At 51.0% G+C, this 71,376-nt stretch overlaps 1 protein-coding gene and 1 long non-coding RNA gene across 2 annotated transcripts; one reads left to right on the top strand and one right to left on the bottom strand.

Annotated features, from left to right (window-relative positions):
* Positions 1 to 20,020: 20,020 nt before the first annotated feature.
* Positions 20,021 to 60,331, top strand: LOC134414032 (zinc finger protein 271-like; the record flags this gene model as incomplete). The annotated part of the gene is made up of 4 exons (XM_063148029.1): positions 20,021 to 20,595; positions 51,567 to 51,574; positions 59,394 to 59,730; positions 59,815 to 60,331. Coding segments are annotated over 4 exons (1,437 nt in total), but the record flags the coding sequence as incomplete, so codon positions are not given.
* Positions 37,657 to 39,863, bottom strand: LOC134414038 (uncharacterized). The gene is made up of 3 exons (XR_010026641.1): positions 39,803 to 39,863; positions 39,656 to 39,726; positions 37,657 to 37,696 (listed from the first exon to the last, which is right to left on the bottom strand). It is a non-coding gene; the product is annotated as an uncharacterized LOC134414038 (long non-coding RNA).
* Positions 60,332 to 71,376: the final 11,045 nt, after the last annotated feature.

Here is a 71,376-nt window from a genome sequence, read left to right as displayed (position 1 = left end):
GTGGGGCTGCACAGACAGCCCTGCCCCGGGCTCTGCCGGCCTCTGGGCGAGCAGAGAGGCCAACCTAGGCTGGCCATGGCTGGGAACTGGCCCTGAGCCCCGCAGGAGGATGGAGCTGGGCCACAGCCAAACTCAGCCCAGGCCAAAGCTGGGCTCAGCAGCCAGGCCTGCAAAGGGCTGGAGACAGAGACTGGTGCTGACAAATGTGTGGGCCCCCTCCCTGCTCTGTCCATGCCACACAGGGTAGAGAGCAGCCTCTTCTCTAGGCCACATGCCTGTTTGCAATGCCTTGCACGGGCGCTGGCCCTGCCCCACAAGGCCTGGCCTGAGTCCTGCCCCTGCACACTCATCCAGGCTGAGATGGACACTGATGGTTTCTGGGCCAGGCTCTCTGAGCCCAGCCCAGCTCCCTGCAAGCTCTGCCAGCTGCCCTGAGCTCTGGGCAGCACCAAGGGCCTCTCCCCAGCCCAGCCCAGCCGCCTCTGGCCCCACAGCTCTGCTCAGGCCAGGCTGCTCTGGGCACTGGCCCCACGGCCTCAGCCCCTGGCAAGGGCACAGCAGCAGCTGCAGCTGCCACAGGACTCAGCCCCAGCCATGGGGGAAGGTGCTGGGCCAAGGCCAAAGGAGGCTCCCTGGCTGCCCTGCTCCCCTCGGGCTGAGGTGCTGAGAGCTCTGCAGCCCCTGCTGCCATCCCATCTGCTCAGGGCAGCACAAGAGCCGCAGCCTTGGGGCCCTCAAGAGCTGCTCCTGCTCCAGGCCCAGGGCCCATGCCAAAGCTGTGCCCATTTCTGTTCATTGATGCTCTGATGGGGATGGATCCTCCGCCACTTGGAGGCTGCTGATGAATTTACTTACTCCAGAGGTTTTTTCTTTCTGGATCTCTTCATTTAGTTCAGGAATTCAGTGAGAAAAGCTCATAAATATTAGTGCAAAAACACCCAAACAAGAAAAGCCCCTGGGAATAATTCTAAGCTTCTTCTAAGCTTCTTCTGTGGTTAATTAGACAGATTTCTGATGTTTAATGAAAGTGAATATACTACATTAAAAAAAATGAATAAGCAATTGGTTTGTCCTGTTTTCTTTTCTGGTTTATAGACTGATACAAGCAATGTAAAATTGATGTTTATCCTCTGAACCTTCTAATGCAGCCTGAATAAATATGAAAATCAAGACCCTTCATAGCTAAAAATCAATCAGACTTTTTCCCTACCCCCTCCCCACCAGTTCCCTCAACCATCCCCTGGAACTCAGAGCAGCTGATAAATGCAGTCACATCCAGAGGTGTCCCCAGGGCTCAGGATTGGGGCCAGGTCAGTTAAATCTCTTTATTGCTGATCTGGACGAGGCCATTGAGGGCACCCTCAGTCTGTTCCCAGGTGAGCCCAAGCTGGGTGGCAGTGTGGCTGTGCTGGAGGGCAGGAAGCTCTGCAGAGGGATCTGGCCAGGCTGGAGCCATGGGCTCAGGACAATTGGATGAGGTTCACCAAGGCCAAGGGCAAGGTCCTACCCTGGGCTCACAACCACCCCAAATCCCTGGCTGTGCCCTGCCCCTGATCCCCACAGCCTGTCCTGTTTCCTTCATCCCTGCATTGCCAGGGACTCTCTGGGACACGGGAGCTCTGCTCTGGCTATGGAGGGAGGAGCAACTCATCAGTTTTGTATCCTTTGGGGGTCAGAAACTGGTGAGACTCAGAGGCACAGGAAGTTTCTTTTCATGGCCCACAGACCATAGTTGAACAGGACACAATTTATTAACAATCACACTCTTCCCTGAGCTATGTCCAAAGTCCCAGCATCATCTAATGAGTTGGACATCCACAAGTGATTTCCATACTAAAATGAATTTCAGAGAAACGTGGTTCTGTGATAGATATAAACACAATTAAGTTCTTGTATCATCATACTTGTCCTGGTGTGGGAGCAAAAGTGCTCAGAACAATTCCTGATTTGCAAATCTGTCAGTGATGGATGGAGAAGGGGGTCAGGCTGCTTTTGGTGGTGAGGAAATGCTGAAACCAGCCTGACTCATTTAATCTCCTCCTGTCCTGGCTGGTCTACCCTCTTTCTCCTTCCACCAATTGGCTTTTCTCTCCCACCAGGCCCCCCGGTGAAGAGCCTGGCTCTGTATTCTCCATCCCCTCCTCGCTGGCACTGCCAGGCTGGGATGAGGAGCCCCTCAGCCTTCCCTGCTCCAGGCTGGACAAGCCCAGCTCCCTCAGCCTCTGCTCACAGCCCAAGGGCTCCAGCCCCACCTTGGAGGCCCTTCCCAGACCCTGCTCCAGCTGCCAGACATCTTTCCTGCCCTGGGGAACCCAACCCAGGCCACAGTGACCTGGATAATCCCCATCCTTGATGTCCTGGTCACACAGCCCTGGCCTCTTGTCCCCTGTCAGGCTCTGGGGTGGATCCTGTAGAACATCCTTTGGTGGAGGCTGTGGCTCCTGGTGGGCCGGGGGGATCCCGGGGGACCCTGCTGGGCATGAACAGCATTGGAGTTGTTGGGAGAAACTGTGAGGGGGAGCTGGGGCAGAGTGACCAACCCAGTGACCTGACACAGCCCTGCTGGGATGTCACACAGCCCCTCTGGGATGTCACAACCAACTCTGTTATGTCAGTCTGCTCTGGAATGTCAGATACCTGCCCTGTGATGTCACAGAGGCAGTCTATAATGGCTTTTTGATGACCTCACATAACCCACTCTGTGATGTCACAGCCCATTCTTTGACCTCATGTTAGCAGATGAGAAATTGTCTCCACCAGGTGAGCTGACACCTGGGGCTTGTTCTCCACAACCCCAGGCCTGTGGAAACCACACAATGCCCATTGTGTGGGAAGGGAACTGGAAATTCACCATCCTGAGTGTCCTGCCAGCTCAGCCAGGCCCACTGGAACATTGGGATTAATGAGCACCAGTGTTGCCTTCTGAATCAAGGCAGGCGACCTAGTTCTGAGGTACAGCTTGACAGCCCACTCTCCAGGGCCGTTCGGGCCAATGACATACGCAGACACCAATGTGATGGACGGTCAAAAGGCGTTTATTACTTCTTCTCATGGGGTCTTATAGTCTTAGGGGTCTCTACGTCAAAAAGGGGTTTGTCCTTCTTATCTATGGTTAGTAGGGAATGGAAAAGTACTGAGCGAGGAGTGGAAAGTTGCTGACTTTACTGTTAGTGGGGCCACATTCCTATTGTTAGTTTCTTATCTATGAGTAACTGAGGGTCTTATCTACGGGAAACAGAGGGTCCTTGCTTTCCGTGACATCGCGAGTTTCTTCCGCAGCGCCTCTCCCTGACTACCACATCTCCCCCCTCCCCTTTTCACAAATGAATGAGGTAGTCATATACATATATACTGAAATGAGGTATAAGGTTGTAACTTGACAAGGGAAAGGGGGTTTGGGAAACCTGAGTAAGCTTTTGCCAGACAAGTTTGGAAAATCTTGTGACTGGCAGTGTTCCTTGGTTGAATTCTCTGGTTAAATTCACAGCAACTGTCGTCGCCCTATGAACAGGATGTTGGTCCGTTCCAGGCGGCTCTGAACGAACGAGACCAGCTTGTTCAGCAGGCATGGTCCGAAGGTGACTGTTAGAAACAGCATCGCCAATGGACCTATCAGGGCAGAAATCAGAGTGGTTAGCCAAGGTGATTGATTGAACCAGGACTCGTACCAGCCCTGTTGGGCTTCCCTGTCTTTCTGCCTCTGAGCCAGTCTGTTCCGGAGTTCTGCCATAGAGCCTCTCACGACTCCTGTGTGGTCTGCATAGAAACCCTTTCAAGGTGGCACACAGGCCCCCTTGCTGCATAAACAGGAGGTCCAGGCCTCGCCTGTTCTGCAAGACCTCTTCTGAGAGTGAGGAGACCGACTTCTCTAGAAAGGAGATGGATTTCTCGATCCTTTGCAGGTCCTCGTCAATCGTTGCCTGCAGCTGTGACAGTCCTTGGTGCTGGGTCGCTAGGGCTGAGACACCCGTGGCCATTCCAGCTGCTCCCAGGCCGAGCAGGATTGCGATAGTTATGCCTGTTATTATTTCTCTTTTGTGGATCCGGCTGGGTCCCTCAAGAACATGGTACATTTCTTCGTCTGAGTGGTACAGGACCCTAGGAACAACAACCTTGGACACAGAAGTCGTTAGAGTCATTGAATTTGGGAAGGAACATACAAGGACTCACTCCGGATCGCTGGCAAACCCACATCCCCAATGTGGATGGGATTACCCACTTATTGTTTTTCCTGTTAGGCTTGACAATTTTGGTGCAGACGTTGCCTTTCCACCTAGCTAGGGTTGCATTGCCAAAGCATCTGCCTCGGCCTGTGACTTGACTCTGGGTGATTCCTTTGCGAGGGGTATTCCATCTGCATTGGTGAGGGGCTTTGGCTGAGGAATAATTGAAGGGAGTGTTTAGAGCGAATCTTTCGTAAAAGGGGGTTTGACATCATAACAAAGCCAGCAGGATTCGGTTAGGTTAGGGTTGGGTTCGTTCAGGGATACAAAGGTAGCTTCTAACATACGAAGGATTGGGTCGGAGTCTGACTCGGTTAAGCGGCTCATCTGAAAGGTTTCTGCTTGACCGGTCGGGACATTGCTGACCCCTGTGGGTAAGGTTTTGGGGTAGGTTACGTTTCTCCCTTTCGGCACGCTTTTAATCGCTTTGTTGGGTCCGACCGCTCGGGGTGCCGACGGCTGGAGCCTGATAATTTGCACATTCACCCTCTCTTTTGACCCTTGAAGGACCACTGTCCACGTTTTGCCTGTGGCCCAGCTAGGGTGATCTGGCTGCAAGACCGTCATGTTGTAATCAGTGCATGCCCGAAATCTAGGGATTTTATGTTGGTTTCGATGGAAGTTTTCGTGAAAGAAGAAGGGTGTTTTGCAGCCGATGGGTGCCCAGGTGAACTGTAAGAAGTTGTCGGGCTCTTGTGGATACCACCCAGGCCCCGACGGTCTGGCATCTGTAACTATGGTTTCGCAGCCCCAGTGCCCACAATATCCCCACCCTGGGTGATTGCAGTAGCTTTTCCCAGGGTTTGAAGCTGGGCACCAGTAGGATAGGTACGAGTGTGTGACGTGTGGGGAATAGGGGTTTACCCTTTGCTGTCCTGGCAACTGGTTGGTGATGCGGAGCACAAAGGATAGGGTGTTTGGTATGGTGATTTCTCTGAGTGCTTTGCCACTACTAAGGTGTCGCATGACCCACCTGAAGGGCCGATGGGGGTAGTGGTCTGGGCTGGCTTCCCCTCTGGCGACAAGCCCCAACAGCAAAATCACACAGAAACACCCTTGGTGCTTGGGTCTCACCCGTGCGGGTCTCTCGGGCACTGCCTGACGGCTTGGTGGTCTGTCACTTTCGTCTGGAACCGGGATGTACGCGTCACGAGGACGTCCCACGAGCAGGTCCTGTAAACAAAGACTCGCAATTCTTGTCAGTCCCATTCTGCTTGCTATGAAGGTCCAGTTTAATCGACTTAAGTGGACACCACCTGATTTTGCCGTCCTTTTTGACAGCTGCGTACCCTCGCCCCGTGAGCATCAGCCTCCAGCCCCATTCCCATTCACCTAGCTCGTTTCTAATTACCACCTGTGGGCCCTCTTCTAGCGTTCGAGTGGCCCAGTGTTTTCGGATGGGACTGTTTGTTTCATCTCCCCTAGGGAATTGATTCAGTGCCAGCAAAGCGGTTGCCAGCATACGTGCCTGATCTCCTGGGGGAATGGCATTGGCAAAGCCCTCTGCTTTTGCCAACACTTCTATCTTGGTTTTCAGGGTCTGGTTTGCTCTCTCAACTATGGCCTGTCCGGTACTGTTATATGGGATGCCTTGCACTAGTGTGATGCCCCATTTCGAGGCGAATTCCTGTACTTGTTTGGAGGTGAAATTGGAGCCGTTGTTCATTTTGAACTGCTTGGGGATACCAAGCCAAGCCATGGCTGTCAGCCAGTGCTGAATTGTGGCTTTGGAGTTAGTTTTGGGGTGCTGTGTGGCTATGATCGTTCCGCTATAAGTGCCCACTGTCACTGCAAGCCATGCTCGAGGCTTCAACAGTTCGCACCAGGTGAAGTCCGACTGCCAGATTTCTGAGGGCTTGAGACCTCTTGGGTTGACCCCGCAGGTCCAAAGGGGTGACTTCTGGCAATGAGGGCAGGTGGCTACCACATGTTTTGCGTCCGCCGTCGGGATTCCGCATCTCTTCGCCAGCGCTTTGACTCCGATGTGGAGCGACTTGTGCAGTTGACGAGCTCTTTGCAAGGTCCAAACGCCTTTTGCTGCGGCGTCCGCTTTGTCATTGCCGATCTGGAAGTAACCTTTGACTGGGTCATGGCTGTTGATGTGGATGACTGACACGGTGCCCTGTCGCGAGGAGAGTGCTTCTTCCAGCATTAGGGCTGCTGCTGATGTTGACACTCCTGGTCCTGCCATGGCTAGGCAGAGCCTTGCCACGAATATAGAGTCTGTTACGATGTTGAGGTGTTCATCTTGGAAGAGTCCGCACGCCAAAACCACTGCTGCTGCCTCCAGTTGTTGCACTGACAGTGTGGGGTCACACGCTTTGACGCAGTGCCATTGCTCTCCTGCCTGCCACACTGCTGCTGCAGTTGAAGTCGTGGCAGAAGCATCTGTGAAGACCGTTGGTCCTGACTGCTGGCTGTCCTTGACCTTCGGTGGCATGTCCATGTCGACTACGGTCAGCAACTTAGTCCAGGGTGGCTTGGAGGAGTAGGAGACTTCTCCTCCGAAGCCGGAGAGAGCAAGGGCCAGGTACTCCGATATTGTGGCTGACTCCGTGGTCGGCTGCTTGCGAAACGGAAGGTGGATGCTTGTCGGCTCTGTCCCTAGGTGTTTCAAAGCGAGTCTCCTGCCTTTCATGATGAGGCTGGCGATGCATTTGATTCCTGGGGAGAATGCACGAGAGGGTCTTCCGAGGACCACCCATTGGATCGGCCAGGCCTTTTCAGAAGGTCCTTGAGCCAGTGCTCCCACTCCCCCCTTCGGTGTAAAGTGGATGTACAATTCCAGTGGCATGGCAGGGTTCCACCTGGCAAGTGTGCCAGTGGACATCTGGCTTTCGATGAAGTCGAGGGAGCTCGTTGCTTGCGGCATCAGCTCCTTGGGTTCCCAGGGGTGCTTTCCTTTCAGGAGGTCGTACAGAGGGTCCATGACCTCGGGAGGAATCAGGACAATGTTGCGAAGCCACTGCAGCGATCCCACCAGGCGTTGCACGTCGTGGAGCATCTCGACGTCTCGGTTGGTCTTCATCTCGGGGGGTGTCACGTAGGAGCTTGTAATTCCTACTCCCAGGAAGGTCACGCAGGGTCCTCTCTTGATCTTTGCGCTCGCGATCTCGAAGCCGTTGGCCTGAAGGGTCTCTGTGATTGTGGTCACCAGGTGATCCACTTGGCTTGTCGATGGTGCTGCGACCAGGATGTCGTCCATGTACTGGATGATGGTTGTGGTGGGATTGGAGTGTCGGACTGGCATCAGTGCTTTGTCCACGGTGATTTGGCATATGGTCGGGCTGTCGACCAGGCCTTGTGGAAGCACTCTCCATTGGAAGCGAAGGTTGGGCCGCTCGCCGTTCCAAAACGCCACGGAAAAGGTGAATCATTCTCTGTCCTCAGGGTGCAGGGGTATTGAAAAGAAACTGTCCTTGATATCCAGTACTGCGCACGGCTGCCCTGCGGGGATGGCTGAGTTCGCGGGTAGCAGTGTCTGGACTGGACCCAGGGGTCGGATTGTCCTGTTCACTTCTCTCAGGTCGTGGACGAGACGATAGCCTTGTCCAGACCTTTTGGGGATCACAAATACCGGGGTGTTCCATGGGCTGGTGGAGGGTTCTATGTGACCCTTTTGTAGTTCGCGGTTGACCAGTTCCTGCAAGGCTGCCGCTCGAGGCTCTGTCAGGGGCCCCTGCTCAACCCATACAGGGTCTGATGATTTCCAAGTCAATTTGATTGGCAGCGGGGCTGTACGGCAGTGGCCCTCATGATAAATTTGTAATCCGAAATCCGAGCATGGAAAGGACGTCCCTTTTCCCCGGGGCCGGGATGCTTGGAGTGAGGGTGCTGCCAGGGAAAGCTGTGCCAGCTGGGGACAGCTCGCTGAGTTGCTGCCCTTCCCCGGAAGCCTGGGCTAACGTGGTCGCCCTGCCATTCCTGCTTAGATACAGTCCGCCCCGCCCCATCAAAAAGCATGCGGCTTATTTGCGTAATATCAAAAGTGAGCAGATCGTTATTGCTAGAAAGGTCGTCCTCTAGAGTGGGTACTACATCTGAGTTGATCCCTATTTCTGAAATCGCTTTTGCTTCTTTTGGGTTAACTGGGGCATATGCCCTTTGTTGGTTCCCCCGCGCTCCGGCAACCCCCCCGGGAAAGCGTGCATGGAGGCTGCCGGTGCCCGGTCCCCACAGGCTGCTTTTATTTTTCCCCAATCGCTGAGTTTGTGTTGCGATTGTTTCTCGATATTGTTTAAAGCTTTATTCGGTTTCGCTCGAAACCGCATTAATTCTGCTCTCTCGGTTTCCGAGTCCCAGCCGGACTCGGTCAGCTCTTCCAAGCTGTCTGAGCAGCTGTTACTTGACTCTGAGACGGAAGCTGACTGCCGGTACACTTCCGGCGCTCCGTGCCATTTTGTTCAGCTTCGACCTCGCTCCTCCCTTCGGGGGTGGTGCTGCTCCCTCCCACTGGGCTCTCCCCGCCTCCTGCTGGGGGAGGTCCTTACCCCATAAGGACCTAATTTGGATAGAGCGCTCTGGTTGGTCTTACGCTCCTCCGCGGGGGCCGCCCCGTCTCCCCGCTCGCCCGCGCATGCGTTGTTAAGCAGGCTGACTCCGTTTCCGCCCCCCGCCTCCTCCCTTCCGCCCTCGCCATGTGGTTGGGCACCATTTTTAAACGCACATGGCAGGGGCGAGTTTTTACCAATCCCGGTGGGGTCCAACAATCCGGCCTCGTTCCGCGCCTCCTCTGCGAGTCTCTGCCAGAAGCATCGCGCGCGCTGCTCTGCTTCTTGCGCCGGACCGGTGGCCGGCGTGGAAGAGACGGATAGAGAAACCGCGGCTTTTTCGGACGGTTCCGCGGGCGGGCTAGGACCCGGCGGGCTCCGCGAGAAGGTTGGGGGGTCCCCTGGGGGTTCCAGGGGGTCTCCTGGGGGCTCTGGGGGGTCTGGGCTCGGGCTTGGGAAAGGGTGGAACGCGCCCGGCCCCCGCATATTCCCGCCTTCAATCCGATCACTCTCAGAGGTGGTTTGCGTTGCGACCCCCACCCCCGGCATTGGTGTAGCTAATAAACGTATACACGCGGCTTCCCGCGTCTCCTGTTCTTCTAACGTGTTGCATAGGGCCTCTTCTACTTTCCCCCACGCTTTGAGGTTTTTACCACTGCCTGCGGACTTAGAGTCCTCTGCTGAGGCGGCAGTGCACTTCTCCCGCGCTTCCGAATATAATATATTTACCGGACGTTCGATCGTCCCCAGCTCTAGGAGCCTTGCAATAGCAAGATTAGAATTCCTGAGCTCACCTTTAATTCCCCATTGCTCATGAGCCTGACTTACGACCTTCGCTGTGGATTCCATGGCCCAAGCGGGTCCCAGGGCGTCCCCTACGCTGTGGTCAGACCTGCTGCCACAGCCGCCGTCCTCTTTCCAGGAGAATCCCCATTCCCCAGGCGCAAGCCGCTTTCCCAGGTCCCGGCACCAAAATGTTGCCTTCTGGATCTAGTCAGGCGACCTGGTTCTGAGGTACAGCTCGATGGCCCACTCTCCAGGGCCGTTCGGGCCAATGACATACGCAGACACCAATGTGGTGGACGGTCAAAAGGCGTTTATTACTTCTTCTCATGGGGTCTTATAGTCTTAGGGGTCTCTACGTCAAAAAGGGGTTTGTCCTTCTTATCTATGGTTAGTAGGGAATGGAAAAGTACTGAGTGAGGAGTGGAAAGTTGCTGACTTTACTGTTAGTTGGGCCACATTCCTATTGTTAGTTTCTTATCTATGAGTAACTGAGGGTCTTATCTACGGGAAACAGAGGGTCCTTGCTTTCCGTGACATCGCGAGTTCCACAGCGCCTCTCCCTGACTACCACACACCAGGGACCACCAGAGACCCCCAGGACAGAAGAACACATGGGTAAAGGGGAGAGGATGATTTTGGGGAAATGATTATCATATGTGTGTTTAGTCCAGGACAATCAATGAATATGTGTGCAAAATACAGAATATAAACAGAAACTTTCCTGTACTGAGCATGCACGGCTTTGGAAGAAGCTATCCCCGTGCATCCAGCTGAATAAAGAATGCTGCTTCTTTATGCTACATTGGGGTTAAGGAGTTTTCTGGTTTACTGAATTTTTGGTAACACTCCCGCTTCCAAGGATAGCTCTGTCTGCTGCTGTTCACAAACAGAGAAGGGCTGGTGGCAGATGAGGGGCTCAGAGGCTGCCTGGGGCACAGTGACCATGAAATAATCAAGTTTTCAATGTTCTGTGAAAGAAGGAGGGGCAGCAACAAAACTTCTGCACTGGAAATAGGAAGGGCAGACTTTGGCCTGTTTAGGATGCTGATCTGGGGAGTACCAAATCAGGTCCTGATTTTTTTAAGTGAAACATCCCTTAAAAACAAAGGGATCCAGGAAGGATGGACACATTTCTAGAAAGCAATCATAAGCGGGAAGGAGCAGCCTGTCCCAGTGTGGCAAAAGATGAGCTAGTGAGGAAAATTACTAGCCTGGCTGCCCATGGAGCTTTTGTGGGGACTCAGGTGCAAAAAGGACTGGCACGGCAGGAAGTTTTAAGGATGTCTTTAGGTTATCAGAAAGAACATTAGAGTGGTGAAAGCTCAATCAAAACTTAAGCTGACCCATCCTTTAAAGAAAAAAAAATTATTGTATAAAAATTTTTTAGCAAAAGGAGGGCGAAGGAGAACCTCTACTCTTTATTGGATGCAGTGGAGAAGATAGTAAGTAAAGATAAGGAAATGGCTGAACTGCTTAACACCTTGTTTGTCTCAATTTTCAATATTAGGACAGGCTGTCCTTAGGACAAGCATTCTCCTGAGCTGGTAGATGGGCACAGGGAGCAGAACAGCCCCCCCTGTAATCCAGGAGGAATCAGTTGGTGACCTGCTGAGCCACTCAGATGCCCACAGGTGAATGGGATAGAATAGGATCCATCCCAGGGGGATGAGGGAGCTGGTGGATGAGCTCCCCAAGCTGCTCTCCATCATTTACCATCAGTGCTGGCCCAGCAGGGAGGGCCCAGGGGACTGGAGGTGCCAGTGTGAGCCCATCCCCAAGAATGGCTGGAAGGAGGATCTGGGGAACTCCAGACCTGCCAGCCTGACCTGGGTACCTGGCAAGGTTATGGAACAGATCACCTTGAGTGCCATCCCAGGGCACCCACAGGATGGCCAAGGAGTCAGAGCCAGCCAGCGTGGATTTAGGGGTGGCAGGTCCTACCTGACCAACCTGGTCTCCCTTTATGACCAGGTGACCCGCCTGTGGATGCAGGAAAGGCTGTGGATGTTGTGTGCCTGGAATTCAGCAAAGCCTTTGACACTGTCTCTGACAGCATTCCCAGGAAAAGCTGCAGCCCACGGCTTGGGCAGGTTCCCTCCTCGCTGGGAGATTTAAGAGCTGGCTGGAGGCTGGGTCCAGAGAGCGGTTGGGATGGTGCTGCACCCAGCTGGTGTCCAGGCACTGGTGGTGTCCCCCAGGGATCTGTGTTGGGCCCAGTCCTGTTTAATATCTTCACTGATTATCTGGGTGAGGGGATCAAGTCCACCATTCACAAATTGCAGATGGCACCAAGCTGGGTGTGAGTGTGGATCTGCTGGAGGGCAGGACAAGAAGACACAGCCTTAAGCTGCATCAGGGGAGGTTTAGGCTGGAAAATAGGAAGAAGTTCTTCACAGAAAGGACGAGTGGGCATTGGAATGGGCTGGCCAGGGCGGAGGTGGCAGAGTCACTGTCCCTCTCCAGTGGCACTAAGTGGCATGGTCTGTGTTACAAGGCAGTATTAGGGCATTGGTTGGACATGATGATCCCAAAGGTCTTTTCCAGCCTATTTGATTCTGTCATTCTGTGATGATTGGGACACTCTGGGGCCATTGGGACACTGCAGGGCCTCATGGAACTAAGAGGACCATGGTGACACCATGCAGCACCACAGAACCAGGGGTCCACTGTGGTGCTCTGGGGCCAAACGGACCCAGGGAGTGCACCGTGACATTCTGGGTCCTTGTGGTCCCACAGAGGCCATTGTGACACTGCAGAGCCTTGTGTAACCAAAGGGTTTCACCATTTTGACACTGCAAAACCAAAGAGACCATTGGGAGACTCCAGGGCCCAGTGGATCCAAGGGGCCGTTCTGACACTGCGGGGCCTCATGGAACCAAGGGGACATTGTGACACTGCAGGATCCTGTGTAACCAAAGGACCACTGTGACATTATGAGGCCTCAAGGGATCTGGAAGAACATTGTGACACTGTGGGGCCTTGTGGAAACAAGGAGTTCATTGTGATACTGAGGGGACTTGTGTAACCAGAGACACCATGGTGACAGTGTAGGACCTCATGTGACCATGGGGCCATTGTGACAGTCTGGGGCCCCATGGAACCGAGAGGCCACTGTGAAAAAGCAGCACCAATGAGAACACTGTGACACTGTGAAGCCCCATGGAACCAAGGAGACCATTGTCACATTTGGGCGCCCCATGGAACATAGGAGACCAGTGTGACAGTGCAGGGCCTGGTGTAACCAAGAGGCCATTGTGACACTGAGGGGCTCCATGGAACCAAGGACATCTTGGCAGATGACACCAAGCTGGGTTTGAGTGTGGATCTGCTGGAGGGTAGGGCGGCCCTGCACAGGGCCCTGGACAGGCTGCATCCAGGGCCAAAATCCAACAAGGTGAGGTTTAACAAATCCAAGTGCTGGGTCCTGCCCTTTGGCCACAGCAACCCTTGCAGCACTACAGGCTGGGGACAGAGCGGCTGGACAGCAGCCAGGCAGAAAGGGACCTGCAGGGACTGATGGACAGCAGGCTGGACATGAGCCAGCCGTGTGCCCAGGTGGGCAAGAAGGCCAATGGCTCCTGGCCTGGATCAGGAATGGTGTGGCCAGCAGAAGCAGAGCTGCTGTGCCACCACTGATCTACCCCCATCTCTGCAGACAGACATTGCTGCTTCAGCTCCAGAGAAGGCAACAAAAGGGCATCTCTGCAGAAAATTCTGCTGGGAGATCCTTTAGTTCCTTTAAAGCCACCAAGTGCACAGCCCCTCTTTGACACAGTCTGTGGCCACAGGGAAGTGGAGAGAAACAAAATGAGAAATGGCACAAGAAATGACATTTCTTTGTGGACAATATGAAAAAACTAAAACAAAGGAAAATAATCTCCAAAATGAAACCAACAAGAAGTATCAAAAACTAGCTTTATTAAAAGTGTTTTGCAGAAATTGCGCAGCAGTTTAATGTTCCTGAAAGCATCCAGTCATCAGTCTCCTCACTGCAGCCTTGAGCTCCTGGTTCCTCAGGCTGTAGATGAGGGGGTTCAGGGCTGGAGTAACCACCGAGTACAGAACTGACATTGCCAGATCCAGGGATGGGGAGGACAGGGAAGGGGGCTTCAGGTTTGCAAACACTGCAGTGCTGATGAACACGGAGACCACGGCCAGGTGAGGGAGGCAGGTGGAAAAGGCTTTGTGCTGTCCCTGCTCAAAGGGGAGCCTCAGCACAACCCTGAAGATCTGCACATAGGAGAAAACAATGAACAGAAAACAACCAAACACCAAACAGACACTAACTGTAATGAGCCCAAGTTCCCTGTGGTAGGATTTGGAGCAGGAGAGCTTGAGGATCTGTGGGATTTCACAGAAGAACTGGCCCAGGGCATTGCCATGGCACAGGGGCAGGGAAAAGGTACTGGCCGTGTGTAGCAGTGAATAGAGAAAGGCACTGGCCCAGGCAGCTGCTGCCATGTGGGCACAAGCTCTGCTGCCCAGGACAGTCCCGTAGTGCAGGGGTTTGCAGATGGACACGTAGCGGTCGTAGCACATGATGGTCAGGAGGAAATACTCTGCTGAGATAAAGAAAACAAAAAAAAAGAGCTCTGCAGCACATCCTGTGTAGGAGATGTTCCTGGTGTCCCAGAGGGAATTGTGCATGGCTTTGGGGACAGTGGTGCAGATGGAGCCCAGGTCGCTGAGGGCCAGGTTGAGCAGGAAGAAGAACATGGGCATGTGCAGGTGGTGGCCGCAGGCTATGGCGCTGATGATGAGGCTGTTGCCCAGGAGGGCAGCCAGGGAGATGCCCAGCAAGAGGCAGAAGTGCAGGAGCTGCAGCTGCCGGGTGTCTGCCAATGCCAGCAAGAGGAAGTGGCTGATGGAGCTGCTGTTGGACATTTGCTGGGGCTGCACGTGGGGACCTGTTCATGGAGAAAAGGAAAGTGAAGTGTTAGAGGATATTTGTATCCAAAATCAAAGCCATTTCCCATATACCATCCTCTGTAACATACATGAACATGGTTTTGTGTTTAAGAGTTTTGAAGTTTTCTTTATAAGCTCCCCCCATGTGTCTCCTGGTATTCTTGGATATCTGAAACCATCAGCATTATTTCTGCCCTCCAGTAGATGAGAGTGAGTTCCATAAGGCAAGATGATGAGTGGAGAGTCAGGGGAGATGGTCTGTCCCTTCATTCTGTTTGGAGTTTCTGTGAACTTTCAGTTTTCTCAAATGTAGGGTGTTCACACTCCCACATTTCTCTTAAAAACCCCCAGGTACTGCTGAGAGCAGATGGATCCACCACAGCCCAGCTCCACATTTGTAGCCAAGGAGTCACATTGCTCATTTCACCAACCCAATAGCAGCATTTTCAGTGTCAGAACACCTCTGATTTCCCCATCAATTATACAACTCAGAGATGCTCTGGGACACGTTTGCACCCTGGATTGGAGCTCCCAGCTTGGACTGAAATCTCAGGGAGACCACCAAGTGTCCTTATGATGGCATTGGACGAAGGGAGATGCAGCTCCTTCCCTGGCTGCACTGACAGCATTGCCCAGAGCCGGGCACTGGGGACAGCATCACTCTGAGCCAGCTGTGTCCCCCGGCCAGAGCCCCCAGTGCTGGGCAGCTGTTCCCAGCCCTGTGCTCTGCAGAGGGAACTGGGCCCGGGGCTGCAGAGCTGCCCCACGGCTCTGCTGCAGCTCTGCCTGCACAGGAGGGGCTGCACGCCTTTGAGACCTGGCCCTGAGGGCACAGGCTGGGCTGGGGGCACAGGAGGGAGGGGGCTTGTTCAGAGGGAGGGGCTGCACTGGAGGGGATCCTGTGGACATCTCTAAACTCTCCCTGCCACAGCAATTCTGGGTTTTGTTTTCTCTCCTTGCCTGATCTTCTCTCTGCTTCCTGCAGATTTCCCTCCTGCAGGTGTTTCCCTGTGCCTGATCTCTCCCTGCCAGCACTCACAGACCCCAAATCTCTGTGCACTCTCCTTGGCCTGACAGAACCCTGGCTGCTTGCAGGGCACTGGCTGGGGCAGGTTCTCTTTGCAGGTGGGAGAAAGGACAGCTCAGACTGAGCCTGATGGGTCCAGCAAAGGTGATGCTGGTGCTGTCCCTGGGCAGAGTGGCTGAAAGCACTTTAGGGATCTCCTGTGAATCTATTGATCGCTAAAACCAACAGTCCGGATATCTCAGAGACTTGAAGAACATAATGATTAGCAATTCATACTATCTTTAATATTTAACCCTCCCTTCCTGACATTCTCCAATATTAGGAAACTGAATACTTGAACTCTTTGTAAATTTCCTCACTTTTATTAAAAAGCTTGTCTTGGAAATATTCTATGACTTATTAGAACCCCTAAGCATGTCTGAGCTTCATGAGCATTTCACCTCCCCTGCACCAGAAACACCCAGAGTTGTACTCACAGAGTCTGTAGGCATTGGGATGTTCCAGCTTTAGGAGATCACTCCAGGAGCTGCAGCTGCATTGTCCTGCAGCCAGAGGTTGCTGTGCCAAGGGCTGGCAGTGATTGTGCCCCAGGCACTTCTCAGCACCTTCCCAGCCCTGATTGATTGAAGCTCTCTGTGCCTCTGTGCTGTGCCCGGAGTGGCTGCAGGCAGTACCCCAGCCCTGCTGGGCTGGGAGAAGAGTTGCTCATCAAGAGAAATGTGCTTTTGAAGCTCTTCTTGGTTACCAGGAGCTGCCTCTGTGCCAGGCTCAGCTCAGCAGCACAGACACAGCACAAGGACTTTAATGAGCCTCTGGGGCTTTGTGCTCAGGCCCTGACCATCAGTCGCTGAGAGGGAGCTGAAAAAACCTCACCAGAACTCCAAGTCAGAGTCCAACTCCAAAGTTGCTTGGACTTTTAATGGGTCCCACTGAGGGACATGACTGAGAAAGTGTCCCCAGACCCCAGGCAGAGCAGAGAACTGGGGGCAGTGCTGACACGTGGGGACAAAGAGAAGCCAAGTCTTGGTGCCCTGGGGAACCAAGGGCTGGGAGGAGACATCTTGTCCTGAGGCACGGGGGCCTCCTGGCACAGCCCCAGCCAGGCTGGGCACTGTCAGCCCCTTGTCCTGCCCTCAGCATCCCCCCTAGCCCACATCCCAGTGGCCTCAAGGATCTGCTGGAAGGAGTCCCTGGGGAGCCTTGCTCAGGAATGCCCCTGGGAGCTCTTTAATGCTCCCTGCAGGGACTGCAGGTTTTTCAAAGGACTTTGGGTTTGGCTTTTGCCTTGGAGTGTCTGAGAGGTTTTTGCTATCTTTGCCTCCAATTATCTGCTGTAATTAGTCCCTGGAGAGGCTTTGTCAGTAACAACACTCAGTGGGGCTCATTAATGCTTCAGGATACTTCAGGTATTTTAAGGTACTTGGCGTTTCCCTTTTGATACAGACTCAGTGAGAGGTTTGTGCAATCATGGCTCCAATTATCTGCTTTAACGACCCTTGAGAGCTTTGTACTGACACTCAGTGGAGCTCATTAATACCTTGAGATACTCAAGGTTTTTAAGGTACTTTGGATTTTCCTTTCCACACTGAGTCTCTGAGAAGTTTTTGTGCCATCCTGGCCTCCAATTCTCCAAGGAGTCCATGAAGAGCCTGTGTTGGGATGTACCTCAGTGGGACCCATTCATGCTTTGAGACACTTTGAGTTTTTCCTCTGACTTTGACTCCTGGAAAGGTTTGTGCATTCTCTTCTCAGGCCCTGAGGTTCCAGGGTTCAGCTCCAAATGCACAGTGAGGCTCATGAGGATCAAGCAAGTCCTGATAAACCATGGCTCTGCCTTGATTTCCTTCTTCTGTTGTACAAATCACTAGGAATTTCTTCTTGTATAGTTATGGAGAAATATTTCAAAGAGCTTCTAATAAATCCACATTCTTCTTTTAAAGATATGTTGTTCTCTTTAGAGCAGAGGTGATCATGGCATTCAGTGACTGATAGTGACTCAGGGACTCTCCTCAAGCAGTCTGGCCTGATCAGAGAAGCTGTGCCTTGAGGTCTGACCCTGTGTGCACCACCTTGCTCCACATTTGCCAACCCCATTCTGTCCCTCCTTTGTCACTTGAGGCCAGCTTAGCTTGGAGAACTGGCTGCACTCAGGCAAAGAGTGGTTTTCTTTTTTTATTTTTGTAATCTAAAACTCCTGAGTTCTCCATTGAATACAGACACCCTCCTCACATGTGTGCCAAGCCCACGTGCCACCAAGATCACTCCAGACCTGCCCTGGGCCAGCTGTGAGGGTGTGTGGAGGCCCAGAGGCCTACCATCAGAGTCTCAGTCCCCTATACATGGAGGACTGGTTCCAGATAAGACGACTATGCTTTCAGGTTAGGGTGAGATCCCACTGATCTTTTCAGGCACATGCTGATTTATGTCACGTTATGTTACCCCATTGGCCTAATTACCCTAGTTCAGCTCCTATTGCCCACGTTTGTTTAGTCCTTGAATGTTCTTCTCTCTCTGTCCCTCCATTGGCCCTAGTTTGCGGCATTCTTTCACCCTTTTTCCCTATTGGCTGATCTGACCTCTGACCCATCCTTTGCACCATTTCCCCCCATATCCATTGGACCCTGACCCTCAGCTCCACCCTCACTACCCCATATAAGGCCCTGTTCCCTCAGCCTACACCCTGTCTTCATCCCTGGAGCCTTTTCAGCTGTGTAGCCTGTTCCTGTACCAATAAACCCAGTTTTCTGGAGAAAATACAAAGATCCATCCTGCCTATTCTGTCGACTTTCTAAGGTAGCAGTGAGCTTTGGGGTCATGAGTGCTGGACCTCCAAGGGCCTCAGTAGAGCCATGGTGCTACACATGGCACCCGAATAGGGACCTGATTTGTTGAGTTCCCTGTGAGCGTCTCCAGCGGTGATCCTGCCAGCCAGACGTCACTGGAAGCTGTTCCCCTTCAGGTCAGCCACAACACTGAAGTGAGACTTCAGTTTTATCGAATCTCATTGAAGAAGAAGTTAACAATCCCTTCAACATCTGTGGTACCAACTTCACTGACAGCCCCACAAGCCCCACTTTGGCTGAAGATTCTGCCTGTGAGACTGAGAGTGAGTGACTGAGTGGCAGAGAGCTCCCAGGTGTTCAGGCTTTTGATTTTCTGCTCCTGCGAGTGGGAAATCCCTCTTCCATTGGGGGAAACTATGGGAAATAATCAGTCCCAAGCCGAAAAGGATGTTTTTGTTAAATTTTGGAGAGTTTTAAACTTAGAGGGGAGTTCATTTTCTCAGGAGAGTTTAAAATATTTTGTTCACTGGTTGTTTAAGGAGTTTCCTGATATCTCTGTTGATCCTATCTTTCAGTTATCATTTTGGGATGTTGTTGCGGAAAAGTTTATATTTTACAAACACAAGCAATGTTCAAAGTTGGGAAATTTTATCTGTTGTTTCATTCAATTTATAGGATCATTTAACAAGTTCATGGTTCAAACCCTTTGTCCTGGTTTATTCAACCCGCCCCCCACATTTCTGAACCCACGTTCCCTGAGAACAGGATGGGAGATGGAGCCTGCCCTTTGGCACACACAAGCCATCTGCCGCCTGCCATCTTCCCTCCTTTTCTGTCCTCTCCTCAGGGTGGTAGTGGCCATGCTGCCCTGAGATACACCCTTGACCACATTCCTTCATCCCGTAGACCTAATCCCCCTTCCTATAAATCACAAGATGGCAATACTCCTGTTAGGGAGATGTCCATTTCAGATTCCCTCCTACCTTCATCCCCCTTTCCTGCCTTTTCTCTGGGTACCTCCCCTGTGATAGGTCCCACCTTGATGTCAAATTCCGCCCCCGGAACTGGACATGGGGCCAACTGGAAGGAAGCCATTTCAGCTACCAAAGGCCTTCAACACAAGGTGTTGCCAGTTGGCCGAAAGCCCTGCGCCCCTCCCAGCAGATCTGCTTCCTGCAGAATTCTCTTTCCCTGGATCTCTGTTGCAGATGGAAGCTGCTGGTGCCATCCTCACCTTAAACCTCTCTCTTGAATGCAAACAGATGTTCCCACGTGTGTTAAGCAGGATTTGTTTAATGTTCCTACAAAACTTTTGTTGTTCCTCATGGAATGAAGGGGCCATTTTGGGACTGAGGGGGTGACGTGGAAACAAGGAGTCAGTTGTGACCCTGGGGTCCCATGGAACCAAGGGGCCATGGTGACACAACAGGGTCACATGGATACTGTGGTCCATTGTGACAGTGTGGATCCAAGGAGACCATGGAGACACCTCCAGAACCTCATGGAACCAAGGAGTCCATGGTGACACAGTGGGCTGCATGGAGCCAATGGTCCATGGTGACACTGCCCATCCAAGGAGGCCATTGTGACACTGTGGAAGCTCATGGAGCGAGGGAGGACATTGTGACACTGAAGAACTGCATGGCACCAAATATCCATGGTGACACAGCAGGGCATCATGGGAACCAAGGAACCGCTGTTGGCAGTAGGGAAACTCATTGAACCAGGGGCCCTTGTGGAACTGCAGAACCATCAGAGCTGCTGGACCTTGTCCCAGCTCCTTGGGAGGCACGGCAGGAGTGTGGGAAGGGCTTCAGCTACAGCTCCGCCCTCATCAGGCACCGGCGCATCCACACTGGGGAGAAGCCCTACGAGTGTGCCCAGTGTCAGAAGAGGTTTCGGACCAGCTCCAGTCTCCTCCAGCAACAGCAGATTCACACAGATGAGAGTCCCTTCTGCTGCCCTGACTGTGGAAAAGGCTTCAAGCGCAACTACACCCTTGTCAGCCACCGGCGCATCCACACTGGGGAGAGGCCCTACGAGTGTCCTGAGTGTCAGAAGAGGTTTCACACCAGCTCTGATCTCCTCTTGCATGAGCGGATTCACATGGATGAGAGACCCTTCCTCTGCCCTAGCTGCGGGAAGGGCTTCAAGCGCAACTCCCACCTCATCAGGCACAAGCAGACCCACACTGGGGAGAGGCCTTACGAGTGTGGGGAATGTGGGATGAGCTTTAGCCAGAACTCTAACCTGTTCTCCCACCAGAAGACCCACACCAGAGAACGGCCCTATGAATGTGGGGAATGTGGGAAGAGCTTCAGTCTGAAGTCTCTCTCAAGCTGCCACCAGAGGATCCACACTGGGGAAAGGCCATACAAGTTTTGGGAATGTGGGATGACCTTTACTAGGAGGCCCCCACTGATCATCCACCAAATGACCCACACTGGGGAGAAGCCCCACAAGTGCCCTGAGTGTCAGAAGAAGTTTCACACCAGTTCTGATCTCGTCCAGCACCAGCAGATTCACACGGTTGAGAGGCCCTATGAGTGTCCTCAGTGTGGGAAGAGCTTCTCCAGCAGCTCTCACTTGACCAGACACCAACGGAGTCACCAGTAAAAGAAACCCTGCACATGTCCCAACTGCAGGAGGAGTTCATGCACTGCTCCAGCTTTATCCCCCATGGGAGAACCCACGTTGGGAAGAGCCCTGGGGACCCATTTTCCCTGTGATCCATGCTGGGAAGACAGCTGTACCTTTTCCTGCCTCTGCCAATTATATGATGTGGGATGGAAGAACATGAGGGTCTGGCCATAGCCCTGTCATTACATTTACTCCCACCTCAGGTCATTGCTAGGGGCAGGAAAGGGACTCTCTCTCTCCCTGAAGAGAAGGGTGTCCTTTCCAGGCAGGGGAAATTGTGGCCAGGCAGACCCAGTGAATTGCGTTTAGTTTTCCCTGTAAATAGTTTTTCTGTTATCAATAAAATTTCTGTTCCATTTGTTCCTTATATTGTTGCTGTTCCCAATAAATCATTCCTATCCCAGCCCAGGATCTTTCCCTTTTGTGCTTTCCAGGGGAGGTGGGAGGGCAGCAAGGGCAGCGCAGTTTTAGTGGGAGCAGAAAAATGGGGTACCCAATTCCTGAATCCTGGCTCGTGGAAACCGAGCATCCCAGATGGTCCCAGCCCTGGTGGTGATGGCAACAGCCTTGGGAGCGGGTCCCTGGCTGGGGCTGTGGGAACCTGTTCCCTCTGGTGCCCAGGGACGGGAGTGGAGGGAACGGCTGCAGCTGAGTTGGGGCAGGCTCAGGTTGGATGTCAGGGAAAGGTTTTTGCCCAGAGGCTGCTGGGGCCCTGCCCAGGCTCCCCAGGGAAGGGTCCCAGCTCCAGGGCTCTCTGAGCTCCAGCAGCGTTTGGACAGCACTGCCAGGCCCAGGCTGGCATTGTTGGGGTGTCCTGTGCAGGGCCGGCAGTTGGACTTGAGGATCCTGATGGGTCCCTCCCAGCTCAGCCAATTCTGTGGTTCTGGGATCCCATGAGCCTGGGGATGGGGCTGCCAATGGTTGCCATGGCAACGGGCTCTGCCTGCAGGCCTGAGCTGGTGTCCATGGAAACCACCCCGGCATGGGGTCTCCATGGAGCTGTTGAGGGACTGAGCATAGCAACAGGGGGCTGGTGATGGTTGCCATGGAAACTGACCATAGCAACAGGGGGCTGGTGATGGTTGCCATGGAAACTGACCATAACAACAGCATGCTGCTGATGGTTGCCTACTAAGGATCAGATTCATCACAGGCCCTCAGAGGGGCTCCATGGGGACTTTCCAAGAGTCTCCAGGCTCTTCCAGAACTGGAATGTCACAGGCAGAGACAGGGGCTCCATTGAGACCTCCCAGGGCTTTCTGGGGATGGTAAAGAGCCCTGTGGTCAGAGGCAGTCACAGCCATTCCATGGTGACATCCCAGGGGACCTTGGGCTGCAAAGGCACCAATCTGTCACAGGCACTCACGGGGGCTCCACGGTGACATCCCAGGAGTCCCCAGGCTGCGAAAGAGCTGGGATGTCCCAGACACTCACAGGGGTTCCTGTCATGGGCACAGTGGAAGCTTCAGGCAATGTTTATTAGAGAAGCTCCTCTTGAGTCATGAGGTGCAGAAAGGAGCCCCAGTAGCCCCCACAGATCCCAAAATACCCCCAAGGACCTCCAGGCTTTCTCAATGTCTTCTGTGAGAGTAGCCTTGGAGCAGCGGTTTCCAATCTGAGTTCCAGACTTTTACAGAGTTTGTGTGTAAAGAATTATAAAGTTGGAATTAAATCTTTGTAGAATTTGTCCCACAGGATTAGGGATGGCACACCAGATATTTTTATATAAATATGTATGATATATTATGGTAATGATTAGAGAAAATTGCCTAAATCATAAATATAAGAGATGTATAATATATTATATAGGGCACTAAGAAATTATTTCAAAGGAACTGCATTAAAGCAAAATCTGTAATTATGCAGAGCTTGATGTTACTCCTGCAGACCAATGACTGTGGGCAAATCCCTTCAACTCAGGCTGGAGCAGTGACCTTGAGGGGTATCCCCACTGCAGTGAGGAAGTTCCACACCCCCCAAGAAGGGAAATGTCAAAAGATGCTGCCATTAATATTTGGGACAGGGCTTTTCTAGTCTGAGGTGCTGCCCTGTCAGTCAGATGTGCCCAGGCTGGGCCAGCTCAGCAGCTCTGCAGAAGCTCTCAGTGGTGTCATTTGGTTGTTCCTTTCTCGGGGGATTTTTCCACCTCTGCCACAGCTTCAGCTCTCTCTGAGGATGTTGAACTTTGGGATGGAGGAGTCAGGCCGGTTTCAGCATTATTCACCCCAAAAGCAGTGTGACTCCCCTCCTTAATTTCCCACTGGGGGCTTTGCAAACAGGGCCTTGCCAGAGTTGTTGGAGCCCATTGCAGGCAGAGCCTCCTGCTCCAGCAGGAACTGCCTTTTCAGTGCCATCAGCAGGGCAGGTCCCGCTGCAGGAAAAGCCCCAGGCCAGCCCCAGCACAGGGAAGGGTTCGGGTACAAGGGCAGAGTGCTGTGCTGGGAGCTGTGCCAGGGAGAGCCTGAGGCACCAAAGGCACCTTGGCAGCAGCAGCTGCTTGCAGGCCATGGCCAGAAGCCTCCCTTGGCGGCCCGTCCTGATGCCACCACTGCAGAGCTGCTGCCCCAGGGCTCATTCCTGGCTGGGCTCTGAAAAGCCACTTCTGCTCCAGAAGCCCGACTGGGAAGCCATTGGCCCCAGCAGCTTGGGGACAAGATATTAATGACAAAACTCTTCATGGCAGCAGAGACAAGGCAGGGGCAGAGGAAATGGGAGAGCCAGGCCCAGGGGACAGGGCTGCCATGGTGATGGCTGTGAGGTCACTGCCCCTGCAGCAGCCTGGCTGCCCTCAGCAGACATTCTGGCCAGAAGCCTTGTGAGGGCACCCAGCACATCAGAGAACCCACAATGCAGGAATTCTGTCACTGGGGATGAGAGGGTTTCAATGGGCAAGGCTACACAAATCTCCTGCTCTTGGACAATTCCAGGGATGGGGAATCCACTTCTCTGGAAAAACAGCTGCAGTTTCCTGCCACTTTATTAATTGTAAAATATTTCCTCCTTCTAACAAATGTTAATTTGTCCCCATTCAGTTTAAAAATACTGACCCGTTTTCTGTCACTGTAGGATTTAGGAGAAAATAACTTCGAATGCTATTTTTCCCTTTTCACAGACCTTGGAGAGGACTCAAAAATCTCCCAGAATGGGGTTTGGAGGCCTCATCACAAAACCAGCAGGGAGAGTTTGCGGCCTCTGTGGTCAGTGGTGTAGAGACTGAGGACTGAAAGGCAATAGGCTGGGAGGGATGGATGGGTGGTTTCAGAGAGGCTGGAGCTTTTCTTCATAGTAGGAATAAGCCTGAAGAAGACCTAATAGCACCAAGTGCAGCTTGGGAGGTCCAGACTGAACACCAGGAGAAGGGAATTTCCCTATCAGGGCAGGGCTGTGGTGCAGCACGTTCCCCAGAAGGAGCCTGGAGCAGCCCAAGGCTCTGTGTGGGCAGGCAGAGGCAGGCAGGAGGCAGAGCTGTCAGCAAAGGAAGGGCCCAGCCAGGTGGGGCAGCCGGGGGATGCCGACAGCCTGCAGGGACAGAGGCGCAGGTTTCCTTAACAGCAGAGACACCTTTCCCTTGCTTGTCCCCGCCTGTCATCACTGCCACCAGTGTTCTGCTCTACCTGGAACCTGGGGACACTTTCTCCGTCCTGTCCCTCAGATGGATCTATTTAAAGTATGAGAAACTTCAGTGTTTCACCCTCTTTTTGAGTCCCTGAGAAGGTTTTTTGAGCACACTGTGAGGGACTGAGTCTGATGCAAAGAGCAGCAAAGCCCCAGAGGCTCATTAAAGTCCCTGTGCTGTGTCTGTGCTGCTGAGCTGGGCCGGGCTCCTGGCCCAGAGGCAGCTCCTGGCAAGGGCAGCGCTGCAGAGAGACAGCTCTGGCCAGGAGCAACTCCTGTACACAGAGCTGTCTGTGACATCATACGGTAGAGTGTGTGGCCATTGAGCAGATCCTGCCATCATAGAGGGTGGCTCTGTGACTTCAGAGAGTGGGTTGTGACATCACCAATTGGCTGTGTAAATTCATAGAGTAGGCTGTGATGTCACAGAACAGACAATGACATCAGAGGATGGTTTTGTGACATCACATTCAGCTGCATGACATTCCAGGGTTACATCCCAGAGTTAGATCTGTGACATCATAGGAGGCAGTGTGACATCACAGGGACTGTGTGACATCACAGGGGCTGTGTGATATCACAAGGGCAGAATGACATCACAGGGGCTACATGAGGTCACTGGGGAGGTCACTCTGCCCCAGCCCCCCCCACAGCTCCCCCCAGAGCAGTCCAACCTTGCTTGTGCACAGCGGGGTCCCCTGTCCCCCCGGGTCCCCCCGCCCCCGGCCCCGCAGCCTCCCCCAGAGGATGTTCCATGAGATCGACCCCAGAGCCTGATATGGGGACGGGGGACAGGGGCCCTGGAGGTGGCACAGGGGGACAGGGACTCCCCAGCAGCGTCCCCGTGTCCCCCAGGGCCAGAGCCTGGGCCAGAGCTCCTTCACTCTGGTATAAGCGAGGACTTGAGAGCACTGAAAAATCCCTGGCAAGGGATCAGCAAAAACCAGATTTAATATTAAGTGACAGCACCACAGAGTTCCTCAGCAAGAACCACTCTGCTCCTGACTGGATACTTCAGGCACACCAAGGAAACAAAGCAACAACACAACCAAACAAATTCCAGGCAATCAATCCAGAAATCATCAGAGAACTCTCCCTGTCAGTGTGTGACACAAGGACAGTGAGGGCAAGGATGAAAGGAATATGGCCTAAAAGCCTAACAGAGTTCAAATTTAACAGGACTTAACCTACAGCTTTACCTTTACTGACACTTTCAAATTCACAATTTAGCAAAAGAACAGAGCTTAACAGTATTTAACCTTACTTAAAACTTTTGATTTAGCAATTTAAAAGAGGAATAACGCAACAATATTTAACTTAGCTAATAACTTAAATTAAACTCAACAACTTTGCAAAACAACTCTTAGCAGCATTTAACTTAGCTTAGACCTTGTGATTTAACCTCACTTACAGGCCTGACTGATTCAGCTATCCAAGGCATTCCAACCCCTCCGAGAGCAGCATTTCTGCCACATTTCCCCAGCACAGGCCCTCCTGTGTCCACACAGACACAAACACTCAGTGCAAGGCACCTGTGAGAAATTCCCCTGAGGGCAGGAAATGCTCCCTGTGGATACGTTGGCATCTCCCCAGCAAAGGACAAAGGGTTGAGCCTGGAGGAATGGGGGCATTGGCCCAGGCTCTGTGGTTGTTGGGGATCCCTGTGTGCAGCAAATGGGAGAGTTCCCGGCTGGGAGAGGCCCCACTCATAGGGAGTCGCTGGCCCAGGAGAGCTCCAAGGGCTCCTTTTGGAGTGCTGTTTGCAGGGCCCCAAGAGAGGGGCTTCAGTCCCAGCAATGGTTCATCCTTGCCGCACTTGGCATCAACACCTTTCTTTGGCACTGTGAGAACAGGGATGTTGTGCCACAGAGGGAACAAAAACAGTTCCCAGGGCTGCTCCTACAGAAACCAGGAGCTGGTTGGGCAGCAGCAGTGCCTGGAGCAGACAGTGCTTGTGATGAGCTGCAGAGGAGCTGAGCCCAGGGCTGTTGGCCAAGGCCGAGGCCCAAGGAGCATTTCTCAGCTGGCAGGGCGGCCTGAGAAGGGGAGGGGGGAATGCAACAGCACAGGGCCATGGAACCAAGGGACCATTGTGACACTGTGGGGCCCTGTGAGACCAAGGGACCATTGTGACACTGTGGGGCATCATGGAATCATGGAGATCACTGTGACATTGCTGGGCCTCATGGAACCAAGGGGACTGTACTGATGCCGTGTGACCTCATGGAACGTAGGGATCGCTGTGGCACTGTGAGGCCCCATCAAACCAAGGATCCATTGTGACACTGCGGGGCCACATGGAACTGTGGAGACCATTGTGACACTTTGGGATATCATGGAACCAAGGGGCCATTGTGGCACTGTGAGACCCCATGGAGCCAGACATCCATTGTGACTTTGCAAGGCCTCATGGAATCATGAAGAAACCACTAAGACACTTCACAGCCTCATGGACCCAAGAGGCCATTGTGACACTGTGGGGCACCATGGAACCAAGGGGCCATTGTGACACTGAGTGGACTCATGGGATCATGGAGACCTTTGTGAAACTATGAGGCCCCATGGAATAAGCAAAGCATTGTGACACTGTGAGGCCTCATGAAACCAGTGAGACCATTGAGACCCTGGAGGTCCCCACAGAACCAAGAGGACCATGGTGATACTGTGGGGCCTGGTGAAACCAAGAGGCCTTTGTGACACTGCAGGCCTGCATGGACCATAGGTCCATCGTGACATTGCAGGGCTTCGTGTCGTCAGTGTTCCATTGTGACACTGGAGAGCCAAAGGAGACCATTGTGACACTGCGGGGCTGCATGGAACCAAAGGTCTATTGTGATACAGAGGGGCCTCTTGTCATCAATGGTCCATTGTGACACTGTGGAGCCAAAGGAGACCATTGTGACACTGCAAACACCCAGGATCCAAAGGTCCATGGTGAAATTGCAGGACTCATGGAATAGAGGAGTCACATTACATTGTGGGACTTGTGGAACCATGGAGACCATTGTGACACTGCAAGGGCACATGGAATCAGTGGGACTATTGTGACACTGCAAGGCCTTCTGGAACCTAGGGGCCATTGTGACATTGTGGGACTCCAATGAACTAAGGGTCCATTGGATCCAACTGCAGATCTTCCTGTAATCAACAAGTCCTTGTGACACTATGCGACACCATAAAACCAAGGGAACAAAGAACAGATCTGTCTGGTTTGGCCTCCCAGGAGCCACATGACTGGTCCAACTGACCTTGACATATTTAGGATCTCATCTGCTATTGAAACAATGGGGCTCCATGTTTTCCTTCCTATGGAAAAGATCTGTTCTTCTCCTCCAGGCATGCTTGGCTGTTGTGGTGTGCTGTATTATCACATTTTGGCCTTCCAGGTCACTTTCCCAGGTGTGCCTATACCTCTCTCCCTTCCCCCTTACCCCCATGCTGAGTGAGTCCTGTCACTCAGACTTAACATTCCAGCAAGGCGTCGTGTGGTTGGTCAAGTTCAAAGGATGCCACTCAGGCCCAGGGGTCATTGGCCTGTCTGGGTGTCATCTTCCCCTGAGACCCTGCCCCTCTCACCTGGTTGGTGGCTCACCTGTACCTCCCCTCCCCCTGTCCCTGAGCTTAAAAAGGTCATGAGACCATGCGGTCTTGTTCTGTTGGAGCAGGTCCTCACGTTCAAACCTCTGTAACCATGGAATAAACCTCTGGACATTAAACCCTCCAGCAGAATCCATCTCCTTTTTCTCTTCACCATTGCCTGAAGCTATTCCTCTTGAGGTAAACGGGGTCCTAACAAGCCTGGACTTGTTCAGTGCCCAGCTGCAACCACCAGCAAGGCAAGGTATCTCTGGGGTGATACACCGCAGTTGCTGCCTTTGGCCCAGCAGCGAGGGTCAGACCGGCCCAGGCACAATCTAACTGGTAATATTGGGAGCCATTTTTCCAATACTTGGCCAGAATTTGCGTTTCACCTCCAAATTTCCTTATATCCAGGGATTGTTGCCATAGGAATATTGCCAGGACAAGTCTGGCTGGCAATGGGCTCACAAGGGTCACCTCCCATCTGACCCCAAAACACTTGTCAAGTCTCTGTGCTTTCCTTCCTATGGGAAAGAACTGTCCTGCTTCTCAAGATGCCCATGGCTGAGTTTGGGTTTCCACCTCCAAAATTGCCTATATCCAAAGACTGGTCCCAGACAAAATCTGCCATTACTGACAAATCTGGCTGGCCTTGGCCCAGTGAGTCTCTCACCCACCTTCCAAACACTCGGGCTCTGTGCTTTCCTTCCTATAGAAAAGAGCTGCCCTTCTAGGGCAGGTGCCCATGGCCAGAATGGGATTTCACCTCCAGCATTGCCTGTTGTGACAGACTGGAGAAGATTTTTGGATCAAAATATGTTGTGTGTGGGGGAGGAAGGGGCAGGTCTAGCACTGCCCTGCCCTGTGACCCCAATCCCCCCAGAGCCTCTATCACAGCCCAGCAGTGTCTGCCAGTCCCTGGCACAGCACAGGCAATGCTCCACAGCCACCTCTGCAGCCCCCAGCCCAGCTCCTGAGGGACCAAATGAGCCCAAGTCCCACCTGGGGGAAGGGCCCAGGAAGACCAAGGGGTATTGAAGGCTGACCACAAGGAAAGCACACGTCTTGACCCTACCTCCTCTTAGAATTTCTGTTTATTTTAACACCATTGGAACCCAGGAGTTGGTAGCTCTGTGTGTGCTTCTATGTATCTGTTTTGTCTTTCTCTCTTTCTGTGTCTTCTTCTAATTTTGTTCTCTTGTAAATTTTAATTGACATAAACAAGAACAGGATTACAATTTGTGGAATTGGATGAGCCAAGGTATTGCTTTGAGAAGTGTTTCTGTTGATTGTTTGTCGTACTGAACATTTTGCAAAAATTTTCTTGATTTTCCAGATTGCCAGTAAAGGCTGGTTTATTGTTTTGAGTTCCTGAGAATCTCTTGTTGGTATTTCTCCAGTGCGTCCAACTCAGAGTACACAAACAACAGTAATTCCTTTTAAATGTCTCCTTGAGAGAGTTGTTTGGGGGATGGCAGTCAGTCAGGGCTTGTCTGTCCTGCTTGGCCCAGCCCAGGCAGGGCTTTCCCAGCCACATTCCACACTCCATTGCCCAGCTGGAGCCGCTGGTGCCTCTGAGTTGTGCTGTCCCAGCCCCAGAGACGCTCTCCTTGTCTGCCCATTCCCCCACGGTCTCTGGGCAGGGATGGCCTCAGTGGGGGCTGCTGACATCCTCAGCAACTTGGAGACTGCTGCTGAATTTTCCTGCTCCAGAGGCTTGTTCAGCCTTCAGCTCTTGAGTGCAGGAATTCAGTTTCCCAGGTCTCATTAACATTCAGAACACCTTAACAAGCCAAGCCATTGGGAATATTTTGATTAAAGTTACAAAATATTTTGTAGTTAAGTAGCTCTCAGTCGTGTATTCAAAGTGAATACATGATATTTGAAAAGACAGAGAGAAAATATTTTTTTAGGACAAGTTTAGTTTAATTTCCTGTTGATTTATTGATATGTGCAGTCTCCAATTGACACTGAATCCAAGAACCTCCTCATGTAATTTGAATAGATATGAAAATCAAGACCCTTTATCACTGACAATCAATCAGACTCTGTCCCTACCCCTACCCCACCATTTCCCCCATCCAAGACCTGGCACTCAGAGCAACCTTGTGTAAATCTGAGCTCCCTCCAGCCCAGGCTGCACCTGCGACTTTCAGCTCCTTGGCTCCAACTCCCACCTGCTTTCCTTGCAGAAGGAGCTGCCCAAGACACAGAGGGATGTTCATTTCTTGTCAGCCAACAAAGCCAAGGGAAGGCACGGCTCCATCAAATGCAAAAGTGATTCCTCTGGTGGATATTAAATCTACTTTCCACAGCAGACAGTCTCAGAGCAAAGGAAACACCTTCTGTGCCCAGCATAGATGCCAAGGTCCCCCAAAACCTTCCTGCCCCAATTCTTCCCCGAATTGCTCTTTGCACACACAAGTCACAGGCTGAAGTCAGGAGCTCCCTCCATGCCCAGAGGGAGAAAAGAGAGAAAGGGGATGAAGAGCTCTCCGGTGCAGAGCCAAGGTCCAAGTGCCCCTGCAGTGGGAGCCACAACTCATCAGGTTTGTGTCCTTTGGGCTCAGGGCCTGGTGACTCTCAGAGGCACAGAAAGGTTTTGTGCCAACAAACACAAGTCAAACATTTGAACAGTTTAAAATCCATTACAGCTCTTCCCTCAGCTCTCTGGGATGTCCCAGCAGCATCTGACATGTCCCCAGTCTTCACTGCTCCAGTCTGAAACAGGGCCCAGCATGGTGCCGGCATCATCAGAGAGCCGAGGTGTGTGCTGGAATTCAATGCCTTCCCTACCCTGCAGCAGCCCTGCATTTCCCTCCTGCAGCCTTGGTCTCCAGCACAGCCATGGAGGCTCTTTAGGCTCAGGACTGTTGCTGCAGCCCCCAGGGGCAGCTGAGCTCTGCCTTTGGCACAGTCAGGCCTGGCCAGCGCAGGCCATGCTCAGCAATTGCTTGTGTGTACCTGGCCTTGCTGTCAGCCCTGGCAGCGGCTGCGTGGCCCCTTTGTGGCCCTGTACTGGCCCAGCCATGGTGGCCCAGCCCCTGTGCAGGCCCAGCCCAGGCCAGGAGCATTGGGGCTGGGAACGGCCCCTGTGCCGTGGTGCCCACAGCAGCCTTGGGGCTCTGTGCCCCATGGTCTCCCTTCTGGGCAGCCTCTGCCAGCTCCTGCAGAGCCCGTGGCACCTGTGGGGCTGCACAGACAGCCCTGCCCCGGGCTCTGCCGACCTCTGGGCCAGCAGAGAGGCAGCCAGGGCTGGCCATGGCCGGGAACAGGCCCTGAGCCCCGCAGGAGGATGGAGCTGGGCCGCAGCCAAACTCAGCCCAGGCCAAAGCTGGGCTCAGCAGCCAGGGCTGCTAAGGCCTGGGCACAGAGGCTGGCACTGACAAATGTCCTGGGCCCCCTCCCTGCTCTGTCCATGCCACCCTGGGCACAGAGCAGCCTCCTCTCTGGGCCACTTGCCTGTTTGCATAGGCGCTGGCCCTGCCCCAAGGCCTGGCCTGAGTCCTGCCCCTGCACGCTCATCCAGGCTGAGGGTTTCTGGGCCAGGCTGTCTGAGCCCAGCCCAGCTCCCTGCAAGCTCTGCCAGCTGCCCTGAGCTCTGGGCAGCACAAAGGGCCTCTCCCCAGCCCAGTCCAGCTGGCTCTGGCCCCACAGCTCTGCTCAGGCCAGGCTGCTCTGGCCACTGGCCCCATGGCCTCAGCCCCTGGCAAGGGCACAGCAGCAGCTGCAGCTGCCACAGGACTCAGCCCCAGCCATGGGGGAAGGCGCTGGGCCAAGGCCAAAGGAGGCTCCCGGGCTGCCCTGCTCCCCTCTGCTTGAGGTGCTGAGAGCTCTGCAGCCCCTGCTGCCATCCCATCTGCCCAGGGCAGCACAAGAGCCCCGGCCTTGGGGCCCTCAAGAGCTGCTCCTGCTCCAGGCCCAGGGCCCATGCCAAAGCTGGGGCAGCCACAAAGCTGTGCCCATTTCTGTTCATTGCTGCTCGGATGGGGATGGATCCTCCGCCACTTGGAGTTTGGTAACGAATTTTCTTACTCCAGAGGCCTCTTCTCTCTAGAGATGTTCTGTTCAGGAATTCAATAGGAAAAGCTCATAAACATTTGTTCAAATCTCCCAAAAAAGAAAATTCTCTGAAAATAATGCAATATATTTATTCTTCTATTAATTAGAGAGATTACAAAAGTGTATTCAAAGTGAATATACTATACTGAAAACAATGCAGAGAGAACTGTTTTGTCCTGTTTTCTTTTCCTGTTTATTGCTTGGTATCAGCAATCCACAGTTGATATTGGCCCCCAGTTCCTTCTAATGCAGTCTGACTAGATATGAAAATCAAGACCCTTCATGGCTGCCAATCAATAACAATTTGTCCCCACCCCCTCCCCACTGTTATGAACAAAAATTTGGTTAATATTTTTTTTGTGAGAAAAAGTTACCTCTACTGCTGGGCTGCTGCCTTTGTTATTGTAATCACGGGTCGTTGTCGTTAATGGTTGTTTTTGTATTAGTAAAAGCCCTGGCTGGGGCGAGGTGATGGCCCTTCTCCTGGGTGGGGACCTTGCCCGAAGCTAAGTTTTACCTTTCTCAGAATAGGGAAGACACCTGAGAAGGTGGGGGGGGTTATGCAAAGTGACTCGCAAGACCAGAATGCTTTGTGGGACCCCCATCTCCAAACTCATGGAGAAACCCCAAAAACAACAAGCCACCTAAGAGTTGAGAGACTGGAGTGATGTCTGGACGTGAGGAGCCGAGTGCTGAGCCTGCAGAGACGCGGAACACCTTTGGACCCTCTCGCCCTGACCAAGGGAGTTGACCCCGGCGGTGAGACCAGGCTGACTGAGTGGGAGGGGCACCATCTGACAGGGATCAGGAGGCCCTAAAGGCTCCCAAGAGGATCTGATCCCCAGCTCTGCCCCTGGTGGACAGAGCTGTGCATATCCTCCTCCTCTGAGCCGCTTTGGGAGAGACGACGACGGACGCTGCAGACCCGTCGAGCCGCCCAATCCTGAGCTGATCACTTTTAATAAAGGCATTAAAAAGGAGGAGAAGAAGTCTCCTGGCCCTTTGTTTATTTCAGAGATCACCCAAATTAACGCAAAATTAACCCAAAATACACTAAAATTAACCCAAAAATCCCACAAATCACCCCACAATCACCCAAATTAACCCCAAATCACCAAAATTTACCTAAAAATACCCCAAATTAACCCACAATTAGCTCACAATTTATCCCAAGTCACGAAAATTAACCCAAAAATCTCCCTGAAATCACCCAAATTGACCCCAAATCAGCCAAAATTAACTCTGAAATCCCCCCAAATTCACCCAAAGATCACCAAAATTCACCCAAAATACACCAAAATTAACCCTGAAACCCCCCCCAATTAACCCAAAATTAAACCAAAAAGCACCAAAATTAACCCAAAAATTACCCAAATTAACCCCAAATGCACCAAAGTTCATCCCAAAATCCCCCCACAATCACGCAAATTCACCTCAAATCACCAAAATGTCCCTAAAAATCCCCCAAATTGACCCAAAATCACCCAAATTAACCCAAAAATCAGCAGTCAACCAAAATACCCCAAAAATGTCTCCCAAGTCACCCAAAATATCCCAAAATCACCAAAATTACCCAAAGTTCCCCATTTACCCCAAAATTCCCCTTTTCCCCCTAAATTACAAAAAAAGCCCAAAACCCAAAATCACCCCCAAATCCCCAATCCCAAATCCAAATTCCCAAAATCCCCCAAAATGCCCAAACCCCAAAAACCCCAAATCCCAAAAATCCCAAAATTCCCCAAACTCCCCCAAAATCCCCAAGCCCCAAACATTCCAAAAACCTCAAAACCCCCCAAAATCTCCAAAATTTCCCATTTTACCCCCTCAAAAACCCCAAATACCAAAACCCCAAAAAACTTCAAAAACCTCAAAATTCCCCAAATCCCCCAAAGTGCCCCAAACACCCAAATCCCCCAATCCCCCAAAATACCCCAAATCCCCAATACCCCAATTTCAGCCCAAAATTCCCCATTTTACCCCCAAAAATCCCGAAGTCTCCAAAACCCCAACATGTCCCCAAATCCCCCCAAAACCCCAAATCCTCCAAGTCCCCCGAAATCCCCAAATCCCCCAAAAACCTCCAAATCCCAAAAATTCTCCCCCCAAATCTCCCAAAAACCCAAATCCCAAATACCCCAAAACCCCAAACCCCCCAAACCCCAAATCCCCAAAATCCCCAAAATTCCCCAGATCCCTCCCAAAATCACAAACCCCAAAATCTACAAAACACCCAAATCTTAAATCCTAAAAATCCCAAAAGCCCAAAAACCCCCCATACCCCCAAAATTCCCCAAAATCTTAAACCCTTAAAAACGCCAAAAAATAAATCCCAAAAACCCCAAAATCCCCAAAACTGCCAAAACTCCCCAAAACCCCAAAATCCCCTCAAATACTCCCCCAAAACCCCCATTTTATGCCCCCAAAACCCCAAATCCCAAACATCCCAAAATCTCAAACCCCAAAATCCTCAAACCCCAAATCCTAAATCCCCAAAACCTCAAACTCCCCCAAATCCCAAATCCCCCAAACTCTAAACCCCAAAAACCCCAAATCAGAAACCCCAAAAAAACCCCAAACCCCAAAATCCCCAAAAAACCCCCAAAATCCCAAATCCAAAATGTCCAAAATCTCGAATCCTCAAAATCCCAAATCCCAAACACCCAAAATCCCAAAATCCCCCAAATCCCAAAACTCCCCAAAAAACTCCAAGGCCCAAAACCACTAAAAAAAACCCCAAAACCTCAAACCTCAAATCCCCCAAAATCCCCCAAATTCCCAAACCCCAAATCCCTCAAAATCCCAAATCCCCCACCCCCAAAATCCCAAACACCCAAAATTGCCCCAAATCCCCAAAAGTTCCGATTTTATCCCCCAAAACCCCAAAATTCTCAAATCTCAAACCCCCAAAATTTCCCCATTTTACCCCCCAAAACCCCATAAAAACCCCGAAAAACCCCATAAAACCGCCAAAAATCCCAAAAACCCGAAATCCCAAACCCCAAAACTCCCCATTTTATCCCCAAAAACCACATAAAAACCCCCAAAAACCCCAAAATTTCCCCCAAAATTCCCGCACTCACCACTCGGCGCCTCCCCCTCCACAGCTGCTGCCGGAGCTGCTCCAGGGCCGAGTTTGGGCTCAAATCCGGGGATTTTGGGGGCAGATTTGGGCATTTAGGATCCAAATTTTGGGGTTTTGGGGCCAGATTTGGGCATTTAGGATCCAAATTTTGGGGTTTTAGAGCCGATTTTGGAGCTGATTTTGAGGCCAAATCTGAGGATTTTGGGTCCAAATTTTGGGATTTTGGGGCTGAATTTTGTGGATTTTGAGGTTTTGGGGCCGAATTTTGGGGTTCCTGGGGTGGATTTTGGGGATTTTGGAGCTCCTGCTGGAGCTGGGTCAGCGCCCGGCCCAGGGAGGCCCGGTAGGCCAAGAGCCCCTCCCGGAGCAGGAACAGCCTGGGGAGGAAATGGGGGTGAGAAATGGGGAAATTGGGAAAATGGAGAGCTGAATTTGGGGCTGAATTTGAGGATTTGGGGGCTGAATTGGGGCATTTTAGAGCAAATTTTCGGGATTTTATGGACAATTATGGGGCCAAATTTGGGAATTTTAGGGCCAATTTGGAGCGGAATTTTGGTGGTTTCGGGCAAAATTTTGGGGTTTTTTTCTGGGGGTTTGGAGCCAAACTTGGGGATCTGGGGACTAAATTTGGAGCATATTTTGGGATTTTAGAGCAGATTTTGGGGATTTTGGGGCCGATTGTGGGATTTTAGAGCCAATTTTGGGGCTGGTTTGGGGGCTGGATTTTGGATTTTGGGGTGAAATATTGGAGATTTTGGGGTGGAATATTGGGAGTTTCGTACCAATTTTGGGGCTGATTTTAGGGCAAACCTGGAGAATTTGGGCCAAATTTCGGCGATTTTGGACCAGATTTTGGGGCCAAATTTTGGCGATTTTGGGGCCAAATTTGGGGATTTGAGAGCCAATTTTGGAGTCAAATTTGGGGCCAAACTTGGGGATTTTGGGGCCGAATTTTGGGGTGATTTTGGGCGATTTTGGGGCCCAGGGAGCCCCAGAAGGCCGAGAGCCCACCCAGAGCAGGAACAGCCTTGGGGGGGGGAGCGCAGGGAAATTTGGGGTGAGAAATGGGGAAATTGAGAAAATGGGGAAAAAAATGGGGAAAAATAGGGAGGGTAAAGGGGGATTTTGGGAGGAAAATAGGTAGAAAAATGGGAATAAAATGGGATTTTGGAGGGAAAAATGGGAATAGAAATAGGGATTTGGGGGGATAAAATTCGGGAAACAGGAGAAGAAAAAAGGAGATTTTGAGGTGAAAAATGGGGATTTTGGGGAAAAGGCAATAAAAATTGGGGATTTTGGGTACATTAGGACAAATTTAGGATAATTTTGGGTATTTTAGGACCAATTTCAGGGAGTTTGGGGTGGATTTGGGAATTTTTTGGTACATTTTGGGCTAGATTTCAGACATTTGGGGATAATTTGAAGTATTTTAGGATGGATTTGGGATATTTTAGGGATATTTCAGGGGATTTCGGTCTCACCTGGTGACTCCATCGTTGCCCATCCCCCGCTGCAGGTGTGTCCCAGGGGATTTTTGGGAGCATTTGGGATTTTTGGGGTATTTTGGGCCGGATTTCAGGGATTTTGGGATATTTGAGGGTAATTTAGAATATTTTAGGATAATTGAGAATATTTTAGGGATAATTCAGGACATTTTGGTGTTACCTGGTGACTCCATCGGTGCCCATCCCCCGCTCCAGGTGCGTCCGCAGCTGCCCCCTCAGGTGGGACAGGTAGGACAGGAGGGGGGGCAGTGCCCCCCACACCTCCCCCACGGCCCCCCAGCACTCCTGGGGACCTCAAAAGCACATCAGGGACCCCAAAATGGCCTGGAGACCCCAAAATCCCAAAAATCCACCCCAGAAATGAGCTCAGAAACACCCAAAAGCCCCAAATCCACCCCAAAAACGATCCTGGGATCCTGAAAATGGACTCGGAAACCCCAAAACCCCACCCAAAACCCCAAACTACCCCAAAACCAGCTAAGAAACCCCAAAAATGGACTCAGGGAGCCCAAAAATCCCAAAATCTGCCCCAAAACCCCCCAGTACCCCAAAATTCACCCAAAAAATCCCAAATCCACCCCAAAAACACCTCAGGAACACAAAAGAATGGATTCAGGGACCCCAAAAACTCCAAATTCACCCCAAAACCCCAAATCCTGACCCCAAAATTGCCAAAATCCCCCCAAAAATCCCAAATCCCCCTTAAAAATCAAAATCCCAACCCTAAAAGTTCCCAAAATCCCTCAAGTCCCCAAGAAAGTCCCCAAAATGTAAATTTCTGACCCAAGAAATCCCCCAAACCCCCAAATCCCCCCCAAAATCCCCCAATTTCAAAAACTTGACCCCCAAATCCCCCAAATCTGAAGTTTTGACCCCCAAGAAGCCCCAAAATCCCCAATTTTGACCCCAACCCCATTCCCCTCCCCCCTCACCTGCAAGAGGCACTTCAGGGTGGGCGGGGCCTCGGCTGAGTGGGCGGGGCCATGCAGGAGAGCTCTGTGATTGACAGGTTTGAGGCCACACCCCCAACAGCAACAGAAATCCCCTCAGGGACCCCAAAATGTCCTAAAAACCCCCAAAATTCCCTCCCACCCCATTAAGCCCCACCTTAGGCCACACCCATTCCTTTGGCCACAATCACCCCATTATGCCCCACCCACCCCTTTAAGCCCCACCCATTGCTTTTGGCCACACCACACCCATTTAGGCCACACTGACCCCTTTAAGTCCCACCCACTACTTTAAGCCCCACCCAATCCCTTTCAGCCCAATACACCCCCTTAGGCCACACCCACCCCCTTAAGGCCGGCCCATCCCTTTAAGCCACACCCACTTCTTTAAGCTCCACTCACCCACTTAGGCCCCACCCACCCTTTTAAACTCCACCCATCCCTTTAAGCCCCACTCACCCCTTTAGGCCACACCCACCCCTTTGGCCCCACCCACCCACTCAAACCCCATCCACGCCTTCAGCTGCCCCATCCCTTAGAGCCCCACCCACCCCTTGAAGCCTCACCCATCGCTTTAAGCCACACCCCACCCATTTAAACCACACCCCTCTGTGTAAGCCCCACCCAACATTTAGCCCACCCAATCCCTTCAAGACCCACCCACACTTAAAGCTCCACCCACTCCTTTCAGCTCCAATCATCCCCTTAAGCCCCACCCTTCCTTTAGGCCCCACCCACCTTTTTAAGACCCACCTATTCCTTTAAGCCCCACCCACCTCTAGTCCCCACCCACCTCTAGTCCCCACCCACCCTCTAAGTCCCAAACATCTCTTTAAGCCCCACCCACATCTCTAAGCCACACCCATACCCTTTAAACCATACCCTCCCCTTAAACCCTGCCCACCCTTTTTAAGCCCCACCCACCCCTCTAAGCCCCACCTACATCCTAAAGGTCAACCCACCCCTTTAATCCCCACCTCCCTATTAGCCCCACCCACCCATCAAGCCCTGCCCACCCTTTAAGCCCCCACCCCATCCCTTTAAGCCCCACCCACCCATTTAGGTCACATCCCTCTAATCCCCACCCAACATTTAGCCACCTAATCCCTTTAAGCCCCACCCACCCACTTAAGCTCCACCTACATCTTTAAGCTCGACACATGCCCTTAAGCTCCACCCTCCCATTTTATGCCCCACCCTTCCTTTAGGCCCACCCACCTTTTAAAGCCCCACCCACCATTTTAAGCCACACCCATTCATTTTGGCCCCAGCCACCCCTTTAAACCCTGACTACTCCTTTAAGCCCCACCCACCATTTAAGCCCCACCCTGTCCCCTTAAGCCCACCCTACCATTTAAGCCCCACCCACCACTTTAAGCCACACCCACCCCATTAAGCCACACCTATTCTCATTAAGCGACACCCACCCCATTAAGCCACACCCACCTTTTAAATCCCCCCACACCTCTTTAGGACCCACCCATTCTTTTAAGCCCCACCTACCACCCTTTAAGCCACACCCATTCTTTTAAGCCTCACCCACTCCTTAAAGCCACACCTATTCCCTTTGAGCCACACCCACCTCTTTAAGCCCCACCCATCCTTTAGGCCCCACCCACCCATCCCTTTAAGCTCCATCCACTTATGGCAAACCCACCCACTACTTTAAGCCCACCCCATCCCTTTAAGCTCCACTCACAATTTAAGCCCCACCCACTCATTGAAGCCCCGCCCACCATTAAATCCAGCTAATCCCTTGGAGCTCCACCCACCCTTTTAAGCCACCCCCACCGTCTTAAGCCCCACACACTCTCTTACCCTCTTAAGCCCCACCCACCTTTTGAGCCCCCCTCACATATTAAAGCCCCCCCCACCCTCTTAGGCCACACCCACACTTTAAGCCCCACCCATCTCTTTAAGCCACACCTACCCCTTTAAGCCCCTCCCATTCTTTTGGCCACTTCCTCCCCTTTAAGCCCCACCCACTTTTTCAGGCCCCACCCACCTTGTGCTCTGATTGGCCAGGACCTCCAGCGCCCAAAGCACCGCCTCTGGGCTGTGGCCAATCAGTACAGCCTAGGGGCACCACGTGTCAGAGCAGAGGGCGTGGCCTGAGCAGAGCCACGCCCCCTCCCCAGCCAGCCACGCCCACCTCAGCCTGTTCCGAACAATCCGGAGCCTTCTGAGCCTTCCTGGGGTGATTGGCAGCTCTGGGGTTCATTAATTAATTGATTAATTGAGGGGTTAATTAGGGGTTAAGGACGAAGGGGTGTGGCTTACCTGTGTGGGCGTGGCCTGTGGAGCTCCGCCTCCCTGGCCTTGCACAGGGCCTTGATTGACACCTGTAGAGGGGGAGGGGTTGGGGGAATTTGGGGATTTTGGGGGGTTCCTGGGCTGATTTTGCAGTCCCTGAATGGTCTTCAGGCCCCGCCCACCATGTCAGGCCCCGCCCACTCACCAGCACTTCCGGCTCCGCCCCTGCAGCCAAGATGGCCGACAGCTCCGCCCAGGATTGGCCTGGCCTGAGGGGAACCAAAAGTCTTTTAAAATACCCAAAATCTCCAAAAACTGCCCCAAAATCCCCCAAATTTACCCATAATCCACTCAGGAACCCCAAAAATCTCATCAAGAACCCCAAAGTCTCCTCAAAATCAACCAAAATCCCTCAAAATTTCTTCAAAATCCCCCCAAATCCTGTTAGGAACACAAAATCCCCCCAAAATCTCTCAAGTCCCCTCAAAATCCCTCAGGGACCCCCAAATCTCCCCAAAAAATCCCCCAAAATCCACTCAAGGACCCCAGTATTTCCCTTATAATCCCCCAAATCCCTCAGGAACTCCAAAATCTCATTAAATTCTCCCAAAATCCCCGAAAAATCCCCTCAGAAACCCCAAAATTCCCTTAAAATGCCTTAAATTCCCTCAGGGACTCCAGAATCTCCTCAAAATCCCCTCAGGGATCACCAAATACCCTCAAAATCACTCAGGGACCCCAAAATCTCCTCAAAATTCCCTTAAAATGCCCCCAAACCCAAAAATTCCCACCAGAGACCCCAAAATTTCCTAGAGTTCCATTACAATCTCCTCAGATTCCCCCAAAATCTGATCTAAGTTGCCCAAATCCCCACAAAATCCCCTCAGGAAGCCAAAATTTTCTCAAAATCCCTGAAGGAACCCCAAAATGTCCTCAAAACCTCCCCAAAATCCCTCAAAATTCCCCAAAATCCCCTCAAATTCCCCAAAATATCGAAATCTCCTTTAAATTCCCCTCAGAGACCCAAAATTTCCTCAAATTCCCCCAAAATACCCTCAAAACCCCCAATAATCTCATCAAATTGCCCCAAAATCCCTTCACAGACCACAAGATCCCCCCAAAAATCCCCTCAGAGACCCAAAATCTCCTCAAATTCCCCCCAAATCTCCTCAAATTCCCCCCAGGAACCAGAAATTCCCTTAAAATGCCCCAAATTCCCTCATGGACCCCAAAATGTCTTCAAAATTCCCTTGAAATGCCCCAAAATCTGAAAATTCCCACCAGAGACCACAAAATTTCCTCGAGTTCCATTAAAATCCCCTCAAAATCCCCCCAAATTGATCAAATTTGCCCCAAAATCTCCTCAAAATTGCCCAAGTCTCCTGGAAATCCTCTCAGGAACCCAAAATCTCCTCAAATTCCCCCAAAATATCCTCAAATACCCCCAAAATCTCATCAAAATCCCTCAGTGACCCCAAAGTTCCCTTAAAATGCCCCAAAATCCCCTCAGGAACTCCAAAATTCTCTCAAAATCTCCCAAAATCTCCTCAAATTCCCCCCAAAATTCCCCTCAGGCACCACAAACCTCCTCAGAATTCCCTTAAAATCCACCAAAATCTCAAAATTCTCCTGAGGGACCCCAAAAATTAACTCAGAGGCCTCAAAATCCCTCAGGGATGCCAAAATCTCCTCAAAATCCCCAAATTCACTCAAAAATCCCATCAAATTCTCCAAAATCCCCCAAAAATCCCCTCAGGAACCCAAAATCTCCTTAAATTCCCCAAAACCCCCTCAGAAAGCCCCAAAATCCCTCAGGAACCTCAAAATCTCCTCAAAACCATCAAAATCCCCTCAGAAACCCCCAAATCCACTCAAAATCCCCAAAATTCCCTCAGAAACCTCAAAATCCCTCAGGAACCTCAAAGATCCCTCAAAATCACCACAAAATGCCCCAAAATCTCCTCTGAATTCCATCAGAAATCCTAAAAATTCTTTGAAATCTGCCAAAATCCTCAGGGACACAAAATCTCCTCTAAACCCTTAAAAATCACCTCAAACTCCTTCCAATCCCCTCAAGGACCCCAAAATATTTCCAAAACCACTTTAAAATCCCCAAAAAACCTCCTCAGAGACCTCAAAACTCCCTTAAAATGCCCCAAAAATCCTCAGGGACCCCACAAATCCATCAAAATCCCACAAAATACCCCAAAATCTCCTCTAAATTACATTAGGGACCCCAAAAATCCCTTCAAAACTGCTAAAATCCCTCAGGGACCCAAATTCCCTTAAAATGCCCCCAAATCTCTCAAGACCCCCAAAATTTCTTAAATCCCCCCAAATCCTTCAAAATCCCCCAAACACCTCAAAATCTCAAAAAATCCCCTCAGGAACACAAACTTGCCTCAAAATCCCCCTAAATCCCCTCAGGAACCCAAACTTCTTCAAAAATCCCCTCATGGACCCCAAAACCTCCTCAAAACCCCTCAAAATTTCCCCAAATCCCATTAGGAACACAAAATCCCCTCAAAATCACCTCAGGGACCCCCAAAATCCCCTCAAAATTTCCAAAATCTCAAGTTCCCCCAAAATCTCCTCAGATTCCCCAGAATTCCCAAAAAGCCCCTCAGGAATCTAAAATCTCCTCAAAGTTCCCCAAAATCCCTCAAATTCCCCTCAGAGATCCCAAAATTTCCTTAAAATGCCCCAGATTCCCTCATGGTCCCCAAAGTCTCCTCAAATTCCCTTCAAATGCCCCAAAATCTCAAAATTCCCACCAGGGACCTAAATTCTCCTCAAAATCCCCAAAATCTCCTCAGGAGCCCCAATGTTGCCTCAAAATCCCTCCAAATTTTCTTAAAATCTCTCAAAATTCTCCCAGGGACCCCAAATCTCTTCAGATTCCCCCAAATTCCCTTAAAATCCCCCAAAATTCCCTTAAAATCCCCAAAATCTAGTCAGGGACCCCAAAATCCCCTAAATTCCCAAAAAATCCCCTCAAGAAACCACAAGTCTCCTCAAATTCCCCAAAATCTCCCTGAAATCCACTCAGAGGCTCAAAGTCCCCGCAAATCCCTCAGGAATTCCAAAATCTCCTCAAAACTTCATTAAATTCTCCCAAAAGTCCCCCAAAAATTCCCCAAATCCCCAAAAAATCCCCTCAGGAACCAAAAATCTCCTGAAATTCCCCCAAAATCTTCTCAAAATCCCTCAGGGACTCTGAATTTTCCTTAAAAAGCCCCAGATTCTCTGAGGGATCCCAAAATCCCATCAAATCCCACAAAAATTCCCCACAGACCCCAAAATCACCTCAGACTTCCCCTAAACTCCTTTGAACTCCCCCAAAATCTCCTCAGAAATCCCAAAATCACCTCAAAATCCACTCAGGGACCCTGAAATCTCCCATAATCCCTCAAAATTCCCTTCAAATCAGGCAAAACCCTGAAATTCCCTTCAGGGCCCCTAAAACCAACCCTGGAACACCAAAATCACTCAGAGACCACAAAATCTTCTCAGAATCCCTCAAAATCACCTCAAAACCCTCTCAGGGACCCCAAAATGTCCTCAAGATCTTAAAATTAACTCAAAATCCCCTCAGGACCCAAAATCCATCAAAATCCTCCAGATTAACCTCAAAACCCACCAAAATCTTCTCAAAATCCCACAAAATTTTCATCAAAATCCATCAGGGCCCCAAAAATCCCTTCAAAATCCTTCAAATTGTCTCAAAATCCCCTCAGGAACCCAAAATCCTCAAAAAAACGCTTCAGGGACCCCAAATTCTCCTCAAATGTCCCAAAATCTCCTCACAACCCCCGAGAGACACAAAAAATCTCTTGAAAACCCTTCAAATTCCTCCCAAGTCCCAGAGAATCCTCCAAAATCCCCTCAAAAATCACCCAAAATCCCCTGAAAGGCCCCAAAATTCAGTCAGGGACCAAAAAATCTAAAAATCCCCCAAATTCCCCCATTGCCCATTTAAGGAAACATTGCAAGGCCCCGCCCCTTCCACCCTGCCCCCTTCAGGCCCCGCCCCTTTTACCTTTTATGGATTGCCATCAGAGCCCCCTCGTGGCCGTCCCGCAGCCCAGCCGGGCCCGGCTCCGCCCCCAGCAGCTGAAGCTCCGCCCCCAGCAGCCAAAGTTCCGCCCCTCGCTGAAGCTCCGCCCACCACCGGCTCCATTGTTCCCTGAGGCCCCGCAATGTCACTGTGCTCCCCTTGGTTCCACAGGGCCCCACAGTGGGACAATGGACTCTTGGTTCCATGAGGTTCCTCAGTCCCAGTGGTCTCCTTGGATCGACAGTGTCACAGTGGCCCCATGGCTCCATGTGGCCAGGCTGTGTCACAATGGCTCACAGTTCCATGAGGCCACACAGTTTAACAAGGGACCCATGGATCCATCAGGCCGTCCTGTGTCACAATGGACTTGTGGTTCCATGAGCTCTCACACTGCCAGCAGCACTCTCCTTGGTTCTGCAGTGTCACCATGGAGCCTTTGTTCCATGAGGTTCTGCAGCAGAACACGGTCACCTTGGTTCCGTGAGGTTCTGCAGTGTCACCATGGACCCATGGTTCCACCAGGCCTTGCTGTGTCACAATGGCCCCTTGGTTCCAAGAGGTTTCTCAGGGTCACAATGGTCTCCTTGGATCCACAGTATCACAATGGACCATTGGTTCAATGTGGCCCCAATGTGCCAAAATGGATTTTGGTTCCATGGAATTCAGCTATGTCACCATGGACCCTTTGTTCCATGAGTTTGCTCAGTGTCACAGCTGACTCCTTGGTTCTCTGAGGCCCTACTGTCACCAAATCTCTGAAATATCAGAATAAGGCTACCAAACACTAATTTGCTATTTCAGAGAGAATCATTTATTCAGGCTTAAGGTTCAACATGGGATAACTCCTAACCTTATGTGGACATGGAATTCTACCAGTGTGTTGCTTATATACAGTCCCTAAATGTGAATTACAATTTACCCATTTCCATAAAATCCACCCCAAGTTCCCAGATTCAGTCCTTGTTTTCTCAGTCCCTGCACCCTTGAGCCAGATGTCTTCTTCTTCTCTTCCAACCATCCTTGCTGGGAAAGCAGCCCCTGCATGCCTTGTTCCTGTGCTGAAAGTTCACAGGCAGGGTAAACATGGAATGAACCCTTTTGGTATCAGCCTCAGGCTCTGTGTGGGCAGGCAGAGGCAGGCAGGAGGCCGAGCTGTCAGCAAAGGAAGGGCCCAGCCAGGTGGGGCAGCCGGGGGATGCCGACAGCCTGCAGGGACAGAGGTGCAGGGCAGGGACACCGTAGCACAGCCTGGGCTGCACAGGGCACAGGGATGGGCAGCAGCTGCAAGACAGCCCTGCCAGAGCCAACTTGGGCAGCACTTTGGCCATGGCTGCTGGGCCTGGGCCTGAGGCAGGAGCAGGAGACAAGTGACCCTTGCAGGCCTGGGGCCTCATTGCCTCCTTGTCCCTGCTCAGCAGCCTGGCAGGGGCCGCCCCATGCTCCTGCCCTTGCCATTGCACATCCCCACATGCCAGTGCCCATGCCGGGAAGAGCCCTGAGCAAGGAGGGAGGGACAGGATCTGCCTGGCCAGGGGCTGGGGCTCAGGCCTTGGCCCTTTGCTGTTGAAAGCGAAGGGAGACGACCCATCTTTGTTGATCAGCATCGACTCCAATTTATTGATCAAATCAGTCACCTTTTATAAAAGTGGTAATTAACTTCATGCATATTGCAAAATTCAAGCTCATGATAGGCTACAGAGAAAACTCTAACCCCTCCTTTTGTTTACAATACCTGTGGTTTTTTTATTGAAACCAAGACCAGTGTTCTCACCGTGATATGAAAAGTTCTCAAAACCTTCATATCTGTTCCCAGAGCAGCTATCAGTTCCCAGAGCAGCCACGGACAGAATGTTTACTTGTTATGAGAAGACTGAGAATCTTGTTGTTTATAAAAAATAGGCTTGAGAACCTAATTATTTACAGAATCAAGCCTGGGAACTGCTGCTTTACAGCTGCCTTTTACTTTTCCATCAGCTGTATACCTTCATGGCCTCTTTCTTTAAGCCATGTCTGAACCAGGCTCTCCACACTTTGCATTCCTCAAACACATCCAGGTTTTTTCAGCACCGAGACACCTTTGCCTTGCTTGTCCCCAGCTGGCATCACTGCCTCCAACGTTCTGCTCTACCTGGAACCTGGGGACAATTTCTCAGTTGTGTCCCTCTGTGGGACCCATTAAACCTTCAAGAAAATTTGGAGTTTAAATTTAACTTTGAGTTCTTGAGAAGTGTTTTGAAGACACTCACAAGGACTGAGTCTGATGTAAACAACAGCAAAGCCCTGAGAGGGTCATTAAAGTTTTCCTAGTCCAGTTATGGAGAAAGATTTCAAAGAGCAGTAATAAAATATACATTCTCATTTTAAAGGGTGTCTTTTATTAAATTTCTCCTTAGAGCAGAGGTGATTGCAGCATCCTGTGATTGATATTGACCCACGGTCTCTCCTCAGCAGCTCTGGCCTGCTCACAGAAGCTGTGCCTGGAGCTCTGACCCAGTGTGGACAACCTTGCTCCACATTGCCCAGCCCCATCCTGTCTGTCCTCACTTGCCTGGGCCCTGCTGTGCTTGCAGAGCTGGCTGCACCCAGCCTCAGAGGTGTTTTCCCTTTTTGTACTTTTTGCAGCAATCTCAAACTCCTGAGTTTCCCCAGTGCAAACAGGCACACTGCTCAGGTGTGTGCCAGCCCCAGGTGCCACCAAAGGCACTGCAGAGCTGCCCTGGGCCAGCTGTGAGGGTGGATCATCAGCCCAAGCTGCACTGGGCACTGCAAGGGGCTGTGGCCATGGGCACTGCACTGACCCCACTGCTGGGTTTGGCTGTCACGGCCACCGAGAGAAATGAAACTGTCCTTGGAAACACTGGGGAGGACTGGGACATACTGGGGACACTGGGAGATATTGGGACAAACTGGGGACACTGGGAATGCTGTGGGAGACACTGGGACATACTGGGAGTGACACTGGGGGATATTGGGACAACCTGCGAATACAGGGAGTGCGAAAGGGGAATCTCTGTGGACTGGGAATGGACTCTGGGGGTGCACTGAGCCAGACTGGGACATACCAGGACATACTGGGAGTAATACTGGGGGATACTGGGTCAAACTGGAGACACTGGGGCCATTGCAGGGAGGACTGGGGACACTGGGGCATCGTGTCGATGACACTGGGGGGAAGTGGGAGGGACTGGTAATCAGCTCAGGTGTATTGGGAGGGACTGGGCTGTACTGGGAGGGACTGGAGGGGCACTGGGTTTGTACTGGCTTCTACTTGGGATGAACTGCACTGTACTGGCGTTGTATTGGTCTGCACTCGGGATGAACTGGACTGTGCTGGGAGGGACTGGAGAGGTTGAATGGGCTGTTCCCGCCTCCACTGCATCCCATTTGCTGAGATTCCCGCCCATCATCGCCCGAATCCAGCATCCCATTTGCTGAGACTCCCGCCCATCATCGCCCGAATCCAATCAGCACCACAGAACGCAGACTCGGGGACGGCGCCTACGGTAGCCACAACTCCCGTCATACCCCGCGGCCCGATTGAGCCCCATTGGAGTCGGGACTGCAACTCCCGTCATGCCCCGCGCTCCACAGAACCCCGGGATCCGCCCCCCCTTTGTCCTTTAAGTATCCCCCAGACCCTCCAGGATCCCTCAGTGCCCCCTCAGCGCCCATTCGGGACACCCCAAAAGCGTCCCCGGACCCCCTGAGTTTTCCCAACCCCACAGATGCCCGGTACAGCCACTTCTGGGAATTCATCTCCTCTCCTCTCCCAGAGCCCCTCAGAACACAGTCCGGCGCCGTGCGCTGCGCCCTAAAGAGCCCGGTTAGAGCTCCCCAAGATCTCCGCAAGTGCTCCTGAACCATTTGCGTTCCCCCGAGGACCTCAAGTCGTGGCTCGGACGCAGAAGTTTCCCCAAAGAGCCTTCCTGCACCTGCAAATGCCGCGTTCGAGCCACTTTCGGGACTACGGCTCCCATCATGCTCCGCGGTGCACGTCCAGCGCTGTTTGAGCCGGGACTTCATCTCCCATCATGCACCGCGCCTCCACTGAGAGCCATTGCAACTGCGCCTCGAACTCCCGTGATGCTCGGCGGCCATGATAAACTGCAATACACCCGCGCCTTCAACTCCCATCACCCCCCGCGCCCCACAGAGCCCCGCCAGAGCCCCCCAAGGGCCCGCCCGGATCCCGAAGGGCCCCAAATTCCCCTCCCTGACCTCCAAGGGCCCCCCTGGACCCCCAAGTGCTGCCCCTGACCCCGAACTGTCCCTCGGAATCCTGAGTGCCCCTCCAAGTACCCACCCGGCTTCCCAAGTGTCCTCCAGACCCTCAAGTTCTCTCTGAATTCCCTCCCCAGACCCAAAACTGCCCCAAATGTGCCCCAGAAAGTTCTGCACAGACCCCAAATGGCCCTTTTTACCGTGTCTGTGAAAATGATTTAAAAAAAATCACAAAAGGATTTTAAATGGTACTAATTAGCATAAAGAAGGAGAAATCAATAGCCACACTGCTCAATGAATTAATGAAGGGAATTATGTTACTTAGAACCAATGACCAATAATTTTTTTGCTTGCTAAAAAGGTATGGACTTTAAAGTATAAATATTACAATTTGGTAATACAAATATAGAATAATACTATTATAAATAGGAAAAAGAATTTAAATTTTATGAATTCAGTAAATTTTCTTTTTAAGGGGAAAGGCATAATTATTTTTATGTGTTGGGATGTCAGTCTGTAAGAGATGGTCCAAAGATCCCTCATCTGCCTCACAGCTGCCGTCAAGGACGGAGATTGAAGCACTCCCCAAGGACTGAGACTGAGACCCTTCAAATTCTAACCCAGGAGTGCTGGCCTGACTGGAGTGGGATGTCTGCCATGGGAAGCGGGATGTTTCCCATAGGATTCAGTCCAGAAACAACGGGCCCTGCTCACTGCTGGCACCGGTGTGTGCTGTTCCGAACTGGACTGTCTGTACCTGTTCCAAATGGATTTATTCTCCACTGTTCCCTCCATGTGCCGTCCTCCTCCCCTCCTGGCGGTGGATTATAAAAGAGCTTTGAGTTAACCAAAGACTTTGAGACTCTCCCCGATGTGACCAGACGGATCTATTGGCACGACCACGTTTCATCTCTATGTTGGCAGCTATTCCCCCCTTCCTTTTCTCTGTCTCTCTATCCTTTATCTCCTTTCTAATCCTTGTGTTACATCTGCTGTGGGCACTCACTAAAAGGTGCATTTGTTTTGGTTAATACTGAAAGTCCCCTGCTGTGTGTCTTTGCACCCTGAGATCAGTGAAACGAATCATTGTGACCCCTCTTGTACCAGGGGATGGTGACACGGCCTGATGGGGTTGCTGCCCACAGCGTGTGAACGTGACCTTCTTGGTGGTGACTGCACTGCTTCATCTGCTCTTGCTTTCTGGTCTCCCTATCCCAGAATTACCTTTGACACCTGCTTTTCTTATATTGTGGTTCTCTGTAGTTCCTTCAATAGTCAGCCCTTCCTAAATTCACTCTTGGAATAGGGGATTATCACCTTCCCATCATATCGAGTGCATTTGAATGCACTTGAATGCATTTTGCCTGCATTCAAAATATGGTCCCTGTTTTTGATTTACTGGGGAATCCCTGTTTGTATTTTCTACCTCTGTCAAGGCTGGGATTGAAGGTACTTGAGATGATATTTCGTGTTCAGATTCAGGTGGTTTTTGTTTCTCATCAGTGACACAGCCTCACAACCATGAGTTCTGCAGCCTTTCATCTAAGGCACAGAATGGCTCCCTGTCTCTTGTTACAAGGCCTGGATGGTGCCAAGGAGACCATGGTGATACTGGGGATGCAAGGAAACCGTGGTGACACCATGGAAACTCATGGAACCATGGGCATTGTGACACAGCAGGGCTTCATGGAACCAAGGAGTCAATTGTGACACTGAACAACTTCAGGGAACCAGGAGTCTCTTGTGACACAGGGGGTACTCATGAAACCATGGAGACCATTTTGAAACTTCAAGGCCTGATGGAACCAAAGGGTCATTGTGGCACTTCTGAGCCTTGGAAGCAAAGGGACCACAGTGACACAGTGGGGCTCTGTGGAACCAAGGGGCCATTGTGACAGTGTGGAGTGTCATTGAACCACCTGTCCATGGTGACACTGCAGGGCCTGATGGAATCATGGACACCATTGTGACACTACAGGGTGTCATGGAAGCAAGGGGCCATTGTCACACTCTGGGGCCTCTTGGGATCCAAGGGCAGTTGTGATACCATGGAAATTACGGCAACTGTGGCACCATGAAACCAAGGAGACCATTGTGACCCCACAGGACCACATGGAACTAAGGATTCATGGAACAGTGCAGGACACATGGAACCGAGGGGCCATTGTGTAGCTGTAGAACCAAAAGAGCCCATTGTGACACTGTGGGCCCCCATGGATCCAAAGGTCCATTTTGACATTGCAGGGCCTCATGGAATCCTGGAGACCACTGTGAAACTTTGGGGCCTTGTTGAATTAAGTGGCCCTGCAGGGCCTGATGGAACCAATGAGACCCCATAGAACCAAGGGTCCATTGTGACCCTGTGATACCAAGGTGTCGTGGGTTGACCCAGGCCAAATGCCAGGCATCCATGTGGGCTGCTCACTCAATCCCCTCTGCAGCTGGACAAAGAAAATTTAATAAAGGGTTCATGGGTTGAGATAAGGACTGGGTGAGATCACTCATCAAGTACTGTCCTGGGAAAAACAGGCTTACTTAGAGATGTGAAATTCATTTATTACTAACAAGGTCAGAGCAGGAAAAGGGGAAATAAAATAAGTCCCTTTCCTCCCTCCTTCCAGCTCTGCCTCCTACCCCAGCAGTGCAGGGAGACAGGGAATGGGGGTTGTGGTCTCTTCATGACCCATGGCTTCTGCCCCTGCTCAGGGAGAGGAGTGGTTCCCCTGCTGCACCGTGGTCCCTCCCAAGGGAGACAGTTCTGCAGGAGCTTCTCCCATGTGAGTCCATTTCAGGGGCAACAGCCCTCTCCAAACTGCTGCAGTGTGAGTCCATGCCAGGGACAACAGTCCTTCCCAAACTGCTGCAGCATGGGTCACTCTTCCAGGGGGTGCATTCCTCCAGGGACAGGCTGCTCCAGCCTGGGAGCAGGGCCCCTCTCTCCATGGCTCTCCTGCAGGGTGCCTGGGTCTCCAGTGCCTGGAGCACCTCCTGCCCCTCCTTCTGCACTGACCTGGATGTCTGCAGAGTTGTTCTTCTCCATGGAGACCCCATGCCAGGGGTGGTTGCCATGGACACCAGCTCAGGCCTGCAGCCACAGCCCGTTGCCATGGCAACCATTGGCAGCCCCATCCCCAGGCTCATGGGATCCCAGAACCACAGAATTGGCTGAGCTGGGAGGGACCCATCAGGATCCTCCAGTCCAACTGCTGGCCCTGCACAGGACACCCCAACAATGCCAGCCTGAGCCTGGCAGCGCTGCCCAAACGCTGCTGCAGTTCCGAGAGCCCTGGAGCTGGGACCCTTCCCTGGAGAGCCTGGGCAGGGCCCCAGCAGCCTCTGGGCAAAACCTTTTCCTGACATCCAACCTGAGCCTGCCCTGACTCAGCTGCAGCCGTTCCCTCCACTCCTGTCCCTGGGCACCAGAGGGAAGAGGTTCCCACAGCACCAGCCAGGGACCCGCTCCCAAGGCTGTTGCCATGGCCAGCAGGGCTGGGACCAGCTGGGATGCTTGGTTTCCATGGGCCGGGGTTCAGGAATGGGATTCAGCAATTTCCTGCCCCCACTAAAACCACGCTGCCCTCGCTGCCCTCCCGCCTCCCATGGAAAGGACAAAAGGCAAAGATTCTGGGCTGGGATAAGAACAATTTACTGGAAACACAACGAGATAAGGAACAAACAGGAACAGCAACAATATTGATAACAGAAGGGATAAGTAAAACTATTTGCAGAGAAAACTAAAACATCAACAATTGGCTCTTCACGGCAATATATTTCCTCCTGTCTGCAAAGGACACCCTTCTCCCTGGGGTGAGAAAGAGTCTCTTTCCTGCCCCTGGCAATGACCTGAGGTAGGAGTGAATGTAATGACAGGGCCATAGCCAGACCCTCATATTCTTCCATCCCACATCATGTCATTGGCAGGGGCAGGAAAAGGGACAGGTGTCTTCCTAGCATGGATCACAGGGAACATGGATCACCAGGGCTCTTTCCAATATGGGTCCTCCAATGAGGGATGAAGCTGGAGCTGGGCATGAAGCTCTTCTGCTGTTGGGGCACTGACAGAACGTCCCTTACCGGTGCTTCCATTGGTGACTGGTCAAGTCAGAGCTCTGGGTGAAATTCTTCCCACACTGGGGACACTCGAAGGGCCTCTTCCCTGTGTGGATGCGCTGGTGCCTGATGAGGGTGAACTTATGCTTGAATCCCTTCCCACAGTCAGGGCAGCGGAAGGGCCTCCCCTCTGTGTGAATCCGCTCATGGAGACGGAGATTTGAGCTGGTCTGAAACCTCTTCCCACACGTGGGGCACTTGTAGGGCCTCTCCCCAGTGTGGATGCGCTGGTGGATGATGAGGTGGGACTTGCGCTTGAAGCCCTTCCCACACTCAGGGCAGCAGAAAGGCCTCTCCCCAGTGTGAATGAGCTGGTGCCTGAGGAGATCGGAGCTGGTCCGAAAGCTCTTCTGGCACTCGGGACACTCGTAGGGCCTCTCCCCGGTGTGGATGCGTTGGTGGGTCACAAGGGTAGACCTGTAACTGAAGCCCTTCCCACATTCCCCGCACTCGTAGGCCCATTCCCTGGTGTGGATCATCTGGTGGCTGATCAGGGTGCTGCTCTGCCTGAAGGTCTTCCCACACACTGAGCACTTGTGGGGATTCTCCCCATCATGAAGCTGCTCATGGACCACCAGCTCTGTGCTCTGGCTGAAGCTCTGTTCACCTTCCTGGCTCAGGGTGGGTCTTTCCTCCTCAGCACACCCTGGTCTGGGTTTTGAGCCCCTCTTCCTGTGGAATCTCCAGGGATTATCCTCCTCATTGAATTCCTGGGCCATGGAGCTGCTCAAAATGGCCTCCTCCTCCAGGTTCTGCCGTGGGGATTTGTCCTCCCTGGTCTCCATCCTCAGCTTCTTCTCTGGGGGAGGAAGGACAAGGAGAGGATGGGATTTGCCTCCACGCCCGAGGGAAGGGGAAGGAGATCCCCCCAATGCATCCCCGTCAGGACAGCGTTGGCAGCAGGGTTGTCCTGCAGCCGGGGGCCGTGCTGGGCTGGGAGATGGAGCAGGAGAGAGGGGGAAGCGGGCACTGACTTCCTCCTCACCTGCCTGGGTGTCCTGGGGCATCTTCCTCTTCCTTGCAGTCTCTCCCTCCATCTGGCTAAATTTTAGGAATGGGAAATTCTGTTTTGGGAGGAAAACAAGAAATGAGCACACTAAATTTTGTACCAGATTGAAGGCAAACCAGGGGGAGAGTCTGAGTCAGAATTCCAATTCAAAAACAAAATTAGGATCAAGGCAATGATACAGAAACACTGCCTTAAACTGACAGAGTCAGGATATAACCTGACACCATGTTGGTCAGGGTGGTGGCTGCAGTCCTGTTGGAGTGATGAACGTGATTCTGTCCAAGAAGTGATGCTGTAGAAGGGTCTGGTCTTCCTCTGCAGGTCCACTGGTGGTTATGGAGCTCTTGTCCTCTGGGAACCCAGTAGGCAAGGTGCTGCTGGTGTTGCCAGCCTCAGCTTATATCCAGGTAGGAATGCTTGGATCCTCCCCCTGGCGGGCGGAGCATCCCACAATGGGATGATGGAATTTTATCAGTCCTGCAGTGACACTCAATGGCCCATTCTCAGAAGATATCTCCCCTGGAGGGCGTTATCAGGGGTGAGTCATGGAAGAGATAAAGAACACTGCCCCACCTGTTTATAGCAGTTGATGGAGATGGTGATTGAAAATATGCATGTGGTTACATCTTGCATTGCAGCCTGAAACAGTGGGGTAATCCCTGCTCAGGGGGTGAACACCACCCCCCTTACCCAGACTGGGTCAGGTGTAAATCCCCCACCCCAGGAAGGCCACACACACAGGGGACAACGTCACACTTTCCCTGCCCCAGGTGAGGTCTCTGTCCCTGTCACTCCCTTACTCTCCCCACTTTTCTCTTTCTTTCCAACTCTCTCTCTACCTCACATTTACTGTTCAATAAAATCCACCTTGGATTTGGTCTTGTTAGTATCGTAATTGGGGCAGAGGAATCTCTCCAACAATTTTCTTAAGCAGATTGCGACATTATTTTGCCATGGTGGGTTCAGGGCACTGTTGTCTGACCCCAAGTGCCTTTGACAACAGCATGGTTCCCTCCTCTGAGGAGGTTATGGTTCTCTCTGGAGGAACTCTTGGAAACTTGGACACAGCTTCCTCCGAGCACCTTATGGGAGAACTGATGAGGAAAATGGCTGTTAGAGGTGGCCAGTGAAAAAGAAAATATTTTGTTGTCCTTCCTTGAAAAGTTTGTTAAAATCACTGGAGAAAAGGGAGCAAATGTTACCAGCGAGACTGACAAGGTTCATTCACCCCATGGTGAGGAACACAAGGCTCCTAAAAGTCCAACAAAAAGCGCAATTCAAGTAGCTAAATTCCCAAATAACTCTGGAATTCACAGGCTTGGGTTCTTTGCCAAATGTGAGCATCATTATTCTCTTCATCCCTGTCACCTTTGTGACAGCTACATAGAGTTTCCCCTTCCTTTAAATAATCTGTATTGGGCCTAATTTCCACTTTTATTTTATTGGAACCTACCAGCAGCTGAGCTGGAGCTGTGCAGGTACCAATGAAACTTGGAATTGCCAGAGAATTTCTTCTATTGTCAGTTTATTCCTGTTTGGGATTTGTTTGCATTTCCATCACATGTGACTCTCGGGAAAATCAAATATTCATCAAAGTATTTTATGTAGGATTAAGTTTGATTTATGCCTAGTTTATTTTGTCCAGTGCCCTGGGGATGCTCAAGGGATCTCTGTGCCTCTTGCCCTGGGGGACGCTCAGGAGGAATTTGTTGCGATTGTCCCTGTCCCTGTCACCCTAGCCCATGCCCTGGGAGTGTCCTTGTCCGTGTCACCCCAGGCCATTCCCCAGGGGGTCTCCATCATTCTCACCCCAGGAAATGCCTGGGGGGTCTCCCTCCCTCTCACCCCTGTGCCAGGGGGTGCTCGGGCCAGTGTCTGTCCCTCTCAGCCCAGGGGATGCTCAGGGGTCTCTGTCCCCTCACCCTGGGGGATGCTCGGGGGGTCTCCATCCCTCTGGCCTCAGGCAATGCCTGTGCAGGGCTGGGGACCAGGGGCTCTGTGTCCCTCTCACCGCTGAGGGTGCTCGGGGCTGGGGGGGCTCTCCCACCTTCTCACACCTGGGGAGGCCGGGGGGGTCTCTGTCCCTCTCAGCCCTGCTGTGACCCCCACCCAAACCTCATCGGGGTCAGAGAGATGGAGACACCCCCAAACCCCCAGAACGGCAGAACCTGTGATTTGGCTTGGGGCTGAGGATTTAGGAAGGGGCTGGAATTGGGGCTGGGCTTGGAGTTGGGGCTGAGATTTGGATTAGAGCTGGGATTGGGGTTAAGGCTGGACATGGGGTTGGCTTTAGGGCTGGGGTTGTGATTGGGTCTGGGGCTAAACAAGTTTGGCACTGGGATGAGAATAAATACAGAACTGTGAGTGTGTCTAAACATGGAGTGAGATTGAGACCAGGATCAAGGTCAGGTTTGGGACTGAGCTCACCCAGAGTGGGACAGGGGGGATGTCACTGTGGGATGTCCCTGGCATTGTCCCAGCCCTCCTCAGGCACCTGCACACATGGGGGGCAGCTGGGTGCTCCAAGATCCAGGTGCTCCCACGCTCCCACCTCAATATGAGGTGAGCATTCCCTGAAGGCAGCCCTGACTTTGACCCTTGGGGCTCTGATATCAGCTGTCACATCCCTGTGGGAGCAGCTACAGACAGGAGGAGAGATTTCCCCCCCACCTAATTCAAGTGGAAAGATGAAGCCCAGCTGCCCTTTTCTTCTGGTGCCTCCTCCTCTCCTTTGGCAAGGATGTCAAACTCACCAGAAGCAGGAAAATCCCCATTCCCTGTGTCCTAGAAGGCTCGGGAATGCCCCTCTGGGATCCATGGCACACACTCCCAGGGGCTGGAATTCCAGTTCCCTGCCAGCAAAAGGTGTTCCTGCCCAGGAAGGAAAAGCTCTCAAGAAGGAGCCAAAAGCCAAGTGGAGCAAGATCCTACAGTGATGTTTCACTGCCAGCCTTCATATCTTCACCCATAGTTGTTATAGGTCCTGGATTGGGAATTAAATCAGGGCAGGGTCTTTGGTGGGAGCTGCCCTGGGTGAAGGGAGATGCTGAGAGAGAAACAGAGCAGGCAAAGAAAGGTAGGGGAGAAAGGAGGGCACAAACACAATCAGCCGAGAAGGTGGCACTCTGAAAACAAACCAGAACTGACTGAAAAGGAATATGACAGAAAGAAATAATTTTGCACATTTTATTTCCTATCAAAACACAATTTCTTCCCATTCTCACAAACCTCTTGCCATTGTCATTCAGCAGAGCTATCAGAAAATTCTTCACTCTGAGTGGATGTTCCAGGCTGCAGCTACAAGGAAACAGGGAATGGGGATTTTCCTGATCCTGGGGAGTTTGACATGCTCAGCTGAGGAGAGGAGGAGGCACCAGAAGAAAAGGGCAGCTGGGCTTTTTCCATCCACAAGTTCAGCCCTTCTGGGGGTTTGGGGGTGTCTCCATCCCTCTGACCCCGATGATGTTTGGGTGGGGGTCACAGCAGGGCTGAGAGGGAGAGAGACCCCCCCCGGCCTCCCCAGGTGTGAGAAGGTGGGAGAGCCCCCCCCAGCCCCGGGCACCCTCAGCTGTGAGAGGGACACAGAGCCCCTGGTCCCCAGCCCTGCACAGGCATTGCCTCAGGCCAGAGGGATGGAGACCCCCCGAGCATCCCCCAGGGTGAGAGGACAGAGACCCCCGAGCATCCCCTGGGCTGAGAGGGACAGAGACTGCCCCGAGCACCTCTGGCACAGGGTATGAGAGGGAGGGAGACACCCAGACACCCCTCAGCATCCCCTGGGATGAGAATGATGGAGACCCCCTGGGGAATTGCCTGAGGTGACAGGGACAAGGACACTCCCAGGGCATGGCCTGGGGTGTCTGGGAGAGAGACAATCCCAACAAATTCCTCCTGAGTGTTCCCCAGGGCAAGAGGCACAGAGATCCCTTGAGCATCCCCAGGGCACTGGACAAAATAAACTAGGCATAAATCAAACTTAATCCTACATAAAATACTTTGATGAATATTTGATTTTCCCGAGAGTCACATGTGATGGAAATGCAAACAAATCCCAAACAGGAATAAACTGACAATAGAAGAAATTCTCTGGCAATTCCAAGTTTCATTGGTTCCTGCACAGCTCCAGCTCAGCTGCTGGTAGGTTCCAATAAAAGAAAAGTGGAAATTTGGCCCAATACAGATTATTAAAAGGAAGGGGAAGCTGTTAGTAGCTGTCACAAAGGTGACAGGGATGAAGAGAATAATGATTCTCACATTTGGCAAAGAACCCAAGCCTGTGAATTCCAGAGTTATTTGGGAATTTAGCTACTTGAGCTGGGCTTTTTGTGGGATTTATAGCAGCCTTGTGTTCCTCACCATGGGGTGAATGAACCTTGTCAGTCTCACTGGTATCATTTGCTCCCTTTCTTCCAGTGATTTTAACAAACTTTTCAAGCAAGGAAAACAAAATATTTTCTTTTTCACTGGCCACCTACAACAGCCATTTTCCTCATCATTTCTCCCATAAGTTGCTCAGAGGAAGCTGTGTCCAAGTTTCCAAGAGTTCCTTCAGAGAGAACCACAACCTCCTCAGAGGACAGGAACCATGCTGTTGTCAAAGGCACGTGGGGTCAGACAACAGTACCCTGAACCCACTATGGCAAAATAATGTCGCAATCTGCTTAAGAAAATTGTTGGAGAGATTCCTCTGCCCCTATTAAGGTGCTAAAAAGACCAAATCTAAGGTGGATTTTATTGAATGTAAATGTGAGGTAGAGAAAGAGATGGAAAGAAAGAGAAAAGGGGGGAGAGTAAGGGAGTGACAGGGACAGAGACCTCACCTGGGGCAGGGAAAGTGTGACGTTGTCCCCTGTGTGTGTGGCCTTCCTGGGGTGGGGGATTTACACCTGACCCAGTTTGGGTAAGGGGGGTGTTGTTCACCCCCTGAGCAGGGATTACCCCACTGTTTCAGGTTGCCATGCAAGATGTAACCAAATGCATGTTTTCAATCCCCATCTTCATCAACTGCTATAAACAGGTGGGGTAGGGTTCTTTATCTCTTCCATGACTCACCCCTGATAACACCCTCCAGGGGAGATATCTTCTGTGAATGGGCCATTGAGTGTCACTGCAGGACTGATAAAATTCCATCATTCCATTGTGGGATGCTCCGCCCAGGGAGAGGACCCGAGCATTCCTACCTGGATATAAGCATAGGCTGGAAATACCAGGAGCAGCTTGCCTACTGGATTCCCAGAGGACAAGAGCTCCATAACTAACCACTGGACCTTCAGAGGAAGACCAGACCCTTCTACAGGATCACTGCTCTGACAGAATCACGTTCATCACTCCAACAGGACTGCAGCCACCATTTAATAGGACTGCAGCCAGCACCGTGACCAACAGGGTGTCAGGTTATATCCTGACTCTGTAAGTTTAAGGCAGGGTTTCTGTATCATTGCCTTGATCCTAACTTTGTTTTTGAATTGTAATTCTGGTTTAGACTCTCCCCCAGGTTTGCCTTCAGTCCGGTGCAAAATTTAGTGTGCTGATTCCTTGTTTTCCTCCCAAAACGGGATTTCCCATTCCTAAAACGTAGCCAGATGGAGGGAGAGACTGCGAGGAAGAGGAAGATGCCTCAGGACACCCAGGCAGGTGAGGAGGAAGTGAGTGCCCCTTTCCCCCTCTCTCCTGCTCCATCTCCCAGCCCAGCACGGCCCCCAGCTGCAGTACAACCCTGCTGCCAACGCCGTCCTGCTGGGGATGCACTGGGGGGATCTCCTTCTACTTCCCTCTGGCACGGAGGCAAATCCCATCCTCTCCTTGTCCTTCCTGCCCCAGACAAGGAGCTGAGGATAGAGACCAAGAAGGACAAATTCCCCCAAAAGAACCTCGTGGAAGAGGCCATTTTGTGCAGTGCCACGGTGCAGAATTCTAACTGGGAGGAAATGCCTCAGAGATCCCACAGGAAGAGGGGCTCCAAAGCCAGCCCAGTGTGCTCTGAGGAGGAAAGACCCACCCTGAGCCATGAAGGTGGACAGAGCTTGAGCCAAAGCTCAGCGCTGGTGGTCCATGAGCAGCTTCATGATCGGAAGAAGCCCTACAAGTGCTCAGAGTGTGAGAAGAGCTTCAGGCACAGCAGCACCCTGATGAGCCACCATATGATCCACACCGGGGAATGGCCCTACAAGTGTGGGGAATGTGGGAAGGGCTTCAGCTACAGCTCCGCCCTCATCACCCACCAACGCATCCACACTGGGGAGAAGCCCTACGAGTGTGCCCAGTGTCAGAAGAGGTTTCAGACCAGCTCCAGTCTCCTCCAGCACCAGCAGATTCACACAGATGAGAGGCCCTTCCGCTGCCCTGACTGTGGGAAGGGCTTCAAGCGCAACTACACCCTCGTCAGCCACCGGCGCATCCACACTGGGGAGAGGCCCTACGAGTGTCCTGAGTGTCAGAAGAGGTTTCACACCAGCTCTGATCTCCTCCTGCATGAGCGGATTCACACGGATGAGAGACCCTTCCTCTGCCCTAGCTGCGGGAAGGGCTTCAAGCGCAACTCCCACCTCATCAGGCACAAGCAGACCCACACTGGGGAGAGGCCCTACGAGTGTGGGGAATGTGGGATGAGCTTTAGCCAGAACTCTAACCTGATCTCCCACCAGAAGACCCACACCAGAGAACGGCCCTATGAATGTGGGGAATGTGGGAAGAGCTTCAGTCTGAAGTCTCTCTTGAGCTGCCACCAGAGGATCCACTCTGGGGAAAGGCCATACAAGTGTGGGGAATGTGGAATGACCTTTACTAGGAGGCCCCAATTGATCATCCACCAAATGACCCACACTGGGGAGAAGCCCTACAAGTGCCCTGACTGTCAGAAGAAGTTTTATACAAGTTCTCATCTCCTCCAGCACCAGCGGATTCACACAGATGAGAGGCCCTTCCGCTGCCCTGACTGCGGGAAGGGCTTCAAGCACAACTCCACCCTCATCACCCACCGGCGCATCCACACTGGGGAGAGGCCCTATGAGTGTCCTCAGTGTGGGAAGAGCTTCTCCAGCAGCTCTCACTTGGCCAGACACCAACGGAGTCACCAGTAAAAGAAACCCTGCACATGCCCCAGTTGCAGGAAGAGTTCATGCACTGCTCCAGCTTTATCCCCCATGGGAGAACCCACGTTGGGAAGAGCCCTGGGGACCCATTTTCCCTGTGATCCATGCTGGGAAGACAGCTGTACCTTTCCTGCTCCTGCCAATGATATGATGTGGGATGGAAGAACATGAGGGTCTGGCCATGGCCCTGTCATTACATTTACTCCCACCTCAGGTCATTCCTAGGGGCAGGAAAGGGACTCTCTCTCTCCCTGAAGAGAAGGGTGTCCTTTCCAGGCAGGGGAAATTGTGGCCAGGCAGACCCAGTGAATTGTGTTTAGTTTTCCCTGTAAATAGTTTTTCTTATCCCTTCTGTTATCAATATAATTTCTGTTCCATTTTTTCCTTATCTCATTGCTTTTCCCAATAAATTGTTCTTATCCCAGCCCGGGATCTTTGCCTTTTGTGCTTTCCATGGGAGGCTGGAGGGCAGTGAAGGCAGGGCGGTTTTAGCGGGAGCAGGAAATTGGGGAATCCCATTCCTGAAGCCCGGCCCATGGAAACCGAGCATCCCAGCTGGTCCCAGCCCTGGTGGCCATGGCAACAGCCTTGAGAGCGGGTCCCTGGCTGGGGCTGTGGGAACCTCTTCCCTCTGGTGCCCAGGGACAGGAGTGGAGGGAACGGCTGCAGCTGAGTCAGGGCAGGCTCAGGTTGGATGTCAGGGAAAGGTTTTTGCCCAGAGGCTGCTGGGGCCCTGCCCAGGCTCCCCAGGGAAGCTCCAGGGCTCTCTGAGCTCCAGCAGCGTTTGGACAGCACTGCCAGGCCCAGGCTGGCATTGTTGGGGTGTCCTGTGCAGGGCCGGCAGTTGGACTTGAGGATCCTGATGGGTCCCTCCCAGCTCAGCCAATTCTGTGGTTCTGGGATCCCATGAGCCTGGGGATGGGGCTGCAAATGGTTGCCGTAACATTGGGCTCTGGCTGCAGGCCCAAGCTGGTCTCCATGACAACCACCCCTGGCATGGGGTCTCCATGGAGCTGTTGAGGGACTGAGCATAGCAACAGGGGTCTGGTGATGTTTGCCATGGAAACTGACCATAGCAACGGGTCCTGGTGGTGATTGCCTGCTAGGGATCAGATTTGTCACAGGCCCTCAGAGGGGTTCCATGGGGACTTTCCAAGAGTCTCCAGGCTGTTCCAGAGCTGGAATGTCACAGGCAGAGACAGGCGCTCCATGGAGACCTCCCAGGGCTTTCTGGGAATGGTAAAGAGCCCTGTGGTCAGAGGCAGTCACAGCCATTCCATGGTGACATCCCAGGGAACCTTGGGCTGCAAAGGCTCTGATCTGTCACAGGCACTCACGGGGGCTCCACGGTGACATCCCAGGAGTCCCCAGGCTGCCAAAGAGCCAGGATGTTCCAGACACTCACAGGGGTTCCTGTCATGGGCACAGTGGGAGCTTCAGGCAATGTTTATTAGAGACGCTCATGTTGGGTCACGAGGTGCAGAAAGGAGCCCCAGTAGCCCCCACAGATCCCAAAATACCCCCAAGGACCTCCAGGCTTTCTCAACTCCTTCTGTGAGAGGAGCCTTGGAGCAGTGGTTTCCAATCCCAGTTCCAGACTTTTACAGAGTTTGTGTGTAAAGAATTATAAAATTGGAATTAAATCTTTGTAGAATTTGTCCCACAGGATTAGGGATGGCAAACCAGATAGTTTTATATAAATATGTATGATATATTATGGTAATGATTAGAGAAAATTGCCTGAATCATAAATATTTAACCAGGATGTAAGAGATGTATAATATATTATACAGAGCACTAAGAAATTATTTCAAAGGAACTGCATTAAAGCAAAATCTGTAATTATGCAGAGATCGATGTTACTCCTGCAGACCAATGACTGTGTGCAAATCCCTTCGACTCAGGATGGAGCAGTGACCTTGAGGGGTGTCCCCACTGCAGGGAGGAATTTCCACACCCCCCAAGAAGGGAAATGTCAGGAGATGTTGCCATTAAAATTTGGGATGGGGCTTTTCTAGTCTGAGGTGCTGCCCTGTCAGTCAGATGTGCCCAGGCTGTGCCAGCTCAGCAGCTCTGCAGAAGCTCTCAGTGGTGTGTCACTTGGTTGTTCCTTTCTCAGGGGATTTTTCCAGCTCTGCCACAGCTTCAGCTCCCTCTGAGGATGTTGAACTTTGGGATGGAGGAGTCAAGCTGGTTTCAGCATTATTCACCCCAAAAGCAGTGTGACACCCCTCCTTCATTTCCCACTGGGGGCTTTGCAAACAGGGCCTTGCCAGAGTTGTTGGAGCCCATTGCAGGCAGAGCCTCCTGCTCCAGCAGGAACTGCCTTTTCAGTGCCATCAGCAGGGCAGGTCCCGCTGCAGGAAAAGCCCCAGGCCAGCCCCAGCACAGGGAAGGGCTCGGGCACAAGGGCAGAGTGCCGTGCTGGGAGCTGTGCCAGGGAGAGCCTGAGGCACCAAAGGCACCTTGGCAGCAGCAGCTGCTTGCAGGCCATGGCCAGAAGCCTCCCTTGGCAGCTCGGCCTGGTGGCCACCACTGCAGAGCTGCTGCCTCAGGGCTCATTCCTGGCTCAGCTCTGAAAAGCCACTTCTGCTCCAGGAGCCTGACTGGGAAGCCATTGGCCCCAGCGCCTTGGGGACAAGATATTAATGACAAAACTCTTCATGCCAGCAGAGCCATGGCAGGGGCAGAGGAAAGGGGAGAGCCAGGCCCAGGGGACAGGGCTGCCATGGTGATGGCTGCGAGGCCACTGCCCCTGCAGCAGCCTGGCTGCCCTCAGAAGACTTTCTGGGCAGAAGCGTTGTGAGGGTACCCAGCACATCAGACAACCCACAGTAAAGGAATTCTGTCCTTGGGGAGGGGATGGGGTTTCCCTATGTCAGGTTGCACAAAGTTCCTGCTCTTGGACAATTCCTGGGATGGGAAATCCACTTCTCTGGAATAACTGTTGTCGACGGAAGGGAACCAGGACATCAGTTTGATCATCACAGGCTCAATTTTATTGATCAGTACGGCGGGTTAAATACAGTTAATAATGAGCTTCATACATATTGCAAAAGTTGAGCTCAGGATTGGTCAGCTTACATATCAGCACCTACGCCTACTTCTACATTCCTATGGTTCTACTGTTGATACTTTCTACATATTCTTAGGATATATTCAGGACTAATCTCAACTCCCTATCCTCATGTTGCAGCAAGGTCACTGCTGACTCTTCCTTTTAGCTTGCTGACTGCTGACTTTTCTCCTTCAGCTTAACCAGTGGCATTATATCAGTGTGGCCTTTCTCAGCTAACCAATTATTAATAATGCTCTCCACATTTCCCCCGTTTTCTTCTTGTGCAAGGAGATTAGTTTGCCATGTTTTTGCTATTGTACGGCTGACCATGTTTTGGATACAGTTAAAGATACAAGGCAAAATAAGCAAAAACAGTAAAATTACACCCAGCAGTCCTATAGCATAGATCACAAGGTTCCTCAGCCACGGTCCGAGTCCCAGGCCTTTAAGCCATTCGTCAATTCCTAAACCGTCTTCTTTCTTAAGTTTGTGAAGTCCCTGTTGTAATTCTTTTATCTTAGTGTGAATGGACACCGAATGATCAGACAGATTCATGCAACACATTCCCTCGAACTCTTCACATCCATGTCCTTGTGCTAAGAGCAAAAAATCTACAGCAGCTCTATTTTGCAAAACAGCATGGTTAACACTTTGCACATCTGCAGTTAACATGTCTAGAATTTGTGATGTCTTGTTCAGCTCATCCCTTGCCCAGCATCCTAATTGTTTTCCTAAATTCATGGCTTTATTGGCAGATCCTCCTGGTAAGATCGTTGAAACCACCACCTGTTTGAATGTGCCCCAAAACCGTGGATCTCCTATCTTGCTGCAGTCTAAGTCATGTATGCTATGTTTTCTCCTGTTTGAATTTTGACTCAGCTGCATTAGCAAGGACACATTAGGATGAAAGAGTGACAATTTTCCCAAAAAACAGGGTCCACCCTGTGGTTTAACTGGTATACCATTCCATGCCCTGTCTCCACAAATCAAAAATATTCCTGTGGGTAATTTCATTGGTGCCGTGATATTGGTGCCGTTACATTGACTGTAATGCTGTGGAGAGAATTCACTCACATTCAGGGATGAATCTAGGGTGGCCCATGTTTCTTTAGGTTGGTTTAAATTCTGAGCACCCGAAAGTTTGAAGCTAAACCATCCACCAGCTGTAGTGTTAGATATGCTGGCATTTGTACTTCCAAAAAGATCCAATTCTTCAGGAGGAGAATGCAAAGAGGTGTTAAGTGATTGGATTAGTAAACATTGATGATAGCCATCACTCTGACCTGCAGTATACCCTTGTTGCACCGGCAATGTGATGTTTGACATGTTAGACATACATAAGGTATGATTGTTTATCAAACTGCAAAATTCTCCAGGAGACCACACCGGAAGTCCCACCAGGCATGTTCGAAATGGGTTAGTGACTCCTCCAAGACTAAGACAGAGTGATGATTGGTTAGTTTGATTAGCAAGCGTTACCCATAAATTTTCCCTTGGTTGACTAAAGTGTGTTACTCCTACTGCCTCACTTGCTACAGCATTGAGCAGTATTACAAAAACAAACCTCATTTTTCTTTCTGCTTGCTTTGCTTCTCCTTTTCTTCCTTCTGCTTACGTTGTTTTTCCTTTCTTCGCTGTCTTTTCCCTGGTTTGCTAGATTGTCTATTGTAAGGCTGAGTCAATTCTTGAATATACTGATCTAATTCTAAATCAGCATCCTTGCTCACAAGTATAGCACGAGGTAAGTTTGAAGGCAAATCAGCTTTGCAGCGAGCTGCTATGATGCGTGAGGCTTTAGTAATTTCAAATATTCTAAGGTTTTCCTGTAACTTCCACCTAAGATATGCTATAACCACTTGTTCTGCACTCTCAAAGAGCTGTAATCCTGTCCGTCCTGGCAGGCCAGTACTTTGTTCAAGAGCTCTAACCCAGATATGATTTCGAATCCACTTTCCAAAACAAGATGTGCACCATAAATATCCCAATGACTTCTGTGAATACCAATAAACCTGATTACAATCTGCACAATGCAAAGCTACCCATGCATAGCATTTATCTTTATCCTTTTTGCAAACATAACAAGGAAGCGAATGTAAGTAAGGACCAGTATAAAATTGTGTATCTTCAACCCAATGCAACCAATTCAATGGTGGTGATCGCAAAGCCTCTTCAGCCTTTTTACTATATGAGGCTAACAGCTCAAGGTCTTTCCTTTAACACAAGGTGTATCTTATTTCGTAATCGTAGTTCTTGTTCGTTATCCTCCTCAACAACTATATCCTCCCGAGGGTCCCACAACAGTAAAATTGTTCTAATCATAGAAAATTAATTAGCAATCACTGATACCCCTATTCAAATGAGACCGTTCCCTTTTTTGCCTTCTTTTTCTTATCTGTCTTCAATCTTGCTGCTCCTAATTTCACCGGTCCTGCCACTTTCAAACTTAATTTTTGCAACTTATCAATGCAGCAATCTAATGCTCTATCAGGATCCCCTTGGAAGGGTCCTACAACTGAATGCTGTGTTAAAGGCACTAATTTCCTACACCTTATAGAAACTATACGTGATTTACTTTGAACCTTAATTCTATTTACAATACATTGTATTTCCCATCGATAATAAGCAAGAACCTTCTGTTCAGGAGACTCATAAAGATTTAAAGCTATATATGCGTTTTGCCCCGTTTGTCTCCTTAATTCATCTTGCCAGCTTTTTCCCCACGTATGCTCGTGTTCACAAGTATGACACCACAAATCCCATAATAGTGATTGTTCTATCCAAAAAGTTCTTTTACAGCCCCCACAACGCAGAGCTATCCAGGCAGCACAATGTGGATTGTGACAGTCAAGGCAATGTAGTTTCGCTGGATCTGTTAAGTGAAAAGTTGATAATGAGTCAATGAAACCAATCAACTCCTGGGCCGTCCGATAGTGACGTGTCAGTGCTCTGTCCACCGCTTCCGAGTACCCCTTCAATTGAAACAGTAGTGGTTGTAGGACTAGAAGCAGTTTCTTCCCCAGTCGCTTCTTGTCCTCCTCCGTAAGGTGATCCACCAGAGGCTGCATCAAAAACAGGTTTAGTCCACTTAGCAGGCACCCACAAAGGCCCTGTAGGTGAGGAAACACAAAGATACCCCTGACCCCAATATAATACTTTTGCAGATTTTTCCCATAATCCTGTACTTGGGTTCTTATACTTAACCCAGACCTCTGTTTCCTTAGTATTTTCCTGACCTGACCTCGGATGATGTTTCATTGCAGGGGGGGTATCATCTTCCCCAAAAATGCATAAATGATTAATCACATACAAAACCTTAGCCAAACATGCTTGTGGATCTGTCAAATCTTGATGTTTTTCAATATACTGCTTAAGGGTACCGTTTGCTCTTTCCACTATTGCCTGTCCAGTAGAAGAGTGTGGAATACCTGTCACGTGCTTAACAGACCACTGATTCAAAAATTTCCGGACCCTAGCACTTACATAAGCTGGACCATTATCCGTTTTGATACTCTTTGGAACTCCCATAACAGCGAAACAACTTAACAGATGTCTGATAACCTGTATAGCTTTCTGTCCTGCCTGAGCCGTAGCCCATATGTAATGACTATATGTATCTATGGTGACGTGCACATGCTTGACTTTACCGAATCTAGCTACGTGTGTAACATCCATTTGCCATATCTCATTTATTTTTAAACCTCGAGGATTAACCCCGATGCCTAGACCTATCCCACCATTATGATAACTACATGTTGGACATGCTCTGACAATGGCCTTGGCTTCTGACAAACTCAGCTCAAAGTGTTTTGCTAAACCTCTTGCATTTTGATGATATCTACTATGTGCTTTTCTGGCCAATGTGTGCTTGTCAATAGGACAAGAATTATCAGTGGGTAGGGTAACCAATTTATCTGCATGTTCATTCCCTTCTCCTAAACCTTCAGACCACTTATGGCTCCTAATATGAATCACAGAATATGCTGCCTTTCTTTCTCGTAAAGCCTTCCTTAACTGTATCAGTAACTCATACAATCGTTTATTATTCACTTCCTTAATTGCTGCTTCCTCTATTCGTTTGACTACTCCTGCAACATACATAGAGTCTGTGACCACATTTAAAGGCTCCTGTAAGTTGGACACCGCCCATACTACTGCTAACAATTCCAAAGTTTGTAAGCTATCTGCAGGGTCTGCTGTGAGGAGTTGATGCTTCCATTGTCCTTTTTCTTGCCAGGTAACAGCAGCACGCCTTGATTTCTTTCCTGCATCTGTAAAAACTGTAATAGCTCCTTCTATGGGGTTTTCTTCTCTTAAAGGTCGAGTAATCCAGTTCCATTCTGTCATCCATTGCAAAACTCTAGGCACTAATTTACTAGTCTCTACTTTAGCAGGTGACATCAATAATGCTTCTTGTAAATTCTTTGAATTTATCAAGTACCAGTCCAAGGTTTCTTTTTCCATAGGCAATCTAATATTAGCAGGTTCTCTACCATCCACTTCAAGAATTCTGAGACGCCCCTTTTTGATTAATGCAGCCAATTGTTCAATTTTTGAAGATATTGTTTTCTTATGCTGTAGTGGTGGTGATAACCATTCCAACACCTGTATCTCCCCCGTTTTCTTTTGCAACTGAGAGAGAGCACCAAGCAAGTGGCAAGGGCTATTCCAAATAGTAAGGTCAATGGGGTGGTCGAGTTGTCGACGAGACACATACCCTTGCTGTACACAGTTACTAATTTGCTGCAAGGCAAGACGATGCTCCTTTGTCAGGTGTACAGGAGTAGTAGGGTCCACGCCTTTTAACAAAGGCCGTAGGGCTTCTAATAAGTGATTTGGTATTCCCACAATAGGCTTCAGCCACTGTAAGTCTGCCAGCAACTTCTGTGCATCATGTAGAGTTTTAATGTCCAATTGTAATTCCAATTTTTGTGGTATCACTATTTGATCCGTCAAAGTCCATCTCAAATATTTCCAGGGCTTTGTAGTCTGAATTTTCTCTGCAGCAATAACAAGTGAATATGCAGCAAGAGTATTTATAATGGTGTTAATCTGTAAAGAGGAGAATGGCTGTTGCTGTGCAAACAAAATATCGTCCATGTAATGATATATTATAGTTGCTGGCCATTTACGACGTAGTGGCTGTAATGCAGCATCAACATAAAGCTGACATAAAGTGGGGGAGTTGTGCATGCCCTGCGGAAGAGATGTCCATTCAAATCTTTTATCTGGTTCCCCACGATTTATTGCTGGTAAAGTAAAAGCAAATCTCTTCATGTCATCAGGATGCAGGCCAATAGTGAAAAAACAATCCTTTAGGTCAATAATTAAAAGTGGCCAGTGTTCTGGAATCATAGCTGGATTTGGAAGACCAGGCTGTAAGGCCCACATTGGTTCCATTTGGTCATTTACAGCCCTCAAATCATGTATCAAACGATATTTCCCTGATTTCTTTTTGATTACAAAAATAGGTGTATTCCAAGGGCTTGTGGACAGTTGTAGGTGCCCTTTTGCATATTGTTCCTGTACCAATTCATGGGCATGCATAAGACTCTCCCCTTTTAATGGCCATTGCTTAACCATCACCGGTGTATCTGTTTTCCAGGTGAGTGGAATGGGGAAAGTCCAAGCAATGGCAATTACCCCAAAGGGTGCTGATTAGTTAACACCACTCCCAATTGTGTTAAAATGTCCCTTCCAATTAAAGAGGAAACTGTAGGAGGCAGTTGAACAATTGAAAACACAGCAGATATTTGTTGATTCTCAATGCACACAGACAAAGACGGCGATCTACTTGCCAATGTAAATCCTCCTACTCCTGTGAGCATGTTTGATGAAGGAAATAGAGGCCAATGTTGTGGCCATGCTTCTGGAGAAATGATGCTAGTATCTGCTCCTGTATCCAATAATCCATAAAGGGTTATGCTTTGATGCCCATAGGTAATTTCAACCTTTTGTTTTGGTCTATTTTGTAAATCCACAGTTAAAAGTGTAACACCAGTAGAGCCAAAACCTTTTTCATCCCGTGCTTGCCCAGTAAATGATTGTATTCCCGATGTCATTTGTGACAGTGGTACCAATTGTGCAATGCGTTGTCCTTTTGTAATTTTAATCGGAGGATAAAGGGTGTAAGCCATAATTTGTATTTCCCCTGTAAAGTCCGCATCGATAACACCAGGCAAAACAAATAATCCCAACATAGTTATAGAGGAACGTCCCAGCAATAATGCTCCACATGTTTGTCCATTTAGTATAAGAGGACCCTTTATTCCAGTGGGTATCCTCTCAGGCCGGTTCATCATTAGTGTGACGTCTACTGCTGCTGATAAATCCAAGCCGAGGCTCCGTGTTGTTGCGGGTTGCAGACAGGAGGTAGCAGCGATGTTACGGCAGCTGCTGGTGTCTCCGATGTCACGGCGGCAACTTGTGTCTGTCCCTCATTGCCGCATCGGTAACACTTGATGAATGGTCTCGAGCCTCTTTACGTGACTGCCAGTGAGCCGCTTTGGAGAGGAGCAAGAGCAGCTAACACCTGATTTTGAGTAGACTACGCTTTTGCAACCCTAATCCTAATTCCTTTAAGGCTTCTGCTATAAATGCCTGTGAAGCTGTTGGCATTAATGCCATTCACTCTAATGCTTCCTCAATAGTCCAGTTTGCCCCTAAAGTAGCTAACACTCTTTGGGTTGCTGGATTGCTATTTTGCAAAGCACACTGCTTCAATAGCGCCCTGCAACACGAGCCCAATCTATAGCAGTAGCTGTTCTATCGATAAAATTTCCAAATGATTCTTCCCTTCCTTGCTTAATACCCATATAAGCCGGTAACCCTCCTGGCTCTTTAACCATGTCTATTGCAGCACGCACTAACCACATAGACTCTCTAAGTTTATCTGCTCCCGATATCATCTGTGCCTCTGTACGCAAAAATGCCTCTAAGCCCATCAGCTCCTTTACTGTTACTCCATGTAATGGGTCATGTGCATTAAACAATAACTGCTGATGCTGAGTAAATATCAACCGAACTATTCCTCTTAAATCATTAGGACATAAAACCTGAGTATTAAAAAGATAATCTAACATTTGCTTAACAGGTTCACTTTTTACTCCAAACTGACTAACCGTAGAACGTAGCTGAGTTAACAGCTTCCAATCTAAGGGAGTATATTCTGCTATATTATGCGTAAGGTTCCCCTGTGCATCATACTGTGATGTGTATGTAACTGGACATGCAAGACTAGAAGCTATTTCCACCGCCTCACCATCCCCCATTTGCATTACTTCTTTCGCCAAAGCAGCCCAAGCTTCCCTCCTCTGTTTAGCCATCTCCCCCCATGGATCACGGTGTGCCCCTGGGATGGGATCTCGCCCTTTAAGGGTGCTATGCTGCTGGCGCTTCGGTGCAGACACCGAGCTTTCGCGCGGGGGGGGCAGTGAAGCAGAGGCTGGCTCGTGCGGGGGAAGCGGGAGCCCCCCCTCCCCCGCTGGAGCTGACAGTGAAACCGGAGCCGGCTCACGCGGAGCCAGCCTGCGGGGGGCAATCAGCCCCCCCGCTGTAGCTGGCTCTGGCATGGAAATGGACTCTTCCCCCACCGAAGCTGTAACCTGAGCCAGCTCACTGAGGGGTAGCGGCGGAGGCAAGGCTGGCGGTGGAGGCGAAGCTGGCTTGCTCCCACCCCCACCATCCGACCCGCCTGAAGCTGGTGGCGGAGGCAAAGCTGGCTTGCTCCTACCCCCACCATCCGACTCGCCCTCCCCCTCTGACAGGAAAGGTGCAGACGGTTCCACTGCGCCTATAGAGAAATCCTCCACACCACTTTGCTGGGGACTCTTAGGCATAAGTACCTTAGTTACAGAAGGTGCCAGGGGATCATCTTCACGACCATACCCTATATTCCTCTTATGAGCTTCTGTCGCCCTTTCTGCTGCCT

Source organism: Melospiza melodia, unplaced genomic scaffold, assembly GCF_035770615.1.
Source record: "Melospiza melodia melodia isolate bMelMel2 unplaced genomic scaffold, bMelMel2.pri scaffold_91, whole genome shotgun sequence".
Taxonomy (NCBI): domain Eukaryota; kingdom Metazoa; phylum Chordata; class Aves; order Passeriformes; family Passerellidae; genus Melospiza; species Melospiza melodia.
Note: the sequence above shows the minus strand (reverse complement) of the source record. Positions and strands in the feature narration are given on the sequence as shown.